Source organism: Lytechinus pictus, chromosome 1 (genome assembly GCF_037042905.1).
Source record: "Lytechinus pictus isolate F3 Inbred chromosome 1, Lp3.0, whole genome shotgun sequence".
NCBI classification, from domain to species: domain Eukaryota; kingdom Metazoa; phylum Echinodermata; class Echinoidea; order Temnopleuroida; family Toxopneustidae; genus Lytechinus; species Lytechinus pictus.
The window spans coordinates 17,134,123-17,196,924 of record NC_087245.1 but is presented as its reverse complement, the minus strand read 5'-3'; the positions used below and the strand labels follow the sequence as shown (position 1 = coordinate 17,196,924).

The 62,802-nt window shown below is 36.5% G+C and overlaps 1 protein-coding gene across 1 annotated transcript; it reads right to left on the bottom strand.

Moving 5' to 3' along the window:
- Positions 1-3,322: 3,322 nt before the first annotated feature.
- LOC129258510 (myosin light chain kinase, smooth muscle-like) lies at positions 3,323-40,225 on the bottom strand. The gene is made up of 22 exons (XM_064098883.1): positions 40,182-40,225; positions 38,409-40,003; positions 29,658-29,951; positions 29,058-29,139; positions 28,231-28,571; positions 27,464-27,922; positions 25,345-25,644; positions 24,863-24,961; positions 24,024-24,221; positions 23,108-23,459; positions 22,385-22,656; positions 18,938-19,054; positions 17,139-17,816; positions 13,279-13,560; positions 12,537-12,866; positions 11,921-12,011; positions 11,213-11,416; positions 10,456-10,797; positions 9,494-9,646; positions 8,989-9,112; positions 8,013-8,069; positions 3,323-6,494 (listed from the first exon to the last, which is right to left on the bottom strand). The coding sequence occupies exons 1-22, from the start codon at positions 40,223-40,225 to the stop codon at positions 5,778-5,780; spliced, it is 7,131 nt and encodes a 2,376-aa protein (XP_063954953.1). The 3' UTR covers positions 3,323-5,777.
- Positions 40,226-62,802: the final 22,577 nt, after the last annotated feature.

The window sequence follows — 62,802 nt, the reverse complement described above, 5'->3', positions numbered from 1 at the left end:
CGACCCGATGGTCAAATTGCTTGGGGCCGGCAATTTTTTTAATCAGCGCCCAAAAATACCCCTGTATGCCAAATTTCACACTTTCTGCCAGATCCGAGCATCTTGGCCATTTTTTGTCACATAACCGCTCCACTAAATATGAATTTTGCTTCCGCGCTGCGCGTGGTTACATGACAATACTGAAGTTCTCCATTGTTTCCCAACCCTGTTTTTCCACCTCAGCTATATGTGTCTCTTGCCAGTTAAAGTTCAAATGTATACATTAGCGCATGGAATTAGAGTAAGGTTAGGCCGAAGTATATAAAGTTAATATCTTTTTTTTAATTGATCGCGCAACTTCTGGTCGGGTCGGCTCCAGGCGGGTAAAATCTTTATATCAATTTCTGCCGTCACCTCCATAAAGTCAACTTCTCCCGCTTTTCAGCTCATTACTAAGCAACCATAATTTTGGGGCAAACATGTTCCTAATTTTAAAAGAGGAAGGTATAAAATTCGTGTCGTATTAAATAAAAAAGTACAATATTTTTAAATAAAATTCTATTAAACTTCATGTCATTTCCCTGCACATTCATCTCCTGTCCTGTTTTGCACCCTCAGCTTGAAATTTTGAATGACACATAAGTTTCTTTATAATTCAAAATGAAGCGCTTCAGGATAAGTCAAAGAAATTAGGCATCCTTTTTATATAATTTCAATAAATCACAGAAGTTTCAACTTGTTGCGCACTATTTTCCTTGTAATGAAGTTCAATAATCTTAGAAAATCAATCGAATTAGAGCCGATGGGATATCTGCATTTGATGAAACGTCCGCTCTTTGAAATTCCAGAGTTTCATTGCTCTGCGCGGGGAGGAATATCTTCCTCCCGGCATATACATTTCTTCTCCTCTGTTTTGCGAGTTAAAGATATGCACTGTCGCTACATTGTTTGTAATCAAATCTGATCTTTCCAAGGGAAGTATTCGAGAATACCCTTTTCTCGGGACCCTTTTCATGGCAAAAAAAAATAAAACGCTTCAGCTTCCGCACTTTGCGCGGGGTTATTATTATATTAATTTCCTCCATTGTATTCCTTTTTTGTGCGTTCACAATCACTTTTGAAAACAAGGTTCATGAAAACAAGGTTCAAAATCACAATATAGTCAAGTGAATTGGAGCTGATATAGGTACTAGAGACAAGAGAGACGGTTCCTTTTCATTTTAATTTATGAAACACCAAAAGCTTCGCGCTTCGCGCGGGAGGGGGTAACTACCTGCACCCACCCCCTAGGGAGCGCGCTTCGCGTGCATTTACCGCCCCCTCCAAAATGAAATCCTGGCTACGCGGTTAGTATGTACGGGTGTATGTATGTATATATATATTTACATTCATTAAAAAATAATGCTTCTAAAATGAAAAAAAGGCAACTATTTCAGGGTTATGTATTTTACGAGTTTTCTCCTTATAATTGCCCTTATAAAGTCATGAATAACAAGCATAAATCCGGGGGGGGTGGCCTGTAAAATTATCACACACACTTTTCAAGATAGAAATCTTATTTTTCTAATCATCAAATGGCCTAATTTTGCATTTTAGAACCGAAAATTTCACGCTCGGTCGCTCATGCTTAATAAAAATTGCCTGTACTGTAGACATGTCTACAGGCGTATCCTTTTACAGGCTTTCTCTCTTAGGGACAAAGTGATCTCTCCTACAAACATAACTATACTTATGACAAACTGGCTTTGTATGAATTCATGGTCAAAAACATTTGTAAAATGGAAGATATATGAAAGGAAATTTATATGAAATCCGCTACATCACGAGAGTAGTCCATTTATGAATTTTACGATTCCATTGACTTTTAAATAAGGTTTTATTTTGATCATAAACCAGTCGAAATATTCCATAATAATATAGCCCATTTAAATACTTAAAATATATATTAGGGTTTATTATCCTGCTAACTGGGACAGGGAGTATTCATACTTTATGCCCCCAGAGAGAGAAAGAGAGAGAGAGAGGGGGAGGGATGACGAGATTGGTCCCATGATATTTTGGTAAAAAAAGGTTAAAGGAGAATGAAACTCTTGGAGAAAGTTAGCTTTTGTGAAAGCAGAAAAATCAAAGAATAAGATCAACAAAAGTTTGAGTAAAATAGGACTAGCAATAGAAGAGTTATGAGCATTTGAATGTCGAGATCACTAATGCTATGGAGATCCTCCTATTGGCAATGCGACCAAGATCTATGATGTCACAGATGAACAACTCTCCCCTTTTGGACACTGAAAATATACCCCAAAACATCTCTTTTTGCTCATTCTAATCATATGACAAACGATTCATCAATGATATAATGTTGTGAAACATCTGTACTTGTCCTCTCATAAAGAGAACACCTCACCTTGTGATAGACTCTTTAAAAGTGAGAATATAAGTGAAATAAGTACTAAAGTAATGAGGGAGTTGTACGTGTGTGACATCACAGATCTTGGTCGCATTGCCAATGGGAGGATCTACATGGCATTAGTGATCTCAATATTCAAATGCTCATAACTTTCTTATTATTCATTCAATCTTCCTCAAACTTTCAACAATATGTTTCTTTGATTTTTCTCTTTGATATGGATTCAGCTGGTTTCAAGGGTTTCATTCTCCTTTAATGGATTGGCAATTGTCAGAGAGACAAATGGAGCGGATGAGCAACCTTTTGGCAAGGGGGGGGTGGAGCATTCTCTCCCAACGAATTAATATGAAAATATCTAAATTTAAATCTTAAATATCCTGATTTTCTCACAATTGAAACTCCGGAAGTAATTAAGATTCATTTCATACCCCATGTGTCAATTTGATGGGCGTTTTATTTCATAATATCTTGACGATTGTAATTCTTGACCAAAAATGAAAACGGTTAGCTTATGAGCGTTTCGAAAATTGTCAGTTTTTAAATTTTATAATTGTATCACATTATCCTAAATGTAATGAATTTTAATATCATACCCTCTGTGTCAATCTGAAGGGCGTTTGATCATTATTGCAGAAAATCATGAAAATTGCCATTTTGACCCAAAATGACAAGGCATTATAGCTCATGACTTCGTGAAAATATGTGAACTTTTAAATTTCCTCCTTTTTCACAATCAATATACTGACGCAAATTTCATTATATCTCTGGAACAAGAACCCCCATTTAAAAAAAAAAAGTAACAAGTGCCAAAACCCTCCCCAAATTATGAAAAGATGGATCAGCGCCAGGCCCTACTCTCTTGAGCAAACACATATGTTTGCCAAAATTATCAATCATAAACTCTGCATGAATAAACCACAAACGACGATTTCCAGGTTTTGTGTTTTACCTGTCTTTAATACATTTCAGAAAAGGATACAAAATCATATTTTCTAGGATGATGATAACGGTTATTCATTATGAATAAAATGACAAAAATATTGTAAATAGCCAAAAGTAACAACATGCATAGTATATTCGTATATTACCAATGCCATATAATATAATGGAAGCAATACTATCTTCACAACTTCAACTTTACAACATGAGTCTTAATTGGTGTATTATCGCTCATTTGCAGTCATTCTTTTTTCTGCAAATTTATATACAAAATATACAATAATCATCTGGAATACATAAAGCTACACAATCACGTGATCCCATTTACTTGTCAATCGAATTGGAAGAGCAAATTGACACTAATATCAATGGTAGCAACTTAATAATGTTAGGTTCGATAGTGTTTAATTTAGACTTGATACTACAATATTTCGCTTCATAATGTCATGGAAACCAAGCAAATAAGCAAGTGTTACATAATAATTGCATCATTATCACAAACTGAAATTCTAATATTATCAAACATCACCTTGAACAAAATAAAGTCTATATTCGTCAAAATGACAATAAACTATATACACACTTACACACACCGTCTTTGTAAATCTGGAATAGTTGTTTTTGTCACAATGGAAGTGTCCTATAATTAAGGAATGAATAATAATGATTTGGTCATTATGCATTTTTAGGAATGGAACGAAAAGAATACTGAAGTCGACGTGTGAGTCACATTTCATTGTGCTTTAAAAAGTGCTGAACTGAAAGCTAAAAAAAGTCTACAAACTATAAATATATATATATAATAAAATACCATCGACTGGACATTAAAAACAAACATACAATGATAATAATTATGGCTTATGATTCTTATAAGGATACACGAATTATCATTTTTTTAAATTGGACAGATAGGCTTATTTCATGCTTTCCTTTTTCTCAATGAAAAAATATGTGTTTCATAGAGCTCTTCGATCAGGCATTCTCTTATCGATACATTTCAACATTTCGTTCTAGTATATAGCTTTTCTCTCCCTCTTCCTTTATCATAAGAAAATCATAATGTATGATCCAAACTCTTTGATTTAGCTAACTGTGGCACCGACCCCGGTCTCATCTAGCGGCAAAATCAGAACTGAAAGGAATATATCAGATTGAATATGACAGTGATAAAAATTCAAATCGTGACATAAATAATACCTTGTAGATTAATAAAAAGCCTTATAGTATCAGATTAGGCATGTGCTTCTAAATAAGTTAGCATCATATTCTTCAAAGTTAACAAAATAATCCCAACATAATGCAACCAACACTTCTCATTGATAAAAATGGAGATTGGCATGGAGGAAAGGGGGGGGGGGTGTATAAATGCAAGAAGAAGAGAAAGGGAAAGAGGGACGGGTGGGTAGAAAAAGGGAAGGGAAAGAGGGGGTAACGTCACTAGGAACGCCCAGAATATACAACGTTCATAAAATATCTTTACAAAATAGATAAGGCGTTATGTCAATGAAACTTCACTTACATCGATAGATTAGATAAAACATTACGAATCAAAATATCGCTTATATGCTATTATTAAAGTCTTACTATATACATGTACTCTACATCGTGTTTACGCATAAAAAATACGTTAATATTTCCGTTATGAACTGTACATCATTCTACATAATTATTTTTCTCTTTAGAGATCAAATCCTCCTTACAGTTTGGCAGCTCGGAGGGAATAAATTCCTGAATACATCACGATGAATCCTTACGGAAAATATATGTATCTATACATTATTCAAACTTTATGACTATATTATCAAACCTTTACATCGTTCTCATTAATGATCTATACTCACCACACTCACAATTCAATTTAATTTCATCTAAAAAATACATAAAACTTGGGTGAAAAGTTCACATAAGAACTTATTTTGTTTCAATTTTATATTTTTCTTTTTATAATGTTATTTCGAATTACCATGATTGTGTAAATATTGAAAGTGATCCATTTGATTTGTTAAAAAAACATACACATGTACATATAAAAAGTTTATATACGGAGGTTATACAATCCAGGTGTGCATATATGTAATATATTTTTATGTTGCGTCTGTTTTCGGTAATTAAAATATTCACATTTTAATATAAATCACTGATAAGAAGAAACTTTTAATAACAACGCTATTTTCACGGTGGTTTCATAATTATTTCAATGCAACAAAATCTGGTGGGATCATAACCAAGTTAACTCGTTTCCATAAGGTCACTTTGCCAAGACACCATCTGAAGGCTAAATGGCAGTTTTCTTCAAATCCAATTTTCATAAGTATTTATTTGTACAAATATCTAAAATCTACACACTTAACATCAGAGATTATTATCTATACAACGTAAATAGCTATCCAATAATCCTTTCATGTAAAAATGTCAGCATCGCAAGTAATAAGTTCACATAGTAAAGTAGTTATTAAAATCCTTCGACAAGTAAATCGGCAATGCACGATGCCTCGCCTTTAGAGTTGGTCGCTTTTATACAATATTCGCCCTCGTCATCTTCCTGGATCCTCCTAATAATGAGGGAGCACATACCATCATCATCGTAGTCAAAGATAAATCTTGAGCTCTCCTCAATCTCCTCGCCATCTTGTAACCATTTGATATCAGGCTCCGGGTCGCCTGCTACCTGGCAATCAAAGCGGGCGCTGTCCCCTTCGAAGACCTCACAGTCCACCATTTCCTTGATAAAATGAGGTGCGCCTGGAATGTTCTGATTTAAATCTTGTTTGCCTGGACCGTCGATATCATCTTCTACTTCCTCCTCCGATTCATCGTCGCTCTCGTCGTCGCCATTTTGTCGCTCATTCGATGTCACATCATTGTCTGTTATTTTAGAATCATGCTCATTTTCCTGGACTTTACTAACGATAGCTTCAGCGACCATTTCTTTCGACTCGTCTTTGTGCATTGGCCCGGAGCGCTTCTCTATCTGAGCATCATTGTTTATCGCTTTGTCCTCGTCTTCCGTGATCATTGATGGCGTTGTCGGTGTCGATGGCGATTTGTCTTTCGATGAGGGCGATGATTGGCTTCGCAGGTTGTTGCTATTCTCACCAGATTTCTTGCTGCTACCAAACAGTGACAAAGATGCCATTCTGCCGATTGCTCGGACTGCGGTCGCTGTTTTCTGTATGTCACAGAGTAAAAGAGCGTAAATTGAAATTATAATTATAGCAGTTATACAGCTATGGGACCTAATATTAGATGGTTTTATGAGGACTACACAACAATGCAAATCAGCTGTTATGTGCTCTGCAATTCAAAGAATAAATAAATTCCATTTAAATTTACCAAACCTAATATAACCCTAAACTGACGAAATGCTTTCTGAGGAAAATGGGATGTAATCTGATTGCAATATATCATTGATTGATTCAAAAGGGGGCCAATCACCTCTACTCAACAATCTCTAACTCATGAAATACATGTATATTATTTCCGAGGATAATAAAATAAATCCATAAGAAAGATATTGAATACAGAGAGATTTAAAGAAAATATTTTGATCAATGGAATCGTTGGAACAATAAATCATTATAATGTTTGAAATTAATTCTAATATACTATTTTAGTTAACCTTTCTAATATTTATAATGTATTCATCATATATGTTATTACAATTTATGTATTTAAATAATTTTCATCTAATAAATATAATCGCGGGCGCGAAAATATTTGGTGGCGTTACATGTACAAGTTTCCAGAAGTTTTCTCTTAACATGGTTAATAGAAAATATAATCAATCATGTCACTTGAGACAAGGTTTAATGATGATTTAAAAATGTGTTTAGAAAATGGATGATATTAATATATCACACCAGTATATACATTGGTATTGAAATTGGGAACAAGTTAATATTTCACATCAACTGTTTGATCAAACATCGGAATGTAAGAGTGAATGATAAAACCAATGTTGTTTTTCAATTCAACCCATCACAAGTTTCATAACTATTCTTGCTTATTTAGAGTATCTAACACTTCGAGTTATTTTCACGAAATTTCCTTTGTCCCTTCTAAAATATTTAAGGTATTTTCTGTCTAATAAGTATCTGGCTATGTTTAATCACACACTTCAAAAGATGTATGTTCGCAGTATCCATTATTTATTTCTATATAACAACCCCGGTATACGACAAACGAAACTGGCGTCCCATTATGATCAATTTATTTTGGAAGTACATTTAAACGGAAATATACAATACCAACTGAATAAATGTTAATTCAAATTTGCATAGGTCCCTATAATAGCCGTCGGGTATATTCTGCTCAACGAAATAAATGAACAATAAATGATATACATAAACCATTAATGAAACAAACCACGGTGACGTATTCTCGAAATATCTGAAAAGCCTTTCGAGAGAAAACAAATTGTTAACAGAGAATATAGGCTGTTAACAACATGAACATAGTCAGCAGCTGACTAGTCCTCATTGCAACAACTTTTCTTTCTCGAGATTGAACAGATCTACTATATGTTTATCTACTTTTACTAGGCTTTTCGTTATATGACTTTGTATATAGGGTTAGCAGCACAACACACAAGTAGTTGAAAAATTAGTTAGTCTTCACACCAACCCGGTATATGGTTCCAAGTTAATAACCACTTCAAACCAATGTTATATTATAAAACCAGACATACTGTTTCATCAGATGAGTCATCGTTCGTAGATTCTTGATTAGATTCACTTGAATCAGACTGTTTCAACAACGAAGAGGGACAAGGAAAGCAAGAAATAAACATTTCACCAATCACACGATTTGGAAGATCTACAAAGAATGCAAATATGTGTCTGTCTAACTGCGTTGCATGAAAGATTCAATTTGTGAATGCATGGGAAATAATATGTCATACATTTGTCCCCAAAAAGCCGTTGTGTACAAGAACGAGATGAAACTACATTCTAACAATAAATCACACCATGTTATCAATTAAATTCGCATTTGCAGACTTAAGATTCATTAATATTTTACCCCCACATGAATCACAAAACCTTGAGACCAGGGTCCCGTAACACAAAGTTGAGCAATTAATCGTACGCTTGATTTTGATTGTACATTGTAGTCAATGCAATCAATGTACACAAAATGTTCTATGATGATCGCTAAGCTTTGTATTACGTTTTTTTTTGTAAGACTTTTACTTTAAAAGGTAGCATTTAAACAAACATACAACAAAGTGACATTTTAATGATAATGGACAAATGACAAAGTGGTGAAGAATTTTTTCGAAAGTATTCTGATAGCGGTGCATACATAACAAAACAACAAGAATAAAGCGACATTACTGACATCAAAGTAGTGACAGATGATAATATCCAGTTTGGAACCCCACATATCTACAGACTAAAAAGCCACAAAAAGCAAAACATCTAATACACAATTATCCTATAAGCTGCTATATAGGCAGAACTGTCTAAGCTTATAGCTAATATTATTTAAAAGACAACTATTTGTGGTTTATCCATCGTTCGAAATTTCGAATCTCAAAATTGTGTGAAATAATTACAATTCGACTACTATTACACCTTTAGGTTCTAAAGACAAAATCTAAGCGATCTACATGATACCACGTGACCAAATGGGGGGGGGTGAAATTTACTGTCATTCGTGCTTACCTGCCATCGTCTTCTTGCTACAAAGTTCTTGAGTTTTGTCGTACTGATCTTGTTGCATTTCAGTTCCTTGGAGTCTGTGACAAGCCATTTATGTTGTAAGCACTCGGCTGCTGTCATTCTTTCTCTGTAAGATAACCCCAAGATTAAAAAAAATCTTTTATTTTAATCAAAGCAAGTCACATCATTTATTACCCCAGCTTAAAGAATAGGTCATGCCAATCCTCGTTGATTTTTTTTTAGATTCGACCCTGATGTTCTCGTCAATTGGGTGCCGAATCGCTCGGATAAAAAGAATGAAGTTTGAGCTAGTGGATTTACATAGCCTTTATTTGAAAATGAAAATGATGACGAGGGGTGGGGGTGATGACGATGACAAAATGATGATGAGGAGGAGGAGGAGGATGGTGGTGGAAAATGTTGAAGAAGCAGATCATGATGTTTTAGGTGACGATTATCGATTATGATGATGATAATGACAATGATGAATTGTAATTTATTTACTCACTCTTTCCTCTGGATCAGGAGACCTTCAATGAATGTCTTCGCATCTTCTGAGATAGTATCAAAAGCTTCATCCTCAAAGTCCCATTCAGCTAGTGTGACATTATTCAATGTCTCGGCATCGTTATCACCCATGAACGGTGATAATCCACTTAATCTATATATATCAAAGAAATGCAAGACATTCATAATCGAAGATAAATATCAAAGAAGGTTCACATTCTATCATTCGTTCTATTTCAAAAGAATTTGCCGATCACGTCACGGACTACATTCATTTATCACCCAAAACACAATTGGCCCTCGGCGGGCTGATATCTTTCATATATAAATCTTCAGTATATATATATAAATGTATATTTTTTTCGTATTCAATTTGTTTATGGTTAATTCGATCATCATTAACATTGATTTCAATTTTCGACGTGTATGCGCAACGGTTTCGCTTCCAAGATAAAATTATACCTGAGTAGGAATCATGAAAAAAAATTAAAACATGTATTTTCAAAACGAGGTAATGTTTGCTGATATGATCTCATTGAATGACATAAATTTTTGGTATGACGCAATAATATAGCTCAGTCGGTAGAGCGGGGGTTTCGGATTCCGGTGACCCGGGTTCGATTCCAAAGTGGTGAGCTAGTGCCCTTTGGTAAGGCATTTATCCTCATTACCAGGTCCCTCGGAGAGGACCTTAGGCCGTTGGTCCACTGGTTGCTTGCTCACAGGCATTCGTGCTTTCTTAGCAGTCAGGTAAAAAATCTCGGTATAACAAAAATATAGAAATCCAGCTACTTCAGTACTACAAGGTACAAGGTATCTACATCAAATTAGTTCGGACTCTCCAAGAAGAATCATTCTTTTATCTATCCCAAAGATGCATATCGTGAGAAATACACTAAAATAATGTTCTGGTATTATTAATTCCAATCATTAAATCATAATAATCTATGAACTGTTACTTACAAGATATAGCAGATGACACCAACGCTCCACATATCGGTAGTGAAACCTATGACATCATAGTTGATTACTTCCGGGGCTACGAACTCCGGTGTGCCGAACATGACCTTTGTGCTTTGAGCTGGATTGAATTCCCTTGCTAGGCCAAAGTCAATGAGTTTGATACGGCTACCCGTTTTGTCTATGCACAAGATATTTTCTGGTTTGAGGTCTAGATGTAGAATATTTGTGGAGTGCATGTGTTGTACTCCTGCGCATATCTGACGCATGAATTCGATGACGTCACTCTCCGTCAACCCAAAGTCGTCATCAATCACCCTCTCGAAGAGCTCTCCGCCGTTCACACTAAAATATGGAAATTTAGAAAATTAAAAAAAGAAGAAAATAAACCATGTAATCCCGGTGAATGTCTCATCATCGCTTAGGGACAGTTCAATTATGTCTCATCTAGCTCTTACATTGCTGTAGATCATAATTATCTTTTTAAAAGTTATGCAACGACAAAAAAAGCCCAACCTGTTATTCAATCAATACCAATATGTTTTGAAAAACAACAACATTCCCACCATCCAAAAATGGTGGCCGCCGTGACAATGAGTGACAGCTGGTAAGAGAGGTCTCTTGCGTTCGTAAATACATCGTGTCTTCAATATATCATGTCTATATGATTTTAGTAAATTTTCTCTATACGTATATTGTTTTTAAATTTCAATTTGAAGTTTATTCTTTGATCGTTTTATGAAGAGCTAAAATAACTTACATCTCCAGGACCATAATCATCTGTTTAGGCGATTCGAAGGCATCTAGACATTGCAGGAGTTTAGCATGGTGGAGCTTATTCATGATCCCAATCTCATTCTTGACCGAGTCTTTGTCAGTGCTCTTGATGGTTTTAATCATCTTGGCTGCGTATGGCTTGCCAGTCACCTTATCGATACATTTATGGACCGTTCCGAAACGCCCTCTGATGGCGAGAAACAGAGACATTGCAAGAAAGGTTAGTGAAGTAAAGGGCAACATCGGGCGAAGGAACGTTGCTTATTTTCGTTGATAGATTCTCTGATTCTGATATCAACCATCATTTAGTATATTCAAACTTTTGTTTCCATTTTAGAAAGTGCACAATACAGTTTAAGCCAGTCATCATTTCTAATAGGGTGGAATGAATATGCATATTGAGTTACCTTAATAACAACAACAACAACAACAAAATTTTGATATTCGTCCGGTTGGGAAGGGCAAATGACTGATATAACTGAAGATGAATATGTAAATTACAAATAATCGGCGGCGACTTTCGTAATATTAAGAAACAGGTCTTTTCATTTACAAAACAACCCACTCAAAACGACAGCTTATAATGGTTTATATTAAAAAGAAAGAAGGTGTTACTAATATTCACTTATAACCGCCATCGGGTCATTCTCAGAATGGGTATTCTATGAAAGAGATATATAGTTATACTTACTTTCCGAGGACATCTTTGATCTGGTACTTTTCTGAAAATTCTTTATCCGATTTGATGGTCACGTGACGGAATTCAATTTCTTCCACATCATCTAAACATTGGTCAAGGGAAAAATATATGTATCATTTACTATGTTGTCAAATGATATTCATAGCAATGTTCATCGCAAACAAGGGAAGATTTTTTTGAAGGATATACTTCATCCAAACATACAGTAAAAATAACAAAAGAATACCTACAACTTCATTATTCAGAATAAATGACCAATATTCACTTTCAAATAGTTGCGTTTGATCAAACAAATCTAAATGCGGAAAATCTACACAGGATCTACTTTCTTCCTATTCTCTTAAATTCCAAAGTATATTATCAAACGGAATAGGAACATACGGAGATTCTTTTGCAATTTAAGAGTTGAGAAAAAAAATCAATTAAAAAAAAAACACCCCCCTGTGTAGATTTTCCACATCTAATTTAGATTTAGTAGACCTAACATTTTATTTCACTCAATCATTTTCTTTGAGAACATGACGCTTGGTCATGGTAAGTAGACATACCAACAATATTGCAAGAACAAATAAATGATTATTTCTTCAAAGAATCCAATCTGTCTTACTTTCTGTTACTGTCGTTCTCATATCCTCCTTCTTTTCAACAACTGTCAGTATACGATCGCTTTCTTGGCCTGGTTTGCTTATTCCATATTCATTCTCCGAGCTAACCCGGAAGAGATACTCGGTTTCCGGTCTGAGGTTGTCGATGGTGTGTGATGTGTTCGATACGACTTCAGCTTTTTGCCAATTATCGTCATCGACGGTTCGCATTTCAATCACATAGCCAGTAATCCTACTACCACCGTCGTAACTCGACCCCGTCCACGAAAGCGTCAATGACTGTCTGTTTATGTTTGATGCGATGGGCTTGCCGACTGGTGGGTCGGGTTTGTCTGCAATTACCAAAATAATCATAATGATTATCATATGATGCGCTTATAAAAACATAAAGAGTCCGACCTTTGGAAGGTACGTGAATGCTAGAGCATCCAAATACAATCAGAAAACGCTGTTTCACCGCCAAAAAATCTTGATCGATATTATAGTACATTGCAGAAAAGGCATATTCCGCAGATTCCATATACAAAATATCTCTCTTTCAATTCAATTAAATTTATTGTTTAACCATCAATACAAAAATGGTTTCGAAAATGAAGATAATAGCATTTATATTTTCATCCCAAGATCAAAGCGCACATAATTATTTCATCATCCTGTGACTTTCCCTACATTATTACAAAACCCGAAAAATATTTTTGAGGGAAATGAAATATGAAACTGTATTTTCATGAAAAAAAATCCTACCTAATACACTAACGTAGATGGCAGCGTTATCGGAGCCGAGGTCGTTTTCTACCAACAGATTATAACGACCACCGTCGTCATGCGTCGCCTTCGACACTGTCAACGTCGTACTCGTGTCCGTATCATCAATCCGAACACGATCGTTTTCTTGGACCGTCTTGCGGTTCTTACTCCACATCACAACATCGGGCTCGGGAATGGCTACGAAGTGACAGGTCACGGAAAGGTCACGACCTGCCATGACCTGAAGGGTCTTAGGGGCATCCTTTATACATGCTGGAGCTGCAAGGTAAAGAGAAACGACTAAATAAGAATTATTAGATAACACCTTATTCTTTTACCCGGCCCCAATGAACAATCACAGAGGGGACAATGGCAGTGGCGGCACCGGGATATTTAAACTGTGGGGGGGGGGGGGGGGGGCCAAAGGAACATTTTTTGGCGGGGGGGGGGGGCAAAGGTGGACACAAAGTGGAGGGGGGCAACAAATGAACAATCCTCAATAGGAGGGAGCAAATGCCCTCTTGCCCCCCCCCCCCCCCCCCGTTACCCTCTATAGCACAGCGCTTTCAATAACTAACGTAGATTGTATAATATGCTCAAAGTTTTATTTTTTTTAAAATACCTGCCGAGGTTATTCTCATTCTTGTCAGTGTCCAAACCAACAACGACAGAAAGCTAAGACACGTGAAGGTATTCGGTCAGTATCCAAATGATGGCTGATGTAAAGTGGTCAGTGCTAGTCATAGCTAGGTCGGATCACTTAAAAAGAAAACAACTCGGAGCTAAACATTCGCCTAACTTGCCTCAATCGATTCCCCTTCATAAAAAAGAATATTGCCCAGTAGACTGTTATTTTGCAAAGAAGCTGTAGCATGACCTTTATCGATCTATTCTAGGGATTGAGATAATGTGATCTATCAATGTTTAACACTATAAAAGAGATGACTAAAATGAACATAATTATTGGAATTATGAATAATTGTCAATACAATAAAGAAAGGAAATGTAGAGAGGACAGAAAAAGAAACTGAAAAAAAAAAAGAGAATGAAAAAGCGAAATAGAAAGAGAAATAGAGGGGTTCATAAAAGAAAATAAATCTCACTAAATCACAATATAACTTTCAAAAACAATAAACGTGGATAGCATTTTATATACAGAACAAACTATTGTATATAGATGGTAGGTACACCTACATATTTTAAAGTTTCTGTAGCTGTCTTTCATAAGAGAATCGCCAAAGGAAAACAAAAATCACATTCTTTTATTTATCCAAATAACACATGTCATAATTTGGTACAAATAAACACTCATCTGTCAGTATTGAATTTCGACACATACAACTACGAGATTCAGACTTGATTTGTTCCAAATCAATGTCGAAACTCACTCTTCAGTACCTTTAAGGTGAAATAAAAGACAATAAATCCTTCCACGCGCTGTGTACTAAAGCACTCTAAGAATTGACTAGTGTTTACATGTTTGCATCCACGATTACAACCCGATAATCGACGCTTAGTGTCATCTTCTCGACATAAAAACTTACTATCTCCTAGTAGGTACACATGCTATCATGAAAGGTTATATAGAATTACAATTTACCGAATAGCATTAATTAAAAAAAAAGCTGTATAAGGTTTCAAAATACAAAAAATATGAATAAATGGCAGATATAAAGGAAAAAAGAATAACAATATACAAGACAAAAAAATCGTTTGTGAATGAGAATTCAGAAGAGGGAGAGAAAAGAAAGGGTGGGGTGGAGGATGGTTGATAATAGAATATACGGAACACTAAAAGCAATGTCGGGGGGGGGGGGGCACACTTTGGTATCCATAAAAATCCAAAGGTCGACAAAATTAGTTTGATTCAAAATTTTGCCAAACGCGCCGCGGTTCCGCGGTTCGGAAGTGTCGCAAGGAGTTAATGATAGAAGACACATTTTCAAAATGATTCCAAAAGTTTCGAAAATGACGAAGAGCACAAGGAATAAAAACATTCCCTAATGTTCGATTTCATTTCGTCCGTCTAATCTGTACCCGATGATGCCAGTCGAGTTTTACGGTATCACTTTTTATCGACCCCTTTCTATCTATTCGCTATATCTAAATTGGTGTGCTTTGTAAATAAATAAGACACTATGGCGACTCATTTATTTTGGATGACCATACAAGTTCAACGAATAAATGTTCTGTCTAACCATGGACCTATAGGTCCATGGTCTAACTTTGACCCGAAGCTTAATACGGTTGTATAATATACGATTGAATCTATTGTCACCGGTGTCACGTCACATTGAGCCACTAATGACTTCAGTAAACTTCCCTAACAACTGACACAGTAACCCTCGATTGTATCAGCAAGATGGGCATGATGGGCGAGACATAACTTTCAAATTTTATACAAGGTTCTTCTAGGTTTTCACAAGAACATTTACTGGATTTGAGAATACTCTTTTTAAAACACATCAATTCGAGGACTAGTAACGTAAGAAGCAATCGTATATTATTAGAATATAGGAATAGATGAAATAACTAAGGGTCAGTCCATGGAAAATCTTTACAAATGAGCAAATATATTTCAAGAATACCATCAGCCATATACCCTACTTCACATTATTATAAACATTAGGTAATTTTAGAATTATACGATCAATGGCGTATTTGAAAACATAAGAAAAAAAAGTACTACAAACTAGAATAGGTCAGTTCATGGATAGATCAACGATTTAATAGTGATTAAAATGAATCGTCAACAACTGTTAATTTGAAGAAATAAAAAAATATGTATATACAAAATAACTTAGACAGAAAACAATTCCATTTTTATCCAGGTCTCATGAATCTTGTGAATAATTTAAGGGGGAGACAGGGGGGGGGGGGTGAGTTATAACAGTATAATGAGATGTACAATCGACATTGTGAATGACAGTAGTGCATCTATTTTGCGATCAGAACAAGACAGGGTGTGCATATGATAAAATCATTGAGTCAATATTGATGCTAAGACGTGGGGGTAATAAGAGGTACACACACTATCTTCATGTTGACGGTTCTTATTCATCCACATCGCTATCTATTCACATTGATCTTAAGAACTGAGCATTTTCGCGCTGCTATCATACAGATTTTTCATGAATCATGTCTTTTTGTTTCATTTTATCACGAACCAATGGATAGGATCCGATGAATATTAATGATAAAAAAAGACAAAACTAAAACCAGGCTAACTAATAAAAAAGGCATCATCTGTCCGAAAATAAATATAATCTCGGTAGACTTATAGCAGAGAATAATAGTTGATGTGATGATACTTAATAAAATCAAATCGTCACAAAATCCCTCAAAACTTTCATCAAGTTCATGATATTGAAATCCAGCGTTTTACCTGTCAAGAGGATTTTTTATCCGACATTTTGAGATTTCGATGGTCATAATTATGTGTGTATATTTGCACGAAAACAATAAACTTTCCTTGTATGATGATAACTCTGCCTTTGATCATCATTCTCATTTTGATATATCTTTCTAAATTCATTTTGGATCAAACGTTAAGAATATGAATCATCAATTCAATAAATTTGAGCTCTCGGCCACTTCAATAAACGTCAGTAGGTCTAAGTCAAAATACATTTAAAAAAAGAGAAGTGCCTATAACGTCAATAAAAAAAGGAAGATGAAAATTTCACCGTATCAGAATCAATATATCTTGATAGATTTCCTTACACAGTCCAGATTTATGGATTCTAATAGGCCTATTGTATATTTTTTCTAAAGTTATTTTGTAAACGCTTCCGTCACTTTGGGAAATAAGCTGTACATGAATATAGTGATAACAATAAATGATCATATAAACTCACCTTCAACGATTATTTCTGCTCTGCTTTCCTTTGTTCCAGCTGAGTTGACAGCCTTGCAAGTGTATTCCCCTGCATCTTCAAGACCGGCTTCCTTCACAATCAACACTGCCACCTCATCATCTGGAAAATCCAGTTTATATTTCCTACCATCCTTCAGTTCTACCCCGTCTTTGTACCAGTATATTTCCGGTTCAGGTTCTCCGACCACTTTGCATTTGAGCATGGCCGAGCTCTCCTCCAGGACGGCAGTGTCCTTCAAAGGCTCCAGGAAGCAAGGTGGATCCATTGCAGGAGCGGTGGAGCCTCCGTTCACGATATCAGCAGTGTCAGGAGCGGGATAGTCCGAGGAACTTTCGGTGTTATCAAGCGTGGACACTGATGCGGATTCCTCGGTGGACACCGACGTCTTGTTGAATGATGAAAGAGATATCTCTTGCACTTCAGACGGGGGTGAGATCATCTCCTTGTTATTGTTTGTGTTCGTGTTGTGTTGTATTGGGGCTGGCGGTGAGGGCGGTGTTCCGTTGACTACCTTGGATAGCCTGACGTTGAAGGTTGACGCTACCTTGTCGTGAGTGCAATCACTCTCGATAACGCAGCGGGGAGTGTCGTTTGGTCGAGGAAGAGTTATAGCTGGTTCCTCTATAGATAATCCCTGACCGTTCACATTCTCTTCATCTACAAATTACAAGATGACAAACCACCAAATTGAATTAATAAATATATTTAATATTTAATAATATATCTACATTCAAGTATTTTCAACGTTAAATATGATTGACGAAACCCATTTCCTTCACTGCAATTCTTTCCACAGACAACTGCTCCTAGCCTCATACCATATGCCTGCTGTCTTCGATAAATCTGGCGCTGCTCTCCAGGTAAAGACAAAATGATCATCTCCTCAATTATGTTTTCAGAATTTAATATAAAACTTCTAAAGACATCCTGAGGCACTGGCTGTCAGACACGGTCTAATAATCCTTGTTGATGGTAGACCTCATTAACCCCACGCTAATTCACCCCAGTGTGCCACCTTCTCTACTGTATTACCTAGTCGTTCAAAGGTAATTGGACATCATGACGACAACATTTCAGGTCATCATTTTCACTTTTCATAATTCTCTAGCAGAGTTAGCCTTCCAAAGATTGACGAAAAATAGAATTCTATAATATCGCTACAACTTTATGACATTCTACAATTTCGAGTGTATACATAATTGACCGTCTCTTCTGTCGAACTCATCATGTTCAACTTGATTATGTTTAGATGGTGTGAAGGAGATTGAGAGAAGAGATTAAATCATTTTTCAGAAAGGATAAAAATGACCAGTTAAAGATAACTTATTTGATGACCATAACGACTCGCATGATAAAAATAAAGTAATAAGGAAACAACATTGCAACGACAAAATGACAAAGTAACACATCAGGTATAGAAAACTGTCAATTGAATTAATGTAAATCACTGGAGAGCAGTAGAAAGTCAATAATAGCATTAATATATTATAATGTAATGTTTATTTCCGTTAGGAAAATTCCTTTCACACCGGGTTTACATTATGAATGTATATTAATATAGAGAGAATGACAACAACAAAAAGTGAATATTTATGCAGAAAAGAAATTCATAAATATAAAAAAGCACTCAGGACCTCTACTAAAACTTGATAATCATGTAGAATAATTGCAGTGCTTATTAAAACAACTTTTAATTCGCTTTATAGACAAGTTAAACATAATTTTTTTTAAATCACACATTATATAATAAAGAACAGAACGACAATTATAAACATTACCTTGGACAGTCAGCTCTGCGGTACAAGACACTGTTCCGACTCCATTGGTTGCAGTACATGTATAATCACCTTCATCCTCAGCGAAAGCTTCGGCTATGAGGAGCGTTGCTACCGCATCTAAAAAAAAAAAAAAAACATCAAAAAGATACAGTTGAAAATCACCTTGTCTAAAATCATCATGATAAAAGATATCTTTACCGCATTTTATTTCCCCATTGAATAGATGTGATTGCTGTTCCGCACGACTGCCGTAACATGACTGAACAAATACAAAATGACGCTTTCTAAAATTTTAATTCGGGAGTATTAATCTTTTACAAGTTTTAACAATGGAAAGCATAAATCAAATATACGATCTCGTATTGAAATATAGATCAATAGCAATTCCAAATGATGTACCAATTTAGTTCACACGAAAATATACATCTCCAATCTCCCTTGCAGTTAAAATGAAGGTATAAAATTAATGGTTCAGACAGACTTATCCTCTTGCATTCACATACAGAAATGAGATGTCAAGAAGAATAATATCCCTCTCTCTACAAGCCGCCTGCAGAAAGAACTATGGAAATTTAGAATCCCATTAACTCAGAAGACTTCACATAGTGCATAGTCTTTTCAAAGGAGTTTTGTCATTTATTTTCGATACTCTTGAAACGTATATTTCAATCGACAGTCGATGCATACTGTATCATTGTACAAAAAGTACAAATTAAAGACAATCGCATAAAGATTGTCCTAACAAGCTGACGCCTGGGAGAAATAGATTTGACTCCAATAGCCTGTGTTTTATAGTAAACAATCAGTTAACATAAAAAAACATGCGATCTGCATGAGTTTCGATTATCTATTTCATATTGCTAGGTTCAAACCATAATGGATATCTACATTTCACTATTACTTAATAAATGTCAGTTTCGTTTGAATCCCCTTGGTAAAAGGGAACCCGTAATAGTGGATCATATATCAACTTAGACCTGAAAGCGGGGTACAAAATTACTTTCATTGTAGCAATTTATAAATAAATCAGGTCACTACAAATCATGTGGTTGGTAAAACAAGAGTTGAACATTGCAGAAATTTACCAATGAAAGTAAAATGTCATGGACATGATGAATGGTGACATTAAAATAAGGAAGTAGAATCATGGGGACACTCCGGAGACATACTATTTTTAAACGTAGATTTAATTCATGTATGTATGGTGACATATTGACATTTAGTTACAAATTCACATGCACATAGTATTGAGATAGAGGAGAACTTTAAATCAGATCCGATTTGATGATTAGTTTACAGGCCGGCAAGTAATGACGCGTAGCCTTGAAGCGCGACTAATCATCCCCTGATCGCGATCCAATAAAGACATCGTGTAAGCTTCACACATGGCTACACCCCTCTACCTCCCCGAGGGGGGAGAAATCACACCCCTGCGGGGTTCCCAACCTGCCAGTCCTATATTGTGATATCGCACGCCCTTTAAATTAATTCTTCTATATCAGGCTTAGATTAACCTGCTAAAGTACAACTGCAAATCAATCACCATATTAGTTCAATTCGAGTACTGATGGAAGTAGAATCATGTAGAGACCCACTTTGTGAGAATCGGTACAGTTCGGGCTCTCGCAGGCGGAAAATGGCGCCGTATTAAAAAAATAATCTAATTTATTACAAACATTTAAATAATATTCTGGGTCACACAGACAGTATTGTAATCATATCAATATGATAATGAATGTTACTTGAACAAGTCTGAGAATTATCTTATCCTTTAATACTTGTTTTACAAGTTATTTTGTAGAAAAAATGGATACCACTATTCGGAACTTCTATCCTTAAAATTTTGTAGGTTAGAATGTTCATATCAAATGCTATTGCATTTTATTAGACGATTAGGTCGCAACGGATGGTGTATTGTGGACTAAAATGTTTAAACCATGTCCATTGTTTCACTCCGTGTTTAATCAGTCCAATCGTCATCCGTAACCATGAATTGCCATGATTACATATTTTAGACTCGACACCCATTAACAGTCAACAATCTCATCAATTTGGCCTAAGTTAGGCTTGCTATCAAATCATTCAGATTCAAATTTATTTCCAACAGAAATGACATAAATATTGATACAAATCATTTGTATATATTTATAACAAATATAAACGATACAAATCATTGTCATTATAATTATATTCAACATCAATGATAATTAACATATAAAAATATATACAAAATATGGCGCATTTTGTAGACAGATTATAATATATAATTTAAATAGAAAAAAGGTGGAAATGTGAGATTCACTCAAAAGCATAGCTTGTATAATGTGAACCTCCCTAAACATGCTAAAGGAAGAGAAAGGAAGAGAGAGAGACGCAATGGTTGCTTTTTGCCTACAGAGACTTACTGAATAGATTAAAAAGAACAAGATATCATCGAGATCTACAGCGTTTTAAACGAAATTAAAAACCATCCATAACGATAAAGCACATTGGTCTGCCTCAGTAAGAAAAGTAGTGAAAATATTTTTTCCTACTCATCAAGCTCACCTACAATATCCACTATTAAACTCAAAATAAACAGTTTCAACTATCGCACTAATTTTTCAGAAAACCTCAAATACCATTCTCAAATATCGATGTCCCTTAACAAAAACTTCGAAATCAACCAATAATCTAAACTTTCAAAGTAGGCCTATATAGTGAAATACGTCCATAATTACATGTATGTTCATCATACCCGTGAACCCAAGGAAGCAAAATAATTATCAAAATTGAAATTTAGGGCAGAATTCTGATTACATGCAAAATTTAGCATAATCAATGAAATCCCGAATTAAAACAATTGCTCTTATGTTTCGTAGATTACGTCAGAAGCAATATGAGCGCGCGATTTCGCAATCGACGACCGAGACCCACTTGGGCTCTACCATTTACTAAAATAGCTCGGCCTAATTTGGGTTAACTTATCATCTTTTAATATAACCATCATCAACGTTATCCAACATTGTTCAGGTACAATCATAATCAGTGAAAATAAATATTAGAGGTGGATGATCGTAAAACTTAGTTTGATCATTTATGTCTTCTACATGGCAGAATCACTAACCTTTTTGACAACAAACCACTATCATACGAGGGAAGTTTTTACTTTCCAACATAATATAGTAATATTTTAGCAACTACAAACAGCTATTTGTTATCATTTAATATTACCGTACCTCATAACGAGACAAGTTTTTAAAATCATGAAAAGGATTATCCTCAGAACACAAGGGAAGAGTCTCAGAACAAAGTCGATGTTGGTTAAAATATGAACCATATAACTGTTGAGTAAAACAAATTTGCATGTAATCCATGTGACAATTTTGACAGGTCCATATTCTGAGCCTACCTTGTGATTAAAAAAATCGGAAAGTGTATTGATGTCACGGAATCATCATGTCTTACCTTTATAGATCATCTGGAAGTACTTAGATTCTTTGATCTCCTTTTTATTCGCAGTCCAGATGATGGTCGGCTCGGGGATAGCATCGACATGGCATTCGAAAGTCACAGACTCGCCTTCAACGACCTCGATATCTTGTAACGGTTTGATGAAGACGGGACGCTTTCTGGTGTTTACATGGCGTGTCAATACATGACGGAAATCCACCTGCTCCGCTTCGCTCTTGTCGCTCGACACATTGTTGGGTGAGTTGGAGATGTTCTGGAGTCGAGGTCTGCAGAGTATGATAGAAAAGGTAAAAAGCCAAATACATATAATTCTGAAATAAAGTGATTTTAATAGCCATTCCTTCCTTAAAAATATATCACATTACATCAAAACGATCTGCCTTTGTAATTTCAAATTTGGTCAGATTTTTGGTTTGATCTCTCGACGATCTATTTGAAATTATACAACAATTCGATGAAATATACTTTGGGCAAAGGAATAGCAATAACATGAAACAATAACCATATTCGATAGTGTGATATCAGTCAACACTTCAGTAATCAAAATCACGTATTATATTTGATGGATGTTGATACAAATTTCGTTTTTTGCCATGAATGAAACCAGATTTTAAGAGAAAAAATCAATCGCATTCTGATCCTTGAATTATTCTGTAAATCCACAATTATTAAGTCGACTCGAATGGTATCACTTTTTGCGTTATTAAAAATAGATACCTTGATTTGAGAAGAGATCTGAAATCGGTCTGTTCATCTTCCAGTGGTTTAACCACCACGTTCACACTGCACTGCTCTCCTCCATACTGATTATGCAGGACGCAAGTATAACTACCCGCATCGGTAGCTAGAACCGTCGGGATGTTCAGCGAACGAGTCGTGCCGGAGATACCTGAAGACTCCATCTTAAATCTTCGGCCTGGTTCGATAGATCGGCCATCTTTGATCCAGGTAACGGTTGGAAGAGGTTCGCCGTCGATCTTGCAAGAAAGTGTAACACTGCTTCCTTCGTCGATGTTGATGGAACGGGGCTTTTGAACGAACTTTGGCGGGCTACCGTCGATGTCACTCTCTGTCGAATAAACAGAACATTAGGCAATCTTAATGAAATGTCGCATGATTTAATTCTTTTTAAGAATCGGGTTTGCCAAGTAATAAGAAAGAAATATCCCTGACAATAATAATATTATTTTGTTTGATTTTGCCTTCTGATCAGATAATTCTGACGTTTTGCTGTAAAGAGCTGCAAGTTCAGAAGCTTCGTTCGATTCTAGATTCCGTGGGAATGTATATATATTTTGCTTGCCATAAAAAAACCTTCTTAATATCAATGACGAAATGAATGTAAAAAAACAATCCACCTTTTCCCCAAAATAATATTGTTGATTTATTTTCAATCTGGCTTCCTGACCAGTTTGTGGTTGAACATGATTTCTCGCCGAATTAAGAAATAATAACTACTTCATTTATAGATTTAGTCGTGTAGTCTTAATGATATTTTCATGAGAATTAACTAATGTTTCATTCCTTATTCCTTATCATTATTTGTGTCATTTCACTAGTCTTCAACTATCGGTATAAACGCAAGGTGGCGCTCTAAACTCTTAATATGAGGTACACATAAACGTCAACGTACCTTGAACGAATACCTTGCAAGAGCACTCGTCCGAACCCGCCGAATTGAAGATCTTACACGTATAGACACCAGCATCATCTGGATAAACCTCAGCAATGACCAGAGATAACCTATCTCCATCTCGAACAAACTTGAAATCACTATCTTCTTTTATTTGCTCCTTGTTGAAGAACCATTGGACGTCTGGGTCAGGTGAACCTTAATTAGAAAATGATAATATTTCTGAATATTTTGAAATTCTGATTACATGTACATTTTAGATAACCGTGTCTGCCCGAACAAGAACCAACTCAATCTATTTGAAGAAATTAGATCTAAACACTTCAACTTGTTGTTAATCATATCATATTGTACGGACTATTGCAAATGAAGAAATTCAAATGTTATCGTAGCTCTCAAAAAACCAATTAAATCTCACATGTAGAAATAGGATTCAAATTAATTCTTTAACACATTCAATCGAACGATGCTTCATCATCTTTTGAAATACCCTACATTTTATCATTTATTGAAAAACAAATTATCCCGGTGCATGAAAAAACCATGAATGAAATTTAAGTTACACTTCACTTCAACCTGCTACTACTCAAGCCATATTCAGCTCATCTCATCTGGTTTACAGTCCTTTTCAGGACTTCACTCACTTTCAAGAAAAGAATACTTCAAATTTTCTCTTTTCATCCTATCTCGTCTTTCCATTTCAATCTTTCTGCCCGTATTTCCTTCCCTTCTTCATATTACACATGGTGAACCGTGAACCTTCTCCACATTATAAACTCCACCATGCAAACCTACAAAGATCATCTGAAAATTAAGTTGTTCAAAAAGGGTAACAATACCTGCGACTCTGACAGGCAGTGACAGTGGGCTTCCGTCAATGGCTTGGATGTCTTTAAGCTTCTGGACGAATTCTGGCATCGTTGATTTTGGGGATGCAGCTAAAGAAGAGAAAGTAAGAGACGGAAATGAAAACTCCAAAACAACTAGACAATAGGACGAATCACGTTCCTTGAATCATTTTTATTTTTGTTTCTATAATTAAATAAAACGTTGCGATTGCTTTGATTAACGACGATTGATTAAATGTTAAAATTTATAGATGCAAGATAAAAGCAACTTAACATCCAAGACGGTACGTTCTAAGACAGAGACAAAGAAAGATGACCCCTTCTTGAAAATCTTTGAAAATCCAGTAAACAAATGCAGGAAATAGGAAAGATTGGACCTTTGCCGTCTCCCAGCGAATGCAAACTCAGCATCTGTTTGTCTACTACTTCAGTTCCTTTTTTTTGGGGGGGGGGGTGTAATAAATTGAACATACCTTGAACTTTCAGGAAGGCACTACATGATGTCTCTCCCATATCATTCTTAATCGAACACGAGTATTCCCCTTCATCCTCCGGTAACACTTCCGGTAAACACAGAGATGCAGTCTCTTCTTGGTGGTGGAGCTCATACACCTCATCGCTACCGACGATCTCCTGGTTGCGATAATACCAGTGAACGCTAGGGGGCGGTATACCTCGAAGCTTGCAGGTGAACTTTGCGGATTCTCCGTCTCCCACGGCAGTACCGCTGATCTTCTCGATGAATTCAGGTATTGTACCCTTTGGGGCAGAACCTTATGTGAAAGAAATTAATCAAATTGCATTATTGACAGCATCATTGATTAGATAATCTATTTGTAAACCAGTCGCTATGAAAAAATGTGTATTATCAATTCTTAAAGTTGAATTAAGAAGACGATTCCAAATATTGAGATATTTACATTAATAGCAACCTTACAACCCCCCAAACACTAATAGGTGATTCGACCCCCCATTTTCTTTTTTCAAAATAGTGAATTTGAACGATTTATCCCTACCCATTTTCCCTGAGTTCGCTCCTGCAATGCCTACCGAGACGGGTGTTCTTTGAGTGTGACGTCACCGGGGGGTATTCGGTCCCGGTGTAGTAATCAAGGCAGTGCCGTTTTGTGTACTATGCACGTACTCCTTCATATGGAATAACTGCAGTTGAAGTTGTATCTGCGAGCCATAGAACTTGCAAAGAGGAAATGATTAAAATATTTGTGGCCGTACTATTATTCCAAATATGTGAATTCCCTCAGAGTGATACCATAGACCCTAAAGGAATAATTTCAAGGTGAATAATATAAAATTTGATCGAGATCTTCTCACCAGTCGATAACGTAGCAGACGTGTTATTATGACATATTTATCCGCGTGTGACGCGGCTCTTGCAAAAAAACACAGTTGGTTGCGGAATTGCTTTGTGCCGACCGGCCGCCCGCTCCGGCGCAGCTAGCTGTCGAGCTACCGTACCGTTCTTGTTGTCTTCAACCATAGAGATGTATACTAATTACTATATATCTTTCTGTCTTCAACTCACTTCCGAATTGCGTTTGTATGTGTGACGGTGACCCCTAGCGTAATTAAATATAGAAAACAACTCAGAAGGCCGAGAAAGAATACTATACGTTTGGTTCAAGATTGTTCTGTGGAATGAGCTATGAGTGGAAATGATCCAGAGGATATAAAAGTGGAGTCAAAGACAAAAGAAAAGAAGAAAAAACGCCAGGGGATCGCTGCACGGCCATGAACTAAGTCGACATACCAGACCATAACAGTACACTCAATGCCTAGCCTGGGTGTTGTGTGTACTAGTATTATGCGTTCAGCGCGCGCTGAGCTAGCCGCCGGAATTACTTTCCAGCTACTCACTTGATTGAACATCGTGATAAAATAAATGAGAAATAGTGAAAATATCATTCAATAACTCACTGTTTGCTATCTTACATCATGATTGAAGAGTTCATGGTGGTTATTCATACTGTTTTTTATACAGGGAAAGTAAAGATTTGTACATATCAGTCCTATTTATTTGATTTGAGTTGCTTTGAAAAAAAATTGTAAAATATCTTTCTCTCTCTGCATAGCATTTCTGTATGACATTCAGGCACCTCTTATACTAAATTCCCCCCGGTGACGTCACACTCCGAGTGACTTTTCTGTACACTCGTCTCTCGGGCTCTGACAGGTGGCTAATTTCATAGACTTTCAAAGCAAAATATCGAGAAGGCAGAGGATTATTGTGACATGCTATGTGTTTGAACAACTTATATATACTATATATTGTATGTAGAACCTATATTTATGGAAACTCACCCCCTTCTTAATTCAACTTTAACTAATTTCCTTTTTATGTTCTTCATTTTGTCAGCTGTAATCAAGGATATATGAATCATTACAACTTTTTTAATCGGGCATGATCAAAAGAGACTGACGACAACACTGGACAATACGTAATCAGTGATCTCACAGTGAGCTTATTGTAACTAGTTATAACATTACGATGTTCCTCATTCTCCAACGTTCTTTTTATGTCTACATGTTTCCTTTGACTTGTTAATTACGTTTGGGAGACTATGAAGAACTTACTCTCTACAGTGAGTCTGGCTTCGGCAAGCTTCTGCCCAGCCAGATTGGTTGCAGTGCAGACATACACACCAGAATCCTCAGTGGTCGTATCAAAGATCTCCAGAATGAAGTCATCCTTTTCCTCATAGATCTCATACCGCCCCGAATCACTCAGGACAACATTGTTACGACTCCACGTAACTGTGGGCTTGGGATCACCCACCACGCGGCAGTTGAACTTGGCAGAGTTGGGTTCAGTGATTGTCCTCTGGGTTGGTAGTGCCAGGAACTCTGGCGGGATCCTAGACGGTGGCTGGAAGGCTGTAGGATTGGTGGCGATGGGTTCTGGGATGAGTTGTTCTGACTTGAGTGACGGGACGTCTTCTGAAGATGCTGCCTCGTCATGACGGACATCCGAATAAGACAATGAGTTCGTGTAAGGAGCTGGAGGAGGAGGCTGCTCAATAGCTGCTTTTGTCCCTAAAAAAAAAACAAAGTAAAAACGTAGTAATCGATTGCATTATTTTTAGTAACATTAAACAACCAACAAACTTCTTTTTTTCATTTGAATTGCCAGTCCAATGCTAACAAGTTGTTGCAATACCTGTCTCTCGTATACATTATATATTATTTCCATTTACATTCTTGGATATTCTCGAAATATGATATTCATCTATGTCCAAACTTCAATATACTTTCAATGATACCTAAACATATCTTTAGCTTTAAAAAGTAGACGGTATCCACATGATTTGGCAACTGAAACCGAAGAAAGGAAACGTATTTACTGTTGACGGTCAGCTGTGCCCCAGTCGCCGCTTTGCCTGCAGAGTTCTCGGCAGTGACCGTATACAACCCCTCATCCGTTGGCTGAAGATCAAAGATCTCCATGATAAACTCTCTACCCTCATCATAAATCTCAAATCTTCCTTCATCCTCCAGGATTTTCTCATCCTTGGCCCACGTGACTACGGGAAGGGGAAATCCCGAAACTGAGCTGCTGAATCGTGCGGATTTGCCTTGGTCTGCTGTCACCGAGCTGGGTCTGTCCAAGAATTGAGGGGCGGATACTGTAGGCTTAGTTGCAGCGGGTGAGGATACAGCGATGGGTGGCGTCTCGGTCACAGAGCTGCAGAAGGGGAAGATCAAGTTAATATTGTTTATAGGATCAATGAAATATATCGTCTGATGGCAGGCACTGTAACATAAGAGTTTGCAATAAAATCCAAACAACGATTTGAATTGGAGAATGGTCAATGCAAGAACATGATCGTTATTTCATGGTGAATTTGCCCTAGTCATTGCACGAATGCAGACAGATCGTAGGATGAACATTATTGTTCTCTCATAAAATGAAATCAAAATAAATCTTGAACGATCGGAATACGGATTCCGTGAAACGGTATCATAATCCATGATATTAATTTGGATACATGGTAAAGGCAGAACATCTTCCTTGAAAACATCTAAAAAACGAACAGGGGGTTTCAATCTGCAAGAAATCTTCAATTCCATTAAACCACTATTCTCACCGTTGCAATGAAGAGTCGGGCAACCAGTAAATATGATTTAGGATATTACAGTTCTTATAACTACTAGTTGTAAAACTACCTACCTTGGTTGTATATCATCCACGTCTATATGAAGAGATCCGTCTATCAAACTGTCTACTTCACTCTTTGACGGAAGGTCGATTTCTGGGAGATTTGAAGAAGAAAATGAATAAAACACATGTTACAAAATAATCATTACGCTCATTTATTATCTTTTAACTACACTTCGTGTCATCTAGGGTGTAAGCAAGGAGCTTTCAAAGCTCCTTAGTGTATGAGTCTGAATGATGTGGAATCGGGGTGCCGTGTAAACATGTCCAATGAAAAATGTTGATTGAATAAAATCTACCCTAACTTTTATATTAATCGATCGATCGATACTTTAAGAACTTATAAGTTCTTAAAGTATCGATCGATCGATTAATATAAATAACTGATTCATATAATAACTGATTCATATATGAATCAGTTATTATTAATTACACTTTTTTAACTCATTGATTTTAATTATTCACAAGGAGGTGCTTTGTATTAGCAAAACTCACTTTAAAGGACTGAATAATTGTTTTCCTTTACATTGGCAGGCCTACCTATAAACTTAAAAGCAAGGTTGGCAACAATCTTGTTTCCTTGTTGATGACTTCCTACTTTTGGAAACTCACCTACAATAAGCTCAGCAGAGCTGGACACCTGACCGTGCTTGTTCTTAGCAATGCAGGTATAGATGGCATCATCATCTTCAGTGACGTCATCAATGATGAGTGCATGGATACCGTTGTCACTCTGGATAAAGTGCACGCGGTCACTCTCCTGAAGGGCTTTGCCTTCCTTGAGCCAGCTGGTCTCGGGGGCAGGGGCACCGTCCAGCTTGCACTGAAGCCGGCCGTTAGCACCGGCCTCGTGGACCTCGCAGTCGGACAACTTCTGAAGGAAGAAGGGAGGTCTCTTCGGCTTGGCTGTGGAGAGTGGAAGAACGAAAGGGAGAGGCGGAGACAGAAAGGACGAACAGATTTTCGGGAGGAAATGAGAAAGTGAAGAGAAGATTCGAGTTAATTCCAGACGTTTTATCGCATTGAAGGAGGAAACCACATTCATATCAAGTATCAGAAGGAAACAAAATTGAATTTGTCTCATGTTACTCCTTTTCTTGATCGTGTTGATCGTTTGTAAAAAGATATGAAAAAGGTCATATGTCCATAGAAATATTGTTCATACACGACGTGGTCTGTTTATCCATAGTTTCACAATTATTAACTAAAGCACTATTTATAAAATATCTGTTAAATCTCAAGGGAGCTCTTCTGTACAAAACTTGGCACATTAACGGAAATTACGGAATGGATTGCATTATTGCGAACCAAGTAATTATAGAAAATAATTGACATAATTCTCGTTCATTCGCGATGTTGTTTTTCCACGTATTATCATTCTGTCATGGGATATCCGTCCAGTTTAACGAGACATGGCTTGACAGTTCAATCAAAGTCATACACCGTCCACCATTCTCTCAGTATACTTCATTCTCAACTCAAAACATACCAGCTTGTGTGCCGCAATATTCTGATATTACTAGATCCATCGCATAATGGTGACCTATTTTTTTTGGTATATTCATAATATTTTCATGCTCGTGATAAAAGTGCATTTGCCTTAGTACCCTTTGCGTACGATCAATGCACAGCTCATTGACTTGACATCTATTATGATATAAATACCATACCCCAAGCACAGTAAACCGTCAGGTAAAGTTGAAGGATATTTTGTGCTGAAAGGGTATTCCGACTCAGGTCTTGATTTCGGTGGACTTCTATTCAAATTCATAAGGTTACGGCTATGATTAACCCAACCGATGACTAATAAAGGAATAATATATCAGAAAAGCACTATAAGCAGGTTAAAATCAAAATGGATTTGGTGTTGTATTTATGAATGATTGTTCAGCATGCGAGTCTAGTACGTTTGTGACCTACTCGGGATTTCTTTAAAAACGTTTCTCATTTTGTTTAATTCACAGACCATCTCCATTATAAAACATTTAATTGTTATCATGCACTATAAATAGCATTACATTTATTCGTGTAATAATTTAATAAGACCTTTTCCGTGTTTTTTTTTTCATAAACATTATTAATTTTCTATAGGAGAATGTTTATCCTTCTTTTAGTTTATCACCTGTCGAGTACAATTGAGTTATACGTGACACCGTTAACGACAATATTGGGAGCAACGATGTCGGATTATGTAGCGATTATCATCATTTCATCGATCAGAGCGATGTCCGCAACGCTCGTTAACTATTCTTAATGAGATCTCTATGGCTAATGGCGGAATGTTGATAGTACGTCAAGTGTTTTATGACCCTACTAACAATCTCTTGTAGACATTCTTGGTCAACTGACTCATCCACCCAAAACAATACAAAACTGGATGTAATCTCAGAAAGAGGGGGTGTTTTCATGGTCAAACTATTGTCTATTCATCGGTCAGTCTGGGATTTTCCTGTCTGCTTTAAAGACGTGATTTTCTCATTATTTGATGAATAAATCACGATGTAGTGTTCTGGTAATGCTGATGTGCAATCGCAGATTATTTTGCGGGGAATCCTGAGAATTATCAGTTTATAGTGGTCAAAGAAATAATGAGTCACACCTTGTGAAATCGATATTCAGCCTCCATATTAGCTCGACAATACAAAAACTCGGAAGTATTTAAATAAGATGATAATTACGGATAAAAAGTGATATTTGTTATCTCTGGCAAAATGGGACGTTGACCATTGTGGGGGTGAAAATGGCGGGAAAACAACCAGACTCGTCACTTGTTTTCACTGATTTCTATTTTTGAGGGGAAAAACAAAGATAGGATCATTATCAAAGAGTTTCTGATGTGATCCGGGGATGTGATAATCTAGAATCTCGGGCAAGCAAGGTGAGGAAGATAGTGTTGGTAACATCAAACAGGCAAACAAAAAGAAACTTTGAAAAGTGACAAAATTAAAGTGATTACAAAAGTGAACCTCTCAGCAGAGGGTGGGAGATGGGGGGGGGGGGGGCAGGGTGGAAATGAGATAACAGGTGAAGAGTTACATCCCGTGACCTTAAAACAAGGACTCCCCTCAAATCAGATCAAACAAGTATACAAATTTACCCCAATCCATCCTTCAAAATGTTCTATATATTTTGGTTAAAAACAGGACTCACTGAAACCTAACACACCCTTTCCAGGACCCTCCCTTGTATAATATAATATGTCTTGTGCAATATCCTAAGGGATGATATCAAAATACATTGACCTTGGAACATGTTGTGCTTTTAAGAAAATATTATTTTGGAAACAAGAGCGTGCTTACATCTTAGAGGTAAAGTTGATTTGAAGGATTAGGCCAGCAGCTGTTCAAAATTTCCGATCATTCTTCAACTCCCATTTTGTATTTTCCTAATTTTTTCAATATCAAATTGGCATTCAAAATAGAATCCCACATTAGTAATTCGGACGCATGGATTATTCAGAAAACCTGGAATCTGATAAAAGTTCCGTTCATTTTTCATCTACTACACCCCTCAAAAACTACATAATTCTCCTCTCAAATAAATGTTTAAGTCCTTCTCTTTCACATCATCCCATATGGATATGTTCTTCCTTTGGTATCAGACAAAGATCTCACCATGGAGATATGATACCACAATTATTATTCGTTGCATAAGTACAACAGTGTATTTCCAGTTTTGATCTGTAGGGAGAATAGGAGCTACCCACAAACCACCCGCACCGCATCTTTCCATCCCAAATATTTTCACGCCCTCTCCCTTGAACCTATTCCCTTTGTTGCCAGAAAAAGCATCCAAAATATCCAGTAAGTCGGGTTAAAAGAATCAACAGTTCTCCATTTCTGATGTTATCCCGCGATATTGTAGTATTACAAACATCAAAGAGATCAGTGTCAGAGGCTGAGCTGAACTACAAACAGCCACAAAATCCTTACTTCTATGCATTTCGCACACGGGTCATCTTTTACTATAGTTTTTTTTTTGCATTCACACTTTACGGAAATTCACTAAATTACAAAGAAGAGCAAATAAAAGCTCGCAAATCAGACGTTTACATTTCTCAAAGTGGTGTTTAATCCTCCTCACTGGTGCTTCATTGTGTGAGGGAAAACAGACATGGCGCGGTTAAACTAACTCTTTTTTATATCACTGTGCAAGACATATATAGAAATGACCACTTGGTAATTGAATGACAAAAATACTTGTTTAGAATGACTAAGGATTTGTCAGTTTACCATGGGGTATGAGTTATATCACACTTTTAACATGTCAAATGACAAGTTAACAGTGACAGAACGTCAAATGGAGACAGCTATCAACGGAGAATAACGTAGGGTTACCGGATTAACACTTTAGCGGCTGCGGAACATGTTGGGGTTGGGGTTGTGGCGAATTCAGTGAATTAGTACTTTCATAATATACTACAGAAATTTCGCATTATGCACATGCATAGTTTGTTAACAGAAATGAGACACATCAAAAAACAAAAGTAACATCCGTCTGAATAAGAACACCCTGTCTCCTCAGTCTCTCAGGAGATTTTCTAAATGAAAGGCACAATGAACGAACAAAATAGTTCAATAGCTGATCTTGGCCTACTATTGTGATGGTCATGGTAAAGGATGGGGGCGTGGTGACATCATGAATAGGTTCCTGACCAAGCAGGGTATACAGTAGCCCTTGCATTAATCCTATAACGGCCATCAGGTTCATCTGAGAGGTTTTGGGACCTAAAGGCCACTGACCCTTTGATCCTTTTGATTACTGTACTTATAAGCATTCATACCTTTCAAAACAGATTTGTCAAACAAAATAACTACCATATAGGCCTAGGTGCCTGTACTAAATATGTAGAATCTATGACCAATTATCATAACCAAAAACTCTGAGGTGTTTTACATCTACATCTGCAGTCCTGAATCCATTGAAATAATATTTGAATTGGATTATGTTTGACATAAATCTATCATGACTTGTTCTTGGACGAATTCCAGCATAAATCATCCTCCTTTATATACGCGAGATAAAAAAAGATAATTGCTGATGAGGAGGCACAGATCCAACTTCCCTGGAGCCTAGTCCCATATTATATTGTATGATGTCTGTTCCATTTATACAGCACCGTCAATAAATCTGATTGTTGGATAGGCATTTTTACCTTGGGTTATGCATTGAATTGGGGTCGGTAGATGTAAACAGCGTTCGGAATGTAAGGCCAAAACATTCAAAACGGTGTGAATGGGATAACTACACAAGTGGGAAGGGACAAGAATACTACGCTGGTTTTTCTTTTCAAAGGACTAGCTTCCATTACTCACAAGGGAAACGTAGATCATTAAATACCAACAAATCCAACACAAAAAGGAATCACCAAACTTCATTACGGGGATGAAAAGATGGAAGCACTACTTGTTTGCTGGTGTGTGGGACTGGGATAATATGAAGCAAGGGCGGGAACAATATCTGACAATCACGGCATAAATTGGATGAAATCTGTGGATTTTAAACAAATTACCACACTCGTTGCTTTTAATACTCTTTGATTCAATGAAAAGACAACACAAACAAACATAGAACCATAGAATGACGACGAAAAACTACAAAAGAAAATTGATAAATGATTTAAGAAAATGTTTTAAACTTCTGACATAACAAAGAGACCACCAAAACTAAAGTGGTGCCTATATTTTTTTTTAGACAAAAACAGATTACTTCACAATATGTTTCACAAACTTATGTATCGAATAGATTACGTAAATACAATGAACTATAAATCTAAACAGGAACGAAATAAAGTTCATCTCAACATCACTGACTATAGTGATAATGCATTTATATTTGGACAGTAAGATAAAGCAATAGGTCTACATTGTCGGTGGCTGTTTTCATTTTTGTACATGCATAATGCACAATGTATGGTACACCCCATCAATGGTACTTCATGTCTTCAAGGAACAGACATAGTGTTGATATAGTCTATCCGACTGTGTAATCAATATTCAATGCTTCTCTGATTCCCTATAAGGTTCATTAATAATCCATACAATAGTGTTCAGCCTATCTTAATCCATCGTAAAATCGACGGTGTAATTAATGAACGAACAAATTAGATGCCTGCTGAATATCAATAACAAATCTTGCCCATAAAATGTTAAATATCAACACTGCACCTTCATAGTTTCAAGGGTAGTCTTTTTTTACAAGTATGAATTGTAACATTTCCTGTAATCTCTAAGCTATAGAGACGTAAACTGATAAAGGGTGTAAAATTGTGACCATAAACGCAACATCACCTTTGATGGCATGAAATAAGAATGGATTACAAAATGCGTCCTGCTTTGAACTGAACTATTCTGAGGTTTTTAAATATAAACTAGAACTACAATCGTATGAGAACGAAGAAATGATGCAAAGAAAAGCTACCAGTGTCCAAATGGACACGAAAACCCTCTTTATTTTGAAGGTTTTTTTTTTAATATTAAGAGACGCCTTCGGCACCCCAAGATGGAGGGGGGGGGGGCGGTCTTTGTGATACCCTTTTCTTTCTCTCTTTCTTTCCTTCTCTAATTTTAGCGCTGTAATTGTGGCACGTCTTGCTAGCAGACACGGTATTCGTCGTTTAACTCGGATTGTAAGAGGTTAACCCAACATGGCTAGAGTTACATGAAACATAAGAAGTCTAATAACATCCGAAGATACATTCTCTCTTCATCCAAGACAGACGTGTGTCCTAAATATTCCAGTGACAGGATAATTGAGGGGAGCATGACATTTTCCTCAAGACCTGATGGAGAACATTCTGCTCTAATCATTCCCTAAATAAGTTCGAAATATTGTGAAAATTAGAGATTTAACTAGGATATTTTTTATTCATAAGTGGTCATCAATTGTTTGGAATATCCTGGTCAAGAGGTTTCCGTCCCTACATAAAATAATCACCATCATGCTCATAGAAAAACGGGGGGGGGGGGGGTGAGATGACACGTATAGAGGCAGAATAGTATATTTTAAGGAAAAAATAGCTATTGTGAACATAAAAGTTTATTAGATGTACCATAGATGTAAAAGAGTGGGTTTTTTGTTTGAGGTAGAAGAGTTTCTTTACCTCCATGGATTTACCGAAACGAAATTATCCCTACGAAAGTAACCCAATTATTACTCATCACTCCTGAGAGGCCCTCTTGATATCCCTCGATTTCCAAGATCTAAACCACAACAAATCAACCTTAGTACCCTTCGGTCTGTACATTGTACATGGGGTTTGCATACAGCAGGGAGGTGAGCCAGTGATCAAACACACTTGAAAAACTTGTTTCGATATTTCTACCAAGTTTTTTCCCCTCTGGACCGGACTGCTTTCTGTTCTTGTGTTTTCTGCTCACTTTGACAGGTAAACCACATATTTTGGTCAATTTGGTGAAATACCAGACTGGTCTATTATTACCATGTGGTGCTAATGGACACCCGCAGGCATTATGATTTCATTGTGGACGTGATAACTCGTCATTTTGAACAAACTCGACGAAAAAAAAGGAAACATACCCGAGAACACGGCTTGAACCTGAAAGACGTCCAAGTTCATAGGCTTCTTCCAAGGCATGTGGAATTTCCAAAGTCTATAACCTCAATATATCAATGATCAAGATCAAGTCTTCTTCTGATGAAAGTTTATTGCTGTTATTCATACATAAGAAATATTAATATATAAAATGGCCACCCATCGCGTGTTGTCATCGTTTTGTTTACCAACCAATTTTTTTTAATTCAAATAATTTTTGGAGTTGGCATGAAACGTTTCAAGAGTGCAATGTATAACCAATTGCCCAGATGAGTTAATCCCTGATATTTTGTTGACCTCGTTTTCTCTCTTGCATCACTCGACACCTCTCTGCGTCTCAGCTGTTAGCCAACTGAAAGCTCCTAAATTGACAAAATAATTTCTCGAAAAAATCATGAAGATTAAAAATCCATATCTACTTGAAATACGTTACTCTACAATGCCACACGCAAGGTCAACATAAGTCGCGTATTATTCACTGTTTACGATACTCAATCAAAAAACACCAAAATGATTTATATTCCTCCCCGGCATTCAACCCACTTTCGTTATCAACAAAGACGCTTTCTTATCGAGAAAACTTCAGGGATAAAACGATTCTCTCTTCAGTCTCATTCCTCTCCCTGCATGAGTTTTCCTTTGAAATCGTCTCGGAAATCCTGCTAAGTACCATCCTATGGGAGTCATGAATGATCTGATGACGCTGAAATGGTACAACTTAAAATAATTAATCACTTGATAAGAATATCCATCACAATTTGTTCATTCACATCGTAACCCCGCCGAACAAAATTAATAACATGAAAACCATGATAAAAACACAACCATGAAACCTGTCACAATTCCACATAGCCTTAATGAAAACATTCCGAAAGTTTTATGCTCGATTTGGGAACGAAATTGAGTGTTATAATGAAGTTTCGGTTAATAGAGATGAATTGAGTGAAAACCTCCAATGTTGTCAAGATGAAAATGGAACCGACAAGAAAAGTCAATGATCGCCAAGATTGTTCCCTGGCCAAATATTGTCCATAAAAAACACTGTAGAAGTTAAAAGTTCCTTTGCACTAACGATCTTTCGTCAATTTGGGAGACCGAATGTTCTCAAAGTATCATTTTAAAGAAAACAGAATCAAGAATATTATTGACCTTTGAAACAGCCTTTGATATTCTATATCAATCATTTGCCGACATAAGGCAGGTGTTCGGTCTATTGTACATGATCAATGAATTATTTCGATACATTACTTCTAAAGACTATTCTCCAGTCATCGGGTAGAGATATAATTTCGACTTGAATATTGAGAAGCGAAAATTTACTATATGACAAAGGTGAGCTAGTACGGGAAGATCTGAGTGCTAAGTTTGACATTTCAGGAGAAGGGAGGATGCGACCACTATACGATCAAGATGATAGTTGGTGGTATGACGCAATGGCGAAATTGTGGAGTCAATAATTATCCCAATAATGAATGTATTAAATAATAATGGGTAAAGCATAAATCACAATTATACTAGGATACGTCGGTGGAGGATGGCGTGTACACTTATATTCGGATGGGGTGGAGCGGTAACACATTCCGAAAAAAAGGATAATTGAAGTAAAAAGTGTAATTAGCGAGTAATACTAACAATAAACAAGATGAATCTTAGGGGTTAAAAGGAGCCTTGTCAGTGTTTGGATAGAATATTTAAAATCTACATTAAGGTTGATCAAAGATCTAAATCAATACACTTAATCATGTGCATAATATAAGGAAGGGAGTGGGGGGGGGGGGGAGTGGTGGTAGTAAAGGGCCTTTACTTACCATTGACGACGAGTTCAACAAGGGCTGATGATCGTCCAGCTGAGTTGACTATCCGACAGGTATAAAGTCCAGCATCACGTGTAACCAAATCAAAGATCTCAAGATAACATGAACCCTTCTCCTCGTAGATTTCAACTCGACCTTCATCCGATAGGGGCTTCCCCCTAAATGACCACGTGACCTCCGGTTTAGGTTCACCTTCTACCATGCACGACAAGGTCGCTGATTCGCCTTCCGACGCTGACAGCTTTTGGGGTTTCTTGATGAACGACGGCGGTTTTTCGACGACGGGCGATCTCATCTCGTACCGTGACGAGATCGACGACGAAGGCGTTGATCGTGACTTCTTCTCGGAGGTCGACGACGAGGTGGTGGAGCAGATGGAAGACTCGGAGTCTGAATTGATGACAGTTTCGTAACGGGAAACGTATGTTTTTTTATTGGTGGATGATACCGGCGATGATACTGATGATGTCTTGGTGGGTGATGAAAACGTCGAAACAGGGCGAGCTGGTTCTTGCCGCGTTGCATTCACACTATTCCTGAAGTCGTGTTTATTGTCTGTCGATGAGGATTTCATGACTCCAATCGTTGAATGTCGGGCCGCTGTTGATCTATTAAACGATAACGAAGACGATGACGACGAGGAAGGTGATAGGACTCTATCTTTAGTGTCTATTTTATCTAGATATGAGTGCCTACCTGTTGATTGACGACCCGGTATTGAGCGGGTGAAAGAACCATCCTTATCACCATTTGATTTCGTCTCAAATTTCGATCGTAACGATGATGTCGACGGTGGTGCTGTAATTGCTGTCCGTGGGACGATTGAGACAGGATCTTTTGTCTTACTTTTGATCGGTGAAGAATTCGTTGTTCCATTGCTAGAGCTACTAAAAAGTGCCTTTTTGGCATCCAAATTTGCATTATACTTGAGATCTTTCCTCGGTAATGTTGATGAAGTTCCTTTCGATTGTGTATCGGTTCCATTTGCCTTGCTTTTCTCAAATTTGGCAGAGAGTGCGCCGATGCTTTGCGTCGACCGAATCATCGTCGCGTAAGTTGCTAGCCGTGGTCGTGAATAAGGTGCGAGGTCGGGTTCGTCCGTCGATGAAGCACTACTCCCCCTCCTACTCGTTGAGGAGGTACTCCCGATGCTAAAACTACTGCTTCTATCCGCGGATGCGCTTCGAGTGTATCGTTGTAGATATGCCGATATATTTGCAGATTGTCGACGAGGAGCACGGTCAGCTAACGACTGCCTTTCCTCTTTTTTCCTTTCGTATTGTTTGGTAAATGCATCGGCTCTTTCTTTCAATTTATCGACGGCAGATTTGCTTGTCCGTGGAGGGGATACCGTAGAAGAGCGACTGTCTCGCTGCTGGCGGGGTTCAGCCTCCGTGCGTGACGATCCTCTCCGATCAAGTGAGAGACTGAAGAATGATTGTTTGCTGGCTGTGGGCGCAGAAGACTTGGATGGCGTTGCCAATTTGTCCCCTCTCGGATCCTTGTTCTTGCTCGAATTGAACTGCCAGAATTTGCGGCCTGTGCTGTTCTGTCGTGCAGGTGGTGACTCCTTGCTTTCAGATGTTGAACTGTGAAGATATGAACAGAAACATGGAAAAAAAAGCTCGTTAGACTTAAACCGCAGAACAAAACAAAGTGTCAGACGTAAACTCACAATTCCTTATCAGTATGAAACACATCGTAATCCCATACTTAAAAACAACAAATAACAAAGAAATGAAGTTCAGGAAAGAGACAAAAATAAACATGAAAATGTGATAGATAAGACGTCTGTTGTTTCCACGGAACATGTTTCTAATATTAGATGGCTGGCTTTATCACCCCTCATCATGTTCAATAACAGTGCTATCCAAAGCCACCTGTTAGAAAAGTAACAACTGTCTACAAGTCATGGTCTCCTTCAACCACTTTACTCTCAGCAGTAGGCCTACAGATGAGGCGATTACAGTAACACACATTATGCAACTAACAAAAAATGTATTTGTATAAATTAGAAAGGGTTCGCTAGATTGATTTCCACAACCACCTAGGCCTATATTTACTTTCAGTAGAATAGAGCATTTTACGAATTCAGCAATTGTAAGTATATCTTAGTCCATCATGTCCATAGACAAGTCATGACAGAGGACCTTGGGTAAACTGCCGATATTCAGGTACACCATGTCTCGGCAGTTGTTCCATACAGATGTACGTTTAAGTGTACATTCACTAGAGTTGTAGGACATTAATCAGTTTGCAACAAACAAACCTATTTTCACAAGGACATGCGAGACCTAGAATAGACTTCTAACTATGTCATCTTTGAGATGCATGGAAATAACGTTACAATGCGAACGTTGGTATAGGCATGACAGGTAAGAGGGCGTGGTTCGGCTCTCTGATTAATCGTGACAATAAGCAACACAATACGGGAATACCATGCACTCTTATCAAACATCATCATGGTAATCATTAGATGAGTTTAAATTCGATTAATGGTACACAGGATCGTTGGTTTTGTCTCGTGTCATGCCTATAGAAACTATTGCCTCTCGACAGAAAAAAAGGTAGTGTGTGGGGGAGAGAATATAAGAACAAAAAGTCACAATATTAAAAGGAGGGGTTACGGAAGAGAAAGAAGGGGGCGAGAACGAGCTCATTGTTCCTTTTTTAGGGGGTAGGGGTGTACAGAACAGACAATAAGTGTTGCAGGTTTTATCTTTTGCTGTTGTTGTTAGTGCTAAATGTAGACCTAATTGTTCTTCACGTCCTTCTGCCCCTTTTCTTTTCCCTTTTTTGACTTTGTCCTTTCTTTCCAACCCCCTTCCAGTTCCTCCTCTTTACCTCTTTATACCTAAATGCGTATTCCAGTACATTCTGTTTAATTTAAGTTAGTTCGATCATGTCCAAGGTTAAATGGAAGGAAAGTGGAATAAAGTAATGAGGATGCCACCTGAAATGGGAATATTTTGCTTCATATCGACTCGAATAACTAATTAGTTTATTTTCCATCATTATGACCCAGGGGGCAAAATAGAAGTTCTTCACATTGACAGATAACATCAGTCTCGGAGCAATCTATCAATCGGATCATTGGTGTTTGTAAGCTTGCGTTATATCGGATACACATATCAGTGTCGAGCTGACAGATTGGTAAAACATTGGAGGTCCATGGTAAAACAGGGTCACATCGCAAAACCTCCTGTTCACTTTCGTTCTACTTTGAAAAACTTATGACGTCACTCTTGCACCTGGAAGGTAGAAGGTCATGAAAGGATTATCTCAAAATGAAATGCATCTCACTGCTATAAGGTATTTGTCGATGCCCTAACTTCTTTCGTAGGATGTAACAACACGTTTTAGTGTAAAAGTATTAGCCCCCTATAATCTCCATTTCGCCTCTTCTGCTACTATTCGCCTGTCAGTTATCGACCAACAGGCCGTATTATTTACAACACTGATCTGAAGGGTAATAGGAATCAGAAGAGGGTCATAACAGGGGTACTGGAACCAAGCCCCCGGGGTGTAGGGTGACCTGAGTGAGGTCATAGCTACTAGGACACGGTCAAAAGTATACTATGACGTTTGTTTGGGTTTTAAGCAAGGCTGATACGTTGATAACTTAACACTGTACGAGGATTTTTTTAAGTGTCCATGTGTTTTCACAGAAACATGTATTGATATAATTATAAGGAACTACCATGACTATTGTGAATTAGTTTGAATTTGTCACTAGCGGGGTCACACGACCATATTGGAATCAGTGAATCATTATGTAAACTAATCATCGTGCAGCCTATAGGCGTATATGGACTTTCCATGAAAGTGTAATAACTAAAATATTCATCGGTTATATACACTATATGCTGCTATCGATTATGACATTCAATTGACTTTTGCCATTTATTCTTCAACTGATTTTACAACAAAAAACAACAACAACTAGACACTGACACACGACATTATCTGTTTACAACTTGAGATATGTTTAAATTGAATTAGCGGCCGTCTAACACCTTCCGACTAAAATGTTCGATAATATTTCTCTGCTTAGAAGGAGACAGATGATATCGTGAGACGGTAGTGTTTGATAGGTCCTTTAGGCTACGGTCACAGCAACAAAACTGAAGCCCAAACGATCAAAGCTATGCACGTTATATCGAATGGCATATACATCGGTAGGTTTGGGTCTGTTCTGTTCGTGTGACTTAAGCAGTAAGATGTAGTATATTCAATATTACTAACGTATCATGAAGAAAATTACTAAGGCATATTTAAATGTCTCCTTTTCCATTGATCTGTAAGTTTTTAACCCTTTATGACAACAAATTATTAACGAATAAGTCTATAGAGGCTATTTTTATCGTATGACGTCCGTAACCATGAGTCGCTTTTGAGTCATGTTGGTAGTAACGCACCGACAACTGAGGTTCGGGACGAGGATACATAAAAATACCCATTCCATATAATAGAATAAACTGTTTGCTTGAGTTTATTACATTTGTAGAATTTGGAACCCCTCCTTCACACTCCACTGTGGTTTAGGACTGGGATATAAAACACATTTCAAATAAACTTTGAATTCAGTATTTTCGTTGTCACTTATCAATGTCATTACAATCATGTGAACAATCACACGCTTTGACATGATAAATGTGAAAGTGACAATGTCATGCTGCTCTGATAACATATAACATTGCAATGGTTTGAAGCAGGCATCGGTCTATCACATTTATACAAACATTCGAATCGGAGAATGAAAATTACTTTCGGTTCAGATATATCTATCCTGGAATATGAAGGGGTTAAATATTCTATAAAGGAAACAGTTTTATTCTTTTGTGTGGAATGACCATTTGATGATAATTTGGTAATATTCATTCAATGAATTTTTTAAAGAAATCTACAAAGGGCTACCAAATGTTTACTTAATATTCATGAAAAATTGGTTACAACAGGCCAAGATTGAGATAGAAGCATGGACGTCATCAATGAAGTGCTCTTCACCTCGGCACTCTTCTTCCATGGGGACCAGGTTAAAATAATATTATCGGCTTTCTTTGTCCTCGAATGCCTTCAAGTCAGGTTAAAAGAAGAGACATTGTATAGATATCAGGGATCCCCGTCCCACCTGCGATACCAATACCCTCTAGCTTAAACGGCAGGAGATAAAACATCTCAGTAACCATGACAACGACATCAAATATAACATCAACCGATATGTAATACGATCCTAAATCACATGAATCGTTTCGAATCGGTATTGGATTGAAATAAACGAGAAGTCTAAAAAAGTCACTTTCGTTGTCGAATGGAATTTCATTTTCTTTATAGCTTCATTCCATCAGCAGGATCCCAAATAAACCTTCTCGCCATGGAACTTTACTTATGATGGTGTCAAGATAGGTGAATGACTTGTGAAAATGGCGCGGAACCGAGGGGGGGGGGGGCTGGGGTCTCCAGTCCCAATTTTTTCATCAATCGTGTATGAAAACGCACAATGACATTTTTTTTCTGTGTTTATAACATGGTAAGCCTCCCCCTTTCAAAACTGTTCCAAGGCCCCTAGCATAGAATGAAGTATAACGTCGATATTTTATGTATCTTTAAAAAACCCAATGCAGACAGGCAGGAACAAATGTGAAAACATACAAGATTATTCCTTATCTTAGAATGGTCGTGAACAAGAAACATCTTTAAATGATAAGGACTAATTTTTCTGAATTTCTAACGCGTGGGTTTATAGGTTGGATATGGTAATTACAAAGGAGAAATGTATAAAAGAAAAAGCTCTGAGTTCAACAAAAGACATTGTATCATTTGAAGTTTCACAAACTGGCCGCAATGATTTCTAGATCCTGTTGTTAAAAGCTCTGTTTTACTTTTTGACGAAATGATTCACTAATTTCCTATTTTTGCAAATCTTTACGTTTAATGACTTACAAATGTCGGGTGTTTGTCAATTGACGTCACTGTAACAAAGAACTCCACTTCTTCAATCCACTTATAATTCAAAACAGTCGTTCTTTCCAATGCGTTACGTAACATCAAACCACTTCAGTATCACCTCTTCTCTCTTTGTATTTCTTTATTGAATATAATCCTTGCGACATCAATATTCTTTCCTTTCTTATCACTCTGTCGATATTTTTAATTCTGATTGCCTTTAAAAATGCTTAAATGTTCTGTAGCATATTCCTCATTTCTAGTTCAAAATCTACTGAACAATGTGTCTCGATAGAATACACAACTTGCACTTTACCATCGCAACGAACACACGACCCGTACTTTCACCTTTCATATTGGGGGTATGGTTTATGTATTTGGGATTTTTCAAATTAAAACTACATCTCATTGACTTGTGTAATATATTACTGACATTGCATTCTGAGGGCGATTCATAACATCCCGCACGCATCGATCACATTTGACGTGTAAGTACAGGATGGACAAAAGGAACTTCTTAGAAACAGACGTACAACGTCATCAAAATGAGAATTACGAGATGCAATGATGAGTAGTTTCCATATACCTTGGATCGTCAAGCAACTCGAATGAAAAAAAAATGTTGAACGATTTCCCAGGATTGAACGAATGGTTTCCGAGTTAATCTACGCCAAACTACATGTACTTTAGAATTAAATGAATTCCTTGATTACAAATTATATATATGCAATTAATCAAGGCAAAGCCATATGCAAGTCGCTTCACTATAGACTGACGCCTTTACTTCAAGTCTGTTCGTCCCCATCAAAGTTTTATTTCGGATCGTATTGTCACAGGTTGTCACAAAGTATCATATAACAAAGTTTGGGTAAACCATACGAACGATGAAATATGAATCCAACAATACGGGTAATTAATTTCAAAATGACAAAACGACCAAAAAATTGTATTCATGTAAACCATCACAACTTCACAAGCATGTATGAAAAATGTCAAAGATTTCAAGATAAAATCAAGATACACTCTTAGAATAATTTTTAACCATCCAACAGGATGGTTAAAATAGGAACCTCTAACTTGGTTAATTAAACAAGTCTTAAATTCATTTTAAATGTAATTATTGTTTAACTAACAATGAATAGGTACATATTTTAAACAGCGTATAGATTGATTAAATTGATTATGACAGTTTAAATATCCAGCAGTTATTCTCAAACAGACAGATTCATTAACACTACTCGTGTAACCAATATAGAAACTTATCGCTTTCAATCTGCGACCACCAATGGTCATAGTGTCATTCCTTGATGTTTGTGTGTAATTTATCATTGGGGAAAATAAATATTGATTTGACCTGGTCAAACAAATGGAAACCACTGGACATCGTGATCTGGAAGGAAACACTGAGCCAAGAAAGTTCAAAAGAAGAAGTGAAGCAGAATGGCAGTCAAATGATAATCTGTCACAAACATGACAAAGGAGTATTAACACCATTCAATATGAGGTAGGCTATCTGATTTTGATCTATTTATGTTCAAGGTATATATCGGGTATGAACACGAGGAAGATATTTCAGGTTATCAGTCTTAACACGCGTCATCACAATTCTGGACTCACTGAACCTGCTGAATACCCCCTTTAAACATACAACATAATTAAAACACCGAAATGTTTAAATCACGACTTTAATTGTATTTATCAATTATTATCTGACTTGTATTTTTTCGATGACACTTTCACTTTTTTCAAGTTTGGCGGCAAATGTCCATTTCATCTTCAATGGTTGATATGGCTATTTAGTTGGCCATGTTTTCTAATTTAATAATAAAAATGTTTCACAACATGAAAAAAACCCAAGGAAAAGTTAAGACCTTCTTACACAAGTCTTGTCTGATTATCCAATGTAATTCTGTATGTGCAGAACCCCATCCAACTTAGATTTGTTTTCTTCAATAATATCAAAAAGGATGTGGCTAATAATTAAAACGAAATGGGCGGATACCTTTATAAAATTATCTTTCAAAATATTATCTTCCTTTACGGTACCAAACGACATTATCTAGCATTCGTTCTTTAGAAAACTCAAATACATCCATTACATACAGACAGTATACAGTCCTATACAATCACGCTGTCTGTGTTATTATTCATATTTTTAATGCGGTTATTCCGCTGTCTATTGTCTTGAGATTCTGATAAGAGCAATTAAGTTTGACATGACAGCTCCTGGGAACAACAGACGAATACAAGAACTCGTGTCATGACGAAAGACGGGGGTTCAGAGGTTCATAGATTCACCCCTTTTGAATAATAACGAACACCCTGACAAAATGATATCCATTCGAAGGAAACTGAATTGATGAGTTATAAAAATGTATGTATACACATCGTATTCAAAGTACCTGGAAAGATTGTGGTAAGTCTGGTCACCATGGTTACAGTTAGTCACAGCAAGACGTATATTATTTTGTTCGGCGATTGCCTGATACAGCAGAGTTGGTCAAAAAAGACCCCGCTCTCCTATTAATCACCCCGTTGGTGTAGGAATTGGCCCTATGTTCATTAAGTGTGTGTGTGTGTGTGTGTGTGTGTGTGAGAGAGAGAGAGGGGGTGGGGGGGAAGAGCGAGAGAGGGAGAAGGGGGGGTGGAGGGAAGAGGAAGTTGGACAATCTTATGCCCCCCACAAAAAAGGAAAGGAAACAAAAATGAGTCCCGCTCGCCTCCCGGATTCGTGCCTGTTAGGAATAGTAGAGTCGTAGCACAGATATATAGTGCTGTCAGTATAGATTTGTGTGGCCTAATAATGAAGAGTCAAAATTCGTAAATCCAGCAAACGCCAGACGAGTCGATGGCACTCGCCTATCTGTTTAATATCGCACTGTGATTAGAGCACTGTAGCGTGACAACTATTTGAGCAATAAAAACAACTTTCCGCGCGATGATATGTTTTGGAAATGACAGAATTCATAAATTATGACTCAAACGCCCCTCGATATTAAAACTGACGACGTTCTGACGTTGTGCGGTCTACAATCATGAAGACCAAGAGGTTCTTTTCTTGAACGAGAAGAATATACCCATCGGGGCAAGGACGATGCCAACATATTGCACGGACTACTTTTTCTTGGCAAAAAAATATGATAAATATTATTTGATATTTTGTATATTTCATGTAAATATTAGGGGGAAAAAATTGTGTCAATCATTACTGATGATTTTGCACAGTAAATTGTGAGGCATCATCAGACATGTCAGACTTTAAAATTCAATTAAGACTAGAGTTACCTTTATATTATATAAATTTGCATCTAGGGTGCTTGCGGAGAAAAGACTTAGTTGGAAATAGTAATGTTGCAAGTTCCGTACAACACATCAGGTAATTATGTTAGTATTGTGACGACCTCTGGATTATATTGTTCATCATCAACATCGTAACTCCGACCATGTTGACAAATGTAAGAATTATTTATTCTTTAATTAATAGCTGCTGGATTCTATACTGCTTTTGGTCAAAACCCTAGTTTACAATAGTTTACAATGAAGTCTTTACAACTTTTGTTTTCGCGGTTATCAAGGCTTATCGTGAAACGTCTAGAGATTCGAAACAAAATAATATACCTTTATCAAATAATAAAGATATACGATATAACCTCGATGAAGCCCTACATTTCCAACAACCATATCTGAATAACACAACCTTCCGAGCTATGATTGGATTCCTTATTCCATGGACCTACTACAGATCCATGCTCATTCCGATGAGAAACAATAATCTATTTGCATGTTTGGCAGCAAAAGCGCTACCCCTGCTCAGAGTTGCGCGAAGCGCTTGTAAAATAAGTGTCTCTACGGATATGATGGGGCCTGGCTGAGGACGATATCTCACAGTGAATGAATATAGGATAAAGATTTATTGATTGGTATGATAATTGACTTGTAATGATTGTTAAGCATTGACCTTGTCCGTGGTTAGAGGCAATCTACTGTTTTTCTTTGTTGCCGACAGGTATACTGATGCCCTTATGAATACCGTCCCTATGTTCTGAGAACATTTGCTCTCTCATTCGAGAGAAAAATCGATATCAAAAGAGAGCCCCAGCAATGAATAAATTCGGATAAAAATTACCATATTTGAGTTAAAGGGTGTATGAATGATGTTCTACGTGTTCCAAATATCAAATATTGGCTTAATGGATTTCTCATCTGATACTTCATCAACCGATGATTTTATGAGTAAAACGTAAAAGTGTCCTTTATTGAAGTTGAAATTTATCTTTTTTATGTCAATTTTCCGCAAATGGATGGCACTATAGATAGGCCTAATTGTTTTTCTGTGATGTTCGGATATTGGATGACTGATATATTTTGCGCCCCCACCCCTCCCCCGCAAAAAAATACAACAAGGATTTTACAGAAATAAAAAAACAAAATTAAATGACTCGAATGAGAGAACAAATGTTCTCAGAACATAGATTATGGTGCTCAGGACTAACTTGTCAAGTAAATCTGCTTCCGGCAGTTATTCATGATGATATTCACCAGTGTTCACCTCTTTCCGGAGATGATGCTGTTTCTCGTAAAATACGATACAGATATATTTAAGGGCATGGTTTGGCGTCCTAACTGAGTTCTAATGCGACAGAAAGGTTAGAGTTGGGTCAAAGTCAGGATTGAAATTAGAGATTTTATCACTTCAAAGGTAATCGTATACGATAGTAACTGGCTCATGTATAGGTTCGAATGCCTTGAGCTGTGTGGTAACAGAACAAGTTTGGGTCGTTAAACTTGAAATTATTTATTGCATATAAAATTAAAGAAAGTGCGCAACCTGGTGATGTATGAAAAAACTTCGAAGAAAATATAATTGACCGATTCCGAAAGTGAAACTAAATTCATCTTGTGTTCCCATACAAACGTATTTCCAAGTATTTGACCATGGCCATAGGGATCACTTATATATCATTTTCCTTGGAAGGGCTACTGCTCAGAATCCAAACGGAAGATTTTTTAACTCTCTTTGTTATATTTGCGATTTTTTTCACAATGAGTGCGGCCATACACCCAATTTGAAAGACATTTGATTCAAGGAGTTTTGTTGACCATGTGAAATATGAGAGTGCTATAATCAAGCATGTATTTCCCCAAGTAAAGTTTAAACTTCAAACTTGAAAAAACCTGTAGTTAAAGGACAAGTCCACCTCCAACAAAAAAACTGTTTTGATTAAAAAGAGAAAAATCCAACAAGCATAACACTGAAAATTTCATCAAAATCGGATTTAAAATAAGAAAGTTATGACATTTAAAAGTTTCACTTAAATTCACAAAACAGTTATATGCACATCCTGGTTGGTATGCAAATGAGGAGACTGATGATGTCATCCACTTACTATTTCTTTTGTATTTTATTATAAGAAATATTCTAATATTCACCTCCTTGTCAAGTGAAACAGTGATCAATTCCTCCCTGAACATGTGATATTAGCATTGCTTAATACTATATGATTCAGTCAAGTCGGTCCCTATGGTCATATCTGTCAAAATTGAAATATTGTATAATTCAAACAATAAAAAAAAGAAATAGTGAGTGATGGACATCATCGACTGACTCATTTGCATGTCACTGAGTTGTGCATATCACTGTTTTGTGAAAAATAAGCGAAACTATAAAATGCCATAACTTTCTTCTTTTACGTCCAATTTTGATGAAATTTTCAGTGTTATGCTAGTTTGATTTTTCTCTATTTATTCAAATCAACATTTTGCTGGGGTGGATTTGACCTTTAAATATTTCCCAGATCGGGTACGTTTCCCGTTCTTCGTATAGGAGGAGATTATTCTGAAGGGATTGGCCCTAAAGATTCATCATATTCATCTCATTTCGTTCTAACAAATGAGCTTGGTTATTAAACTTATTATGTCCATATCATTACGATTAAAATAGTAGCAAATGAACTTGGCAATTAATCCATTTATTGTAAGATTCTTGAACCTCTTTAGGAAGATGCTGCTATATTACCAGTCACCAACCAAGATGGTGAAGTTTGATCAAATCCACCGCGAGTCATTGCTCATTAATAGCTTTATCTCATAAAACACATAAAGACATGATTACACATATTTTGAGAATTTCGCAGTTTACTTAAATATTTGCATGATGTGTAACAGTGCTAATCCCTAATACCCTTCACATGTATCATGTTTTTATGTGTATTTGATTATTCAACTCACAATTACCACAGTTTTAAGGGGGTAAGAAATAGAACTAAATAGGAAATCTTTGATAACGGATTCAGCCTCGAGTTGACGAATCCCCGAACCCATTTATCAACTGTCTGCGGCCATGGATAACAAAGGTGTTTCTCACATTCATGTAGCTATGACTCATTTGGATGTGCACAAAATCTTAGTCAAATCACCGGATTTAAGTACGAAATCACACAAAAAATGTTCAATTATATGTTTCAACAGACTATATCCTCAACTATTATATCGAAAACAACTACGGTTGAAGTTAAATTTTAAACGCTTAAATTTTTTTAAACAAATGAAATAACAGCATGGACATATAAAGAACACATCATAATGAAATAAAAACGAACAATATTAGTACAAAGAGAACATAGCACCGGTAAGTCAGGTGAGAACAAAGAACTGAAGAAAATGGCAGGACTGGATTTAACAAGATAGAGAAAATAGGATGAATCGTTTCATGGTTAAGTTATAGCATGGACCTACTACTAGTAAGTCCATGTTTGTAGAGAAGTACATTTAACCAAAGACATTAAAGGAAAAGAGGTATAATTAAAACTAACTTACCTTTTATCTTCGTGGTTACTAGTATTAGACACTGGATCTGTGAAAGATAAAAGGAAATAAAAAGAAAATGCTGAATATATAGATCCCCTTTTTGATATATACGTCTACTTCGAGTGAATATGCTAGGTATACTCCTATGTTCTTCTGCATGCGCGCTTTCGGCAATGCGATTGTAAGAAAAGGTGCACATTCAGGAAAACAATTTATGATAATATGAAGTTTGTAGGGTTGTCTCGTTCAAGGCTTTCTAGTGAAATTCTCTTAAACATGTTAAAATCAGAAATACGTATTTGAGTAAGAGAAATATTTTTTTAACATCTAATGAAAAAGAGTCTGAACATGAATGATTTTCTTCAAGCGCAATAAATTGACAAAATTAATTTATAGCAAGTTTACCTAAAATATGAAACAAAAATATATGAAAACTTTGACAAATATTAAATTACGACTTGAAAGGGTAATAGGGTATGGAAAGGAAAGCCCGTTCGCTGCAGGTGGGGGCTTACGAAGTCATTACACAATTATAAACCGAATACCAGGCTTTTTAAAATGTCGACCGTTAATGGGTGATTGAGTACCTCCTAGACGTGAACTACAGGCTCCCTTGCTCTCGTCACTCATGTTAGAATACACGATAAATCATAATGATATTACCACTTGCGATGTATGTTTGGAAGATCATTCATATCATAAAATAGTGATTAGTTATGATAGCGGGGTGTCGTTGCATCCCCCATTGCGTTCAAGGTCAGTGCGTGCAATTGACCTTGAGGCTTACGAAAATGTAATAGATATGTTATGAAATATGTATTCATTTGTAAAGAATACGGTCAGGGTAAGGGATAGAATATCAATTTATCACACTCCCCCGACAGCTCCAAGTACGTAGGACATAAAAACGCCTCTATAATGCTTCACTTGCAGGAAACATTGCCATGAGCTTGATGAATGTCATATTTTTTCATCACTTGAAAATGTCAGCACCATTGTGCATGGAGGGTGATGGGAGCATTGTTTAGAGCATATAACCATGTCCATGATATAACAGTGGGAGCAAGCATACCCTCAGTGACGTAATAGAAAAACTCTCCGGAGAAGGGGGGGGGGGCATGGCTCGCAAGTAACAATAATTAACAACAGCAAATCAAAGTCACTACCATTATCAGAAACATTTACCTGTCAAAAAATTTGTGACAAGCAATGGAAAAAAATAATAAATTATGTCAGGGTGCCCCCTTCCCTCCTGGGGTATGCTTGCAGAGAGCATAGTATTATACATGCATATATTTCTAATCTACTCCCATTTTTATATTCGGTCCCAAATTCTCTCTCACACTCTGATCCCCATGAATATATATTGTGAGGGTTTATTACCGTACAATATATTTCATTGGACTCTGACTGTGAAAAAAGGAGAGTTCATTTGTTCTCGCTCGGATGAGACAAAACCATAATGAAATATATTTTCCATTATTCAATGGACAAACTTCATGAAGAATGGGGCAACGATAAAGAGAGGTTACGTGGGAAAATATGAAATGAATATTTTCTGGTTGAATGTCTTCATTTACAATTCAGATTTCATTGAGAACTTCAGTAATTCGGTGCGATATTGAAAATACGAATTGAGATTGTTTTTTAGTTTGATAGTACTTCAAAATGCATAGATCTTGATGTGGTCAGCCATTCACAACGTAAGAAGGATCTTTTACGTGAGAATTTTTCTTCTTTATCCCTGACTATAGTCAACATAGTAAGCCCCAACCCCCCCCCAAAAAAAAAAAATTATGGAAGACATGAAATAATTTATTCAGGAGACACTGAACAGAGAGGGTTTTCTTAAGAAGGGGGGGGGGGGGCTGTGATGATTTTTTTCACGTGGGAATGACTTTGATCAGGGAATCTTCGCATATCCATCCATTGTTAGTCAAAATGTCCACTTGAATAAATTCCTTTTTATTTCGTATAGAGGGCACACATAGAGATAATTGGACGCAAAATACCAATTCATTTTCCATGTTAGCTAGGACCATGAAAGAAAAATCTATTCAAATATCCCGTCAAGATTTGTTGGGTTTCAAGCACGCAATTGAAGGAAGTGTACAATTTTCTTTCGTATGATTAAGGTGGGCCTTCACGCTAAATATGGCTCATTTTCATTCATCACATCTTGTCTTGGTATTTTTTCATTTAATAAATAGAATAAAAGATGCAAGCACTAGATTCAAGAAGAAGCTGCAACTTCAATTCGTTAACCACTTTGTTTAGATGCTCACTCCTAGCTCCTTCCACTTTCAATAAAAAAAAATAAAAATTGAGGTCAAATACGATGAGGGTGGGGGTGGAAGAAACTATAAATCGTTACCACTTGGCATGAAAATTGAAATTCAAAATAAAAAGCGATTCTATTTAATGATAAACGTACCGTGTTTGCAATGCTACTGACTTTATGGCAAACATATTCCGTTTTCCAGACAAACACGAAATCCCGAAGGAATCAAACGTCTGGTCCCAGCGTCTATCCCTTTACAGGGACATAATGAAATGGAATGTACAGCTTGCCGGATTAAAGGCAAGGAAAATATATTGTTCTTCATAATTACAAATCAAGAGGGATAAATCAATGTATTCAAGACGATGATTCTTTGTGAAAATTGAAATTGTGCTTTCTATGATATTTAGCTCCCTCTTTCAGTTATGTATATAAAATGCCTGTATGATTTTTAAAGGCCTCAAGTTCGAACATTCATTTCACATATCTAACGACTGCGTTTTCATGAAGTTATGGAATTATATCCTGAACTTTACAATTCTATTCATGAAAAGTGATGTGGATTCTTTCTTTCCTTATTATATTTTTTATTGTTTTATTTTTCTTACAAAAATGATTATATCCAGGGATTTTTTATCATTTGATGTCAGTATCCAGACATTTTATAACAATACATTCACTAAGTAATTTTTATCACAATAATCGACTTCCCCAACATTATGGTAAACTTTTTTTTATTTCATCCAACAACGAATTCAAACCTTGTAAAGGAATAATCTTCAGATTTACCAAAAACAAAATGCCTCTGGGATAACAAATTTATTCACAATAGGTTGAATTGGGGGAAGGCTGAGGTGAGTATTCATGAGTTATGAATGAAGCTGATAAGAAAAAAAACTGTCAGTCTCCTAGATTAACACATAGTGCCAAAAGGAAACGAAACATTTAAAATAAAGCAAGTCTTTGACTTTTTCCTCCTTAGACAAGCTGGGGTCACTAGTAATGAGTCTATACAACAAACATTTGAAATGTGTTAATTCCATCGCTGATTAAGCCAGTTGACTGTTGACTAATAAGTCACACGTCGATATTATCTTTTTTTTTAAAGGAAGAAAAAATCAACGTGTGTTTTGTTAACCATGTTAGGTATAAATTAATGAGTGCACTATATTATGACGCCAACCTATCCCCTCCCTGACCGTGAGTTCAGACACAAGATAATAATGACGCTTCGGAGTGACATCTCTAGATCTGCGACATAACTTCTGTAATGAATTTGATGGCCTAAAATGTTGAAGTGGGGGGGGGGGGTGGTTCTGCACCATCATATTCATGATACCACACTTCAAAAGTTGAAAAATAAACATGGCTTTTCATGATGAAACGTACTCTATAGAAACTTTGCCACCTAATGGTAAACTGCCATGGTAACAATGCTAATCAGCCAATATGAATCAATGATTTCCGGGAAGTTAACATTGGATGGCAAAGTTACTATGATAATAACTTTTATGCAATGGGGCCCAGGACAGGCCATAAGATTTAAGCTGTAGACTACTGAATTATGTGATTCTCATAGGCTTTGTACAGGGATTACCAGGTTCCAGGAGAGTGGTTAATAAAGATTGAAAATCACATCTACATGGCATGTCAATTGAATATCGATTCATCTCTTGTCATATGTTGAGGTGAATTTTTAATTTCCTTTTTTTTCCTTACAGGCCTCAGCCTGGGCTGCAGGCAAGTAAACTTGTGGTGGCCAGCATGGCGCCATCTGCCGATCAAAATCAAACATTTTTTTAAAAGCTCCCGTTTTGGTGGTTTGTTGATTGTATTCTCTAAAAAATACATTATACCAACATGAAATAATACGCGTTGACTCAAAGAATAATAACAATATTTCAATGTAACAACTAACATCTAAGAAAAAATGAAAATTTTTAGGGATAACCTGTTTCAGGTTAATTTTACAGTCAATCTGCCCCCTCTGGGATTCCTGTTCTGTTCTCTAAATGATAAGAATAGATTGAAACGATTTGTCATCTCGGGGTAAATTGTAGAACATTTATTCTTTAATGAGATGATTTGGGGGATTGACAAAAAAAGTTTATTCACAGTGATCTTCGTCTTCAAATAATTAGGGGCCAAGCATTCACGCCCTTCTTTGAGACTCTGTTAAATTCTCTACCAAGTAGACATCAGTCTGTCAGTCATATGGCTAATCAGACTTCAGGGTTGGATCTTCTTTCCTGAACGACTTCCCATCTAATCCATATCATACTAATCCCACTGATTAATGCGACCCAATTCCTTCGAACCCCTCCCGTAAAACGTCCTTGTCACTGTGCCTATTCGCGTCACAAGATGGCGCTCAACCACAAAGACGAGCAGACCTCGAAACGAGTGTAAAGCAATCATTCATACTGTAATTTCTTGAGGGTTGATTGCTGAGACAACGTTGCAGCAAATGTCACCAAATGTACACAAAATTAATGTCGACAATGATTTTAGAACCAGATTAAATTAAAACTAAAATACTCTTTGTATAACGATGCACCTGTGAAATGTATGTTTTTTTTTATTGTTATCATCGTCTCCATTAGTTCTTTCATTTAAAAATATATGGGCACATGTATTATTGCGAACAAAATACATGTATGTATCAATCTTGTCTCCAAACCTGTGTTTTAGGTCCTCTATATTTACTACCAAATGCAGTTCAGCATGGACAATGTACATGCACAAACATATGAAATTAAGACATGTATCCACAGAGTGTCTGTGCTCGAAGGACGAACGCAATTCATGTTTCTCAGCAATCAGCACATTGTATACACATAACCATCCAGGTCACATCCATATCACAGGGGATATCGGCTCTATTTGTGACTAAAGATCTTAATACCACATAACGGATCCATCTTAATTCTGTTAGATAAACAAGATCACTTTATAGGAGCAACAGATAACGGGGGATAAGAGTACAGGTAAAACCACATAATGACCCATGATACCCTCCAATAATGGATTGCCCACTTGGTATTGATCATAAAATGGGGAGGGAATACTCTTCCACAATTATCAGGTTAGCTGGTATTGATTATTGGTTGTGCCCTCAAAGCCCCCCCCCCCCCTCGTCACCCTTTTCTGGATTATTCTTATCGGGATTTATCATTAATAATATTATTATTATTTATTTTTATTATTAATATTATTATAGTTATTGTTGTTGTTGTTGTTGTTATTATCATTATTATTATTATTATTGTTATCACCATTAGATAATAGAAGTATAGCAATTATACCATATAACATCTTAATTATAAGCATTTTCAAAATTACATCTTTGTTTCTCTTCAATTTGGAATCATACACTTTAAATTATATATATATATATATATATATATATATATATAATTAAAATAAATTCAGATCGACTGGAGTTAGGGACTAAATTTATCCTAAAGATTCTTGAATTAAAATCTTTTGAGATCTGAAATACCGCTTTAGGATTAGAATAAAATACGGAATTCGATCGATTGGTCCCTAATAAATTCGATGTTGAGTTTAGTTTATGTTTCTCGTATTATATCCGAGCAGGGGCCGCGGAAGCGGGGGGCTTAGCCCCCCCCCCCCCTCACTTTTTTCCAAAACCGTGTACAAAAACGTAAAAATGACCATAGGATTGTGATTTTTTGCATGGTCAGCCCCCCCATTTGAAAACCGTTCCGCGGCCCCTACATGCAAGTTAGAGTGTTGAATCCAGTACACCAGAGACTTTACAGCCCCCCCCCGAAAGTTTCAAAACTTTTGGCAAAGAAATGAATGAATACGGGCTCTTTAAGTGCGTTCATAACCTTATCCTTTGGTCATGGCTAATAGGATAGATGGGTACAATGGTTCTGCATTCCATTGCAAAGCTCAATTATTGATCTAACGATTTATTTGTTGTTGATCAAAGATACAGAGCTGGAAAGGTTATAAGAGAGGGGGGGGGGTAGTGTGCAACAAGAGAAACGATAACAACAGTAATTACTTACTTCAATACCCGCGATTCTCATTATCTCTTTTATGGTATTTTAATGATATCAACAAGTTTAGTTTAGCCTATACCATTGGAGAAATGCCCCAATATTTTTAATACACCAAATGAAGTTGGGCGGTTAGACCACTTTCATGGTTAAACTGTAACCATGGTAACAGAAAACTGCCTCGCAATAGATGTTCAAATATCTATAAGCACGAATAGCATTGTAAAGTTTAGAGAAATTCAATATTTCTTGCCCTCATGTGAAAATTCAAAGTGAATACACATTAAATAATATGTGCAAGTAATGATTGAATTGCATTTGCGACAATAATTGAGGACTTTCCAAAAATGATCTTTTTCAACACACCGATGATTCAACGCAAAGAACATTTGTATAGCCTGATGCAATTATGTTAACTTCAAAGTTAATAGTTCTACTTAAAGAACAAGTCCACCCCCAACAAATAGTTGATTTGAATAGAAAAAGAAATATACAACAAGAAATACATTGACAATTTCATCAAAATCGGATGTAAAATAAGAAAGTTATGACATTTTAAAGTTTCCCTTTATTTCACAAGACAGTTATATGCACATTCTGTTTCGTATGCAAATGAGGGCCGGGACTGATGACATTACTCACTCACCGATTTGTTTTGGTTTTCATTAAATGGAAATAATGAATATTTCAATTTTCTCCTCATTGTCATGTGAAAAAAGTTTTATTCCTCCCTAAACATGTGGAATTAGCATTGTTTAACATTTTGTGGTTTAATCAAGAAGGTCCTTATTGTCAAATCTGTAAAAAAAAATTATAATTCAAACAATAAAAAACAAAAGAAACAGTGAATGGGGGGCATCATCAACTTACTCATTTGCATATCACCTAGTTGTGAATTTAACTGCTTTGTGAAAAAATAAGTGAAACTTTAAATTGTCATAGCATTCTTATTTTACATCAGATTTTGATCAAATTTTTAGCGTTATTCCTGCTTGATTTTTCTCCATTATTCAAATCAAGATTTTTCTGGAGTGGACTCGACCTTTAATAATTTCATGAACTTAACATGCAAGTTAAATTCAAGCCGTCTAAACATGAAACATAGCATCGAAGCTATTCTCATGGTCAAAATGTTACCAAAATTCATGAAATTGCAAATCACCTGTTTTTTTTCCATTTTGAGTCCTCTTCTATTCCGCGTCAAATTCCGTCAGTTTCGCACTTAGATTCTAAACCCAAAACCTCCATATTAAGAACCCAGCAAGCAAACCACGACACCACAACTCATTCAATTTAAATTCAAACAAAATTAACCTCGACAAGGCGGCTTATTGCATGTGCAATCATTCTGAGCATTGCTTCAGGAAAAGAATAATTATTCTTTATAGTAAGAAAAATCTAAGTGTACTCATCCATTATTGTACAATGCCCAATATCAGGTACTCATTTATCACACTTTAGATCAAATTCACATTCCATTTATAATATGATTACATACAGGTGTATTGATGATATGAATTAATGGAGGTCGCCAGCCTTCGGCCAGACAATGTCTCATACCTATTGTACCGCACTGAAAGCTGGAAATAGACAGAAAGTTACTGCGTTGTCGCGCACCAATTTTACAATTTAAAGGCATTGTTGAAAATAGGTATCAAACGAAATAGTCCTTCAGACAAGAGCTATGATTGTGGATGTGATGCAGGAAACAAGATTAAAATATGACAGATTGCCGTTTTAATGACGATGAAGAATAAAAGATCCTCTGCTCTTTAAGAGTTTGAATGCCTAGCAATTGAATCAAACTGAATGGTTTTATAACCCAAAGGGGACGTTTAAAATCACCTTCTAATCTTCATCTAGAGAGATCAGTGTTCAACAATATTTTATTTTAACAAAGATGTATTTTATACCAGTGAATGACTATAAACGTGTAATAAAGGGATTATAGGCCTGATGGGGGTAAAGCCTGCGTTATACAAACCAAGGACTTATTTCGAATCAGAAGAGATTCGTTCGTCAAATAAAGGGGAAAATGTCTCTGAACTGGGCAGATACATAATTTTCACTTTTTTTGTTCAAAAGTCACTAACAACTCTAATCAGAACCACGTTATTGGAAGAAATTTTCAATTATAAAGCAGCAACCAGCAGGCCTGATATGAATTGAATTGAATTTATTAGAACTTCACTGGCAATTGCCAGCATTTTGTTCATAACAAGAAGTACAAAATGATACAAGACAAATATACAATGCAAGGAATATAAGCAAATGTCATTTTCATGCATTTAATATCTAAAAGCTGTCATAGCTATAATAAAAATGTGGCAATTATGACCATTACGTCCAATGTTGTCCAGTATATTGAAGTTTTATTTGACATGATTTATGAAGAAATACTTTTTGATTTCAGTCTTAAATTTTTTAATGGTCGCAATTATCGAAAGCTATAACTATTTAAATAATACACAAGGGAACAGTATCTAAATTTGTTGATGACCAAATCCAGTATTGTTCATTCAAACATACAAAACTTACAAAAGGAGACCTACTCCCTCGTGATATCCTTGAGCGCTTAGAAAAGGGATTATGAAAGGGGAATAATAAAAAGTTGTTACACGGGCTGGTGACATGAACCCTTATAACAGCTCAAACGTTACAATGAGAACCAGTGATGAAATGGGAGCATTTAACTTGTTTACATGGCTAATTAACATCCACTTTGTCGTAGAGAGCCCATTTGTTGATTCAAAATACAGGTCAAACTAATGAGCTAAAAATGGCAAAATATATCTTTCTTGTATAAAACCTTCCGAGGAACATAACTACTGTAAACAGATAACCAATGTAAAATGTAGAAAAACTGAAACGGATTACACCGTGCGATTACGACACCAAACTACTGGAACACGACGGCTGATTTAGCACTGTCACACAACACCCGATATAGGTATAAAGTGATATAACTGTAAACTGACCACGCAAACAATACCGACGAAACAAAAAATTATATTTGCAAGCAAAGTAGCCAACAGTCAAGTAAACAGAAAACTTCCCCAAAATGAACATTGAACTAGTTCTTGTTGAAGGAAGATCTTTGAAGTTGTATAACTTTAGAATGTATGTGGATTGTTTTCATTCTTGGTTTAAAAAAAACTCTTCAAACTGCTTCCAGATATTTGTTCTTCTTTATCTATGCTTGCCCAAATGATTAATCACGTTTATTTTGTAGAGTGATGCAAGTAAAACAAAATATAATGCTCTGTGACATAAATATCTGTTCGTGGATCTTTTATACGGAATAGGCAATGAGAAAAATAAAATGTTGTATCTTTTTTCAATGGGTACTTCAAAATCAAATAAGAATTTAAAAAAATGTATAATAGTACAGTAATGATGATAACAAACACTAATAAGCAATAACTAATACTGCCTTTACTACTAAATCGATATATGAATAGCAGTTTGAACGGCATAAACAATCACTAGGAACGAAATTCGTAACTAAGTACAACTAAAACGATTAATGAACGATCATCAAAACGAAAATCATATCAATTACATTACAGAAGAAAATAGTTCTGGAGCATGAAAAAAGGCCTGTAATTTACCTCTACACTTTAAAATAATTGAACAATATCAAACAAAGTTTGAGAATGGTGAGTCTTTATTGATTTTTCACAACTATAAGACATTAATCGTGAAAGACTCAAGGTCTGTCAAAGCGACGTTGAACGTTATCTAAAATAGTACAGGTCATGTTGACCTAAAGCTTCAAGTTTCTCAACACTACGGCCCCGCCCACTTTGTGAAGAATACATGGTATCAGAATAGGTCGGCTGTTTATAATGTGTTATCAATCGACTGTAAATTAAATGGAAGAAATTAAGTTGATAAAAAAAATTATCTGGAAGTTGTGGAACCTCACTATGGTAATCATGTGTAAACTGGCCCAGGTGATGATATCATCACGCTAAATAATGGTCACAGAAACCTTGTTATTAACCAATCCAATGTACTATCTGTAAATAGAATTCCAGGATTTATTATAAACTTGGAAAATAATAACCTAGATTTGCAAGCAAGTAGCATTCTGCTGCCATAATGATATAACGATAATGTAATTTTCAAGGCACGCCCAATGTAGTGTTGTTTGGTCCTTGTGAGTGGGACGCTACAATTCCCAGAGGAAGACTCACAAAAGTCATCAGATTTTTTCCCAACCCCACCCCCTTGGTTGGTTGAATCCTGCGACTTGCGTGCGCCCACCTTTATGTTGAGCTGTGGGAAAAGTAGCTGCCAGTTGAAATGGTTTGCACACAGCGCGCAAACTACAACCCCCCCCCCCCTCCATCGGGGGGGGGGGGGTACCCTATAAATTTACACATCATGTTGTGACGGCCACGTAATTTCAGCTTTATTTCCCAAAGCACTTGGACCTTCAGTCACATCAAGCAGCTGTATCTTGTGAGAAAGAAAAGAAGTTTCAGCTCGTCATATAAAAGCAGTGTATTGATGGAAGGCAATGTGAGTGAGAAAAACATACAAACACAACACAACCTGGCTCATTGTACTGGCCACAGAACTCTGTTAGCAAAATTGCATCTTCTTTCAGAGTAAACACCCCTTTAAATTGAGATGAAAAGATATCAACAATACCTTGTTTCTCTAATTGATTGGACTAACCATTTGTAATGAAGGTTTCTGACTGCCTGAGTGGCCATTTCTTTCATTCCGACCCCCATTGGCAAGGAGGATCCACATTTATCGATCTTATTCAGATTACAGTTTCGGTTCAGCTGACTGAATGCAATGGTGTTATTAGGTTAGGGGTAGTACATTTTACGGTTGGGAAAGTAGTTTCTGGTTTATCAAAGTTAATCTGCGAGTTCACGATAGAGTGATGAATAGAAATATAAAGATGAGAGGGAGGAAGAGAGAGAGAGGGGGGAGGGGTGGGGTGAGAGAGGGAGAGAGGGAGAGAGAACGAGTGATGGAGAATGACCTTCATTTACAAGGTCAAGACGCCACTGAAGGTCAAACGCAAGAGTCGAAAGATGCATTCGGGATGGAATTTACCGAGGCATCACAACCTTGAAAAGGGAAAGTTCCGAAAGAGGTGGATAGCCATGGTTACTCCTCTAGCTTTGAATCAAACTTTATCTTATCTGAATTTGAGCATCTGTGTTGCGCTAATGTACTCAATCATCTTGGGCAAATAAGAATGAAAATGGATGCTGGTAATTCATTCGTTTGGGCACAAGTTAGGGTAAATTGGAAAAGTTCTGGTAATCTGGTGTGCCATCTGGAAGACTATCAGAAC

What these genes read in the sequence shown, in the direction of transcription:
- LOC129258510 (XM_064098883.1), bottom strand. Translation starts at nt 40,225, where the DNA reads ATGTTCCGTGGAAACAACAGACGTCTTATCTATCACATTTTCAT. An exon ending in AGCCAGACTCACTGTAGAGA is followed by an intron (nt 25,645 to 27,463) that starts GTAAGTTCTTCA and finishes CTTTCACATAAG; the next exon opens with GTTCTGCCCCAAAGGGTACA. An exon ending in ATCAAAGATGTCCTCGGAAA is followed by an intron (nt 11,417 to 11,920) that starts GTAAGTATAACT and finishes TCTCGCCATCAG; the next exon opens with AGGGCGTTTCGGAACGGTCC.